The sequence below is a fragment of the Prionailurus viverrinus genome, chromosome E3, assembly GCF_022837055.1.
Source record: "Prionailurus viverrinus isolate Anna chromosome E3, UM_Priviv_1.0, whole genome shotgun sequence".
Classification (NCBI taxonomy): Eukaryota; Metazoa; Chordata; class Mammalia; order Carnivora; family Felidae; genus Prionailurus; species Prionailurus viverrinus.
Genome location: NC_062576.1, coordinates 17122020 through 17192968, shown reverse-complemented (window position 1 = coordinate 17192968; position 70949 = coordinate 17122020). Strand labels below are relative to the sequence as shown.

At 42.1% G+C, this 70949-nt stretch overlaps 2 protein-coding genes across 7 annotated transcripts; one reads left to right on the top strand and one right to left on the bottom strand.

The window, feature by feature from the left end:
- Positions 1–25078: 25078 nt before the first annotated feature.
- Positions 25079–46572, top strand: ITGAD (integrin subunit alpha D). 6 transcript variants are annotated; one of them, XM_047839030.1, is made up of 30 exons: positions 25079–25198; positions 26954–27059; positions 29823–29926; positions 30059–30129; positions 30255–30369; positions 31718–31848; positions 32504–32649; positions 33208–33361; positions 33458–33608; positions 33805–33878; positions 35181–35310; positions 35427–35569; positions 35721–35861; positions 35955–36164; positions 36865–36995; positions 37114–37271; positions 38155–38309; positions 38568–38699; positions 39521–39594; positions 39825–39966; positions 41454–41567; positions 41681–41760; positions 41861–41944; positions 44239–44317; positions 44481–44588; positions 44697–44774; positions 44975–45088; positions 45239–45340; positions 45599–45709; positions 46182–46572. In XM_047839030.1, exons 1-30 carry the CDS (start codon positions 25165–25167, stop codon positions 46293–46295), a joined length of 3486 nt encoding a protein of 1161 aa, XP_047694986.1. In that variant the 5' UTR covers positions 25079–25164; the 3' UTR covers positions 46296–46572. The 6 variants fall into 6 exon arrangements, 5 of the variants coding, with proteins under 5 accessions (XP_047694986.1, XP_047694987.1, XP_047694990.1 ...); XM_047839031.1 differs by lacking the exon at positions 45239–45340; XM_047839034.1 differs by lacking the exons at positions 26954–27059; positions 30255–30369 and having other exon boundaries at positions 25104–25198.
- Positions 46573–46724: 152 nt separating this feature from the next.
- LOC125154572 (cytochrome c oxidase subunit 6A2, mitochondrial) lies at positions 46725–51646 on the bottom strand. Its single transcript, XM_047839035.1, has 3 exons — positions 48065–51646; positions 47739–47875; positions 46725–47621 (listed from the first exon to the last, which is right to left on the bottom strand). Exons 1-3 carry the CDS (start codon positions 48135–48137, stop codon positions 47541–47543), a joined length of 291 nt encoding a protein of 96 aa, XP_047694991.1. The 5' UTR covers positions 48138–51646; the 3' UTR covers positions 46725–47540.
- Between the last annotated feature and the right edge of the window lie 19303 nt (positions 51647–70949).

Genomic DNA, 70949 nt, shown 5'->3' with positions numbered 1-70949 from the left:
ACTGGACAAGATGGATTTAACAGACATATTCAGAAGATTCCACCATAAAACAACAGAAAACACATTCTTTTCAAGGGCACATAGATCATTCTCCAGAATAGGTCACATGTTAAGTCACAAAACAAATCTCAACAAATTTAAAAAGATCAAAGTTATTTCTTAAAAAAAATCAAAGCTATATCATACATCTTTTGGACCATAATGCTATGAAACTAGAAATCATCTACAAGAAAATACCTGGAAAGAACAACAAATACATGGAGGTTAAATAACATGCTACTAAACAGTGCATGGGTTGAATAAAAAATAAAAAATAACATGGAGACATAAAGGAAGAAAATATAAAATAACATGGAAAGTGAAAACACAATGGTCCAGAACATTTGGGATACAGAAAAAGTGGTTCTAAGAGGAAAGATTATAGCAATACAGGTCTGCTTCAGGAAGCAAGAAACATCTAAAATAAACAACTTAATCTTACACCTAAAGGAGCCAGAACAGGAAAAACAAAACCCAAAAACAGCTGCAGAAAGGAAATAATAAAGATTAGAGCAGAAACAAACAAAACTGAATAGAACAGATCAACAAAACCAGGAGCTGGTCCTTCGAAAAGATCAACAAAATTGATAAACCTTTAGCCAGACTTATCAAAGAGAGATAAAGAGAGAATTCAAACAAAATCATTTAATGAAAGAGGAGAAATAATGAACACCACATAAATACAGACAATTTTAAGGGAATATTGTGAAAAATTATATACCAAAATTAAATGCCAAAAATTGGGCAACATAGAGGAAATTGATAAAGTCCTACAAACATATAACCTATCAAAACTGGAGCAGGAAAAAATAGAAAATTTGAATCAACAGATTACCATCAAGGAGATTGAATCTCTAATCAGAAAACCCCAGTGAACAAAAGTCTAGGACAAGAGGGCTTCACAGGTAAATTCTACCAAACATTTAAATACATAATCTTGCCAAACTATTCAAAAAAATAGAAAGGGAAGGAAAATTTCCAAATTCATTCTATGAAAACAGCACTATCCTGATATTAAAACCAGATAAAGTCACCACGAAAAAAAGAGAGCTACAGGCCAATTTCCCTGAGGAACACAGATGCAAAAATTCTCAAAAAAAAAAAAAATACTAGCAAACTGAATCCAACAAGACATTTTCAAAAATCACACACCACAATCAAAAGGAATTTATTTCTGGTATGCAAGGATGATTCAATATTTGCAAATTAATCAACATGATACATCATATCAATAAGAGAAAGGGTAGAATATATCATTTCAATAGGTACAGAAAAATCATGTGACAAAGTACAACATCCATTCATAATAAAAGCCCTCAACAAAGTAGATTAGAGGGAACATAATAAAGCCCTAATATTAAAAACTCACAGCAAACATCACACTCAATGGAAAAAAAAACTGAGAGATTTACCCCTAAGGTCAGGAACAAGAGAAGGATGTTCACTGTCACCACTCTTATTCAACATAGTACTGGAAGTCCCAGCCACAGCAGACAACAAAAGAAATAAAATTTGGCAAGGAAGAAGTCAAACTTTCACTGTTTGTAGATGACGTGATATTCTATATAGAAAACCCAAAAGATTCCGCCAAAAATCTACTAGAACTAATAAGTGAATTCAGTAAAGTTGCAAAATACAAAATCAACATACAAAAATCTGTTGCATTTATATACACTAATAACGAAGAAACAGAAAAAGCAATAACAAAAACAATCCCATTTGCAATTTCACCCAAAATAATAAGATATCTAGGAATAAATCTACCTAAAGAGGCGAAAGACCTATACTCTGAAAACCATAAAACAGTGATGAAAGAAACTGAAAGTGACACAAGGAAATGGGAAGATATTCCAAGTTTATATTTGGGAAGACCAAATATTGCTAAAATGTTTATAACTACCCAAAGTGATATACACATTTAATGCAATTCCTATCAAAATACCAAGATCATTTTTCACAGAACTAGAAGAAACAATCCTAAAATTTGTTTGGAACCATGAAAGACCCTGAATAGCCAAAGCAATCTTGAAAAAGAAAAACAAAGCTGAAGACATCAAATCTGGACTTCAAGTTATATTATAAAGCTGTAGTACTAAAAAACAGTATAGTATTGGCACACAAATAGACACATAACATCAATGGAACAGAATAGAAAATCCAGAAATAAGCCCACAATTATATGATTAATTAAATCTTTGCCAAAGCAGAAAGAATATCCAATGCAAAAAAAGAGTCTCTTCGATAAATGGTGTTGGGAAAATGGGACAGCAACACGCAAAAAAGAATGAAACTAGACCACTTTCTTATATCATACACAAAAATAAATTCAACATGGATCAAAGACCTCAATGTGAGACCTGAACCCATAAAAATCCTAGAAGACAACATAGGAAGTAATTTCTTTGACAATGGCCATAACAACTTCCTTCTAGATATGTCTCCTGAGGCAAAGGAAACAAAATAAAAATAAACTACTGGGACTACATCAAAATGAAAAGCTTCTGCACGGAGAAGGAAACAATTAACAAAACAAAAGGCAACCTATAGAATGGAAGAAAATATGCAAATTACACACTTAATAAAGAGTTAGTATCAAAAATATATAAAGAATTTATAAAACTCAACACTCAAAAAACAAATAATCCAATTAATAATGGGCAGAAGACATGAACAGTCATTTCTCCAAAGATGACATCCAAATGGCCAGCAGAAACATCATCACTTACCATCAGGGAAATAAAACAAACAAAAAAAAAAACTACATGAGATATCACCTCACACCTGTAAGAATGGCTAAAATGAACAATACAAGAAACAACATTTGATGGTGAGGATGTGGAAAAAAGGGAACACTCATGTACTGTTGGTAGGAATGTAAACTGGTGAAGCCACTGTGGAAAACAGTATGGTGTTTCCTCAAGAAATTAAAAATAGAACTACCCTACATTCCAGCAATTTTACTACTGGGTATTTACCCAAAGAATACAGAAACACTAAACCAAAGGGATACATGCACCCCTGTGTTTATGGCAGCACTATTTACAATAATAGCCAAGCTATGGAAGCAGCCTGTGTCCACCAACTGAAGAATGGATAAAAAGAGGTGTGTGTGTGTGTGTGTGTGTGTGTGATGGAACATTACTCAACCATAAAAAAAGAATGAAATCTTGTCATTTGCATTGACATGGATGGAGCTAGAGAGTATAATGCTAAGTGAAATAAGTCAGAGAAAGACAAATACCATATGATTTCACTCATATGTGGAATTTAAGAAACAAAACAAACAAGCAAAGGGAAAAATAAGAGAGAGAGAGAAATCAAGAAACAGACTCTTTTTTAAATGTTGATTATTTTGAGACAGAGAGAAGGAGGGGCAGATAGAGGGGGAGAGAGAATCCCAAGCAGGCTCTGTGCTGACACAGATGTGGGGCTCGATCTCATGAACCGTGAGATCATGACCTGAGCTGAAATCAAGAGTCAGACACTTAACTGACTGAGCCACACAGGCGCCTCAAGAAACAGACTCTTCATTTTAGAGAGCAAACTGGTGGTTACCAGAAGGGAGAGGGGTGGGAGGATGAGTTAAATAGGGGGTGGGGACTAAAGAATGCACTTGTCATGATGAGCACAGAATGATGTATGGAACTGTTGAATCACTATATTGTACACCTGATACTGATGTAACACTATATGTTTAATTAATTAAAATTAATTAATTACTTGAATGGAGTTCAGAGACCAGAAGGGGGAGCTCTCACATTGTAACACTCCTTGCAGCCCCCCTTTTTTTTCAGAATTAAATGTGTTTATTAACAACAGTGTTCTGCACCCAGAGGAAATAAAGTTTTAAAATGGATTTGCTTTTATCTGAAGTAGGCTTTTACTTAGAATGAAATAAAAGCTGAAAAAATACAAAAAGAAAATTTTGTTCTCTTGACATGTGAATGTGGCTTATAGTCAAAAATAGATTGTTACATACACTCACAATTTTACTTAGATATATCTTCAATCTTGACCTCTGAGTGTGAATGTTGGAACTCTGTATTGTGCTCTTACAAAGTTGCCTATTTCTGAAAATTTGTCTCTAGGTACAGAATTTATCAGGTCATAAATAATTAGAAGAACATTATTCATTAGAACATTATTCATTAAGGATAAATAATTATTTCTTCACATAAAATTGACTATTACAGATGTTAGTATTAACTAAACAGCAACAAAATCACCATACATGATGAAGAGTGAACATTTTGTTTCATTGAGACGAGTGATGAGGCATTTAAATGGCCTAGAAAACATCATGAATTTATCACAAAGCTGATTCCCTAATCATCCTCTGCCCTGCTTCTGGAAACTGCTTTGAAAAATACAGATTGGAGCTTATAACTCTTCACAACCCTGTTGATTCCTCAGTGTTAACAGATTCTTCCTCATCAGAGTCAGCTTCATGGGTGAGTGAACTATGCAGTTGCACAGAGCCGCACATTTAGAAGGGCTCTGTTCTTGGTTTAGTGCCATGTCATCATTTTGAAGTGATTAATAATTTTGAATAAAGTGTCCCACATTTTCATTTTCCACTGGTTCCCAGAAACTATGTGGGAAGCCTTTTTCAGCTGCCCCAGACAGAATTTATTCTTTCCTCCTCTTTGTTCTTTTTTTTCCTTAAGATTATTTATTTATTTATTTATTTAATTTATAATGTTGATTTATTTTTGAGAGACAGAGACAGAGGATGAGTAGGGGAGGGACAGAGAAAGAGGGAGACACAGAATCAGAGGCAAGTGCCAGTCAGTGAGCTGTCAGCACAGAGCTGGATGTAGAGCTTGAACCCATGAACAGTGAGATCATGACCTGAGTTAAAGTCAGATGCTTAACCGACTGAGCCTGCAGGCACCCCAGGTTTTATTTATTTAAATAATCTCTACACCCCATGTGGAGCTCAAACTCATGACCCTGAGATCAAGAGTCACATGCTCTTCTGACTGAGCCAGCTGGACACCACTCCTCCTCTTTGTTCTTATGCTTATTTTGGTACCTGTCTGAACCATGATACCAAATTCCACTATAAGTTGAGTACCATCTACTTGCTATCCCAGACCATTGCAGTGGATGCTGTTGGTACCCACTCAGATCTTTCTTCCCAATTTGCCAATCTTCTAGTTGCTAGAATGCTGGCTGCTAATGGCCCACAATTGGCCTTCTCCCTAGAATTGTGCTATTACAGAGGTTTGAAAGTTTGATCTTTGCCTTAAGGTGGGCTCTGTGATGTCATTCATATTGCATAGCTCTTTCTGGTCTCCTTTCAATCAGACTAATGTAGACTATAGCTGAGCCCACATCTTGTCTCACTTCATCTTCTGACCTTTCCTCCCACTCCCCTCACTATTTTTCCTCTTTGAACATTCTTTTAACAGTACATAATTACCACAATCCCCATCTTAGGCTCTGCTTCTAGGTACTCCTGTCTAAGCCAATCATGAATTAGGACAAGGACCATGTATTTCTTATCTCTGCATCTCCACCACCCAGCACAGCTCCTGGCACGTTGTAGGTGTCCTATAATGTTTGAATAAAAGACTTTCTAGGATAGTTCATTTGAATGGTAAAGTTCTTTATAAATTTAAACAAAACTAAATTGTTTTGTCCAAAACATAATTGTGGAGGGTATAAAATTTGCTCCATTACTCTTTCTTCATTGATACTCTGTTTTCTTCAGCTTTCTAGTATGGTCTTTCTAGTCATGACCTCAGCTTCTAGTCAGAACCAGCTTGGTTTCCTCTCTCAGACTTCTAAAAATGTTTACTTCTCTGAGTGCCTAACTTTTAACTCGTTGTTTCTTTGAAAGATTTTGAATTTGTAGAATATTAGAATGAGAGGCACCTTAGAGAATATTTGGAAAGGGACTGGTAAAAGAAAAAATATTGGAGCCTCAGGAAGCACAAAGAAAGGAAACAATGGAAATATCAGAAGTATGAGTACATATAGTGGACTATCCTTTTCCTCATGGGTTTTATAAATCATGTTTTAAAGACTGTAACAAAATTAGAACACCATTTGACACACAAGACAATTGAAGGCAAAGGGACTTGAATTGAAGTGAGATGTCCACACTTAACTGAGAGTAGAAAAATGTTGATGCTAGCAAATTATTATAAATCACATGTATATACTGTAGTGCTGAGAGCAACACTAAAAAAACTAAAGAGAATTACTCAGAAGCACTAAAAGTAATTCAAGATGGAAGACTAAACAATATTCAAGTAAAAAATCCAACATCTTTTTATGATTAAAAACTTTTGGCAAGTTAAGAATGATGTATGCAATTTTGATAGGGATTACATTGAATATGTAGATTGCTTTGGGTAGTATTGACATTTTTTTAAATATGAAATTTATTGTCAACTTGGTTTCCATACAACACCAGTGCTCATCCCAACAGGTGCCCTCCTCAATACCCATCACCCCACCTCACTCCCACCCCCCATCAACTCTCAGTTTGTTCTCAGTTTTTAAGAGTCTCTTATGTTTTGCCTCCCTCCCTCTCTAACCTTTTTTTTCCTTCCCCTCCCCCATGGTCTTCTGGTAAGTTTCTCAAGATCCACATAAGAGTGAAAACATATGGTATCTGTCTTTCTCTGTAGGACTTATTTCACTTAGCATAACATTCTCCAGTTCCATCCACGTTGCTACAAAAGGTCATATTTCATTATTTCTCATTGCCACATAGTATTCCATTGTGTATATAAACCACAATGTCTTTATCCATTCATCAGTTGATGGACATTTAGGCTCTTTCCATAATTTGGCTCTTGTTGAAAATGCTGCTATAAACATTGGAGTACAAGTGCCCCCTATGCATCAGCACTCCTGTATCCCTTGGGTAAATTCCTAGCAGTGCTATTGCTGGGTCATAGGGTAGATCTATTTTTAATTTTTTGAGGAATCTCCACACTGCTTTCCAGAGCGCTTGCAGCCCTTTGAAGAACGAACAGGAAGAGATTTACCTTGCATTCCCAACGGGAATAAGCCTATACCTTACTACCCCAGTCAGGAGAAAGAAAGATTTTCTCCCTTCCTGGCAACTGCTTAGCCAATGAGGGACTGTCGCAACTCAGCCAATGAAGAGCCACTACAGTATGGACTTTTAGTTTATAACAGCCTTCCCAACTAACCTTTTTCTCCATAAAAACAGGGTGCCTCTCTCCTTTGTTCTCTGAACTCATCTACATTTATGCTGTAACTCTTTGTCCCACATTGCAATTCTGTTTTATTGCCAAATAAACCTTTTTTTTTTCTGGTACAATAACTGGCAGGATTTTTTTTAAAGATTAACATTACTTAAGGATCAGAACCAACATCCAGAGAGGACCCTCCAATGACTGCAGGGTTTGTAAGCTAATAGGTACAGAACCCACAGACCTGAATGGGTTTTCTCACTGACCCTGGAGTTTGATGGTAAATTTTCTCCAGGATTTCAAGTTTCAGGCCTTGTTATGAGCTCTCCAGGCTTTATTCAGGACATATCTTAAGGCCTTGGTTGTGTTGTTGTTGTTGTTGTTATCTCTGACAGTGTTTGTTTGGAGTTTAGATGGACTCCTTTCCAGAATCAGACTGTTCCTGATGGAATTGTGCTAGCCTTCAGCCTAATTCCTGCAGGGAATCAGACTGGTCCTTCCAGAACTGTACTAGCCTTTTGTTTGGCTTCTTTTTGGCACTAGGATGTTCATGTTAGAACTGTGCCAATTGGCAATGAGAAAGAATGAAATATGGCCCTTTGTAGCAACATGGATGGAACTGGAGAGTGTTATGCTAAGTGAAATAAGCCATACAGAGAAAGACAGATACTGTATGGTTTCACTCTTATGTGGATCCTGAGAAACTTAACAGAAACCCATAGGGGAAGGGAAGGGGAAAAAAAGGTTAGAGTGGAAGAGAACCAAAGCATAAGAGACTCTTAAAAACTGACAACAGATAAAACCACCAGAAGACTAGCAGAACAGAGTCTCCAGAGCTAAGTGCAGATGAGAGACCCACGGAAGAGGGTAGGAAGGGCGGCAAGGTGGTGTGCGCTACACGGACTGGCTGGAGGGAGCTGGGGCAGAGGGGGGGCCCGCGGCCAAGCAAAGCCTCTGAGTCTGGCTTGCAAAAGCAGAGGGGCCAGACGGAGTGTGTTCCGACAGCAAGCGGGACTTATCTGGAAGGTTATAAGTTAACAGCTCTGCTGGTAGAGTGGGAAGGCTAGAGGACAACGGGAGGGAGAGTTGCTGAGCCACCGGACGACAGAGCTCAGTTTGGCAGGGAACAAAGGCGCACCAGCGCCATCTCCCTCGCCCATTCCCCAGCCAAAATCCCAAAGGGAACCAGTTCCTGCCAGGGAACTTGCATGCAGCGCACAAACATCCAACGCTGTGCTTCTGCAGATCCATCCCTCTGGTAGGTCTGACTCCCTCCCGGTGCCGCAGGGCCCCTCCCGAAGCGGATCTCTGAAGGAAGAGCGAGCTGAGCCTGCCCCTCCCACCCCCATGCACCTTGCCGATCCACCCCAGCTAATACGCCAGATCCCCAGCACCACAAGCCTGGCAGTGTGCAAGTAGCCCAGATGGGCCACGCCACCCCACAGTGAATCCCGCCCCTAGGAGAGGGGAAGAGAAGGCACACACCAGTCTGACTATGGCCCCAGCGGTGGGCTGGGGGCAGACATCAGGTCTGACTGTGGCCCTGCCCACCAACACCAGTTATTCAAGACAGCACAGGGAAGTGCCCCGAAGTCTCCCACCACTCCAGGGACTATCCAAAAAGACGAAATGGAAGAATTCCCCTCAGAAAAACGTCCAGGAAATAACAACAGCTAACGAACTGATCAAAAAGGATTTAAACAATATAACAGAAAGTGAATTTAGAATAATAGTCATAAAATTAATCGCTGGGCTTGGAAACAGTATAAAGGACAGCAGAGAATCTCTTGCTACAGAGATCAAGGGACTAAGGACCACCCAGGAGGAGCTAAAAAATGCTATCAATGAACTGCAAAATAAAATGGAGAAAACTACGGCTCGGATTGAAGAGGCAGAGGAGAGAATAGGTGAACTAGAAGATAAAGTTATGGAAAAAGAAGAAGCTGAGAAAAAGAGAGATAAAAAAAAATCCAGGAGCATGAGCAGAAAATTAGAGAACTAAGTGATTCACCAAAGAGAAATAATATACACATAATTGGTATTCCAGAGGAGGAAGAGAGAGGGAAAGGTGCTGAAGGGGTACTTAAAGAAATAACAGCTGAGAACTTCCCTGATCTGGGGAAGGAAAAAGGCATTGAAATCCAAGAGGCACAGAGAACTCCCTTCAGACGTAATTTGAATCGATCTTCTGCACAACATATCATAATGAAACTGGAAAAATACAAGGATAAAGAGAAAATTCTGAAAGCAGCTAAAGATAAATGTGCTCTAACATATAAAGGGAGACCTATAAGACTCGTGACCGATCTCTCTACTGAAACTTGGCAGGCCAGAAAGGAATGGCAGGAGATCTTCAATGTGATGAACAGAAAAAATATGCAGCCAAGAATCTTTTATCCAGCAAGTCTGTCATTTAGAATAGAAGGAGAGATAAAAGTCTTCCCAAACAAACAAAAACTGAAGGAATTCATCACCACTAAACCAGCCCTACAAGAGATCCTAAGGGGGATCCTGTGAGACAAAGTACCAGAGACATCGCTAACAAGCATGAAACCTATGGACATCACAATGACTCTAAACCCATATCTTTCTATAATAACACTGAATGTAAATGGACTAAATGCGCCAACCAAAAGACATAGGGTATCAGAATGGATAAAAAAACAAGACCCATCTATTTGCTGTCTACAAGAGACTCATTTTAGACCTGAGGACACCTTTAGATTGAGAGTGAGGGGATGGAGAACTATTTATCATGCCACTGGAAGTCAAAAGAAAGCTGGAGTAGCCATACTTATATCAGACAAACTAGACTTTAAATTAAAGGCTGTAACAAGAGATGAAGAAGGGCATTATATAATAATCACAGGGTGTATCCATCAGGAAGAGCTAACAATTATAAATATCTATGTGCTGAATACAAGAGCCCCCAAATATTTAAAACAATTACTCACAAACATAAGCAACCTTATTGATAACAATGTGGTAATTGCAGGGGACTTTAACACTCCACTTACAGAAATGGATAGATCATCTAGACACACGGCCAATAAAGAAACAAGGGTCCTGATGATACATTGGATCAGATGGACTTGACAGATATATTTAGAACTCTGCATCCCAAAGCAACAGAATATACTTTCTTCTTGAGTGCACATGGAACATTATCCAAGAGAGATCACATACTGGGTCACAAAACAGCCCTTCATAAGTATACAAGAATGGAAATCATACCATGCATACTTTCAGATCACAATGCTATGAAGCTTGAAATCAACCACAGGAAAAAGTCTGGAAAACCTCCAAAAGCATGGAGGTTAAAGAACACCCTACTAAAGAAGAAATGGGTCACCAGACAATTAGAGAAGAAATTTAAAAATATATGGAAACAAAGGAAAATGAAAATACAACAATGCAAACACTTTGGGATGCAGCAAAGGCAGTCCTGAGAGCAAAATACATCGCAATCCAGGCCTATCTCAAGAAACAAGAATAATCCCAAAAACAAAATGTAACAGCACACCTAAAGGAAATAGAAGCAGAACAGCAAAGGCAGCCTAAACCCAGCAGAAGAAGAGAAATAATAAAGATCAGAGCAGAAATAAACAATATAGAATCTAAAAAAACTGTAGAGCAGATCAATGAAACCAAGAGTTGGTTTTTTTGAAAAAATAAACAAAATTGATAAACCTCTAGCCAGGATTCTCAAAAAGAAAAGGGAGATGACCCAAATAGATAAAATCATGAATGAAAATGGAATTATTACAACCAATCCCTCAGAAATACAAGCAATTATCAGGGAATACTATGAAAAATTATATGCCAACAAACTGGACAACTGGAAGAAATTCCTAAACACCCACACGCTTCCAAAACTCAATCAGGAGGAAATAGAAAGCTTGAACAGACCCATAACAGCAAAGAAATTGAATCAGTCATCAAAACTCTCCCAACAAATAAGACTCCAGGACCAGATGGCTTCCCTGGGGAATTCTACCAGACGTTTAAAGCAGAGATAATACCTATCTTTCTCAAGCTATTCCAAAAATAGAAAGGGAAGGAAAACTTCCAGACTCATTCTATGAAGCCAGTATTACTTTAATTCCTAAACCAAACAGAGACCCAGTAAAAAAAGAGAACTAAGGGCAATATCCCTGATGAATATGGATGCAAAAATTCTCAATAAGATACTAGCAAATCGAATTCAACGGCATATAAAAAGAATTATTCACCATGATCAAGTGGGATTCATTCCTGGGATGCAGGGCTGGTTCAACATTCGCAAATCAATCAACGTGATACATCACATTAATAAAAGAAAAGATAAGAACCATATGATCCTGTCAATCAATGCAGAAAAGGCCTTTGACAAAATTCAGCAACTTTCTTAATAAAAACCCTTGAGAAAGTCGGGATAGAAGGAAAATATGTAAACATCATAAAAGCCATTCATGAAAAGCCCACAGCTAACATCATCCTCAATGGGGAAAAACTGAGAGCTTTTTCCCTGAGATCAGGAACACGACAGGGATGTCCACTCTCACCGCTGTTGTTTACCATAGTGCTGGAAGTTCTAGCATCAGCAATCAGACCACAAAGGGAAATCAAAGGCATCAAAATTGGCAAAGATGAAGTCAAGCTTTCACTTTTTGCAGATGACATGATAGTATACATGGAAAATCCGATAGTCTCCACCAGAAGTCTGCTAGAACTGATACATGAATTTAGCAAAGTCGCAGGATACAAAATCAATGTACAGAAATCAGTTGCATTCTTATACACTAATAATGAAGCAACAGAAAGACAAATAAAGAAACTGATCCCATTCACAACTGCACCAAGAAGCATAAAATATCTAGGAATAAATCTAACCAAAGATGTAAAAGATCTGTATGCTGAAAACAATAGAAAGCTTATGAAGGAAATTGAAGAAGACACAAAGAAATGGAAAAACATTCCCTGCTCATGGATTGGAAGAATAAATATTGTTAAAATGTCAATACTACCCAAAGCTATCTACACATTCAATGCAATCCCAATCAAAATTGCACCAGCATTCTTCTCAAAGCTAGAACAAGCAATCCTAAAATTTATATGGAACCACAAAACACCCCGAGTAGCCAAGGTAATTCGGAAGAAGACCAAAGCAGGAGGCATCACAATCCCACACTTTAGCCTCTACTACAAAGCTGTCATCATCAAGACAGCATGGTATTGGCACAAAAACAGACACACAGACCAATGGAATAGAATAGAAACCCCAGAACTAGACCCACAAACGTATGGCCAACTCATCTTTAGCAAAGCAGGAAAGAACATCCAATGGAAAAAAGACAGTGTCTTTAACAAATGGTGCTGGGAGAACTGGACAGCAACATGCAGAAGGTTGAAACTAGACCACTTTCTCACACCATTCACAAAAATAAACTCAAAATGGATAAAGGACCTGAATGTGACACAGGAAACCATCAAAACCCTACAGGAAAAAGCAGGAAAAGACCTCTCTGACCTCAGCCGTAGCAATCTCTTACTCGACACATCCCCAAAGGCAAGGGAATTAAAAGCAAAAGTGAATTACTGGGACCTTATGAAGATAAAAACTTCTGCACAGCAAAGGAAACAATCAACAAAACTAAAAGGCAACCAACAGAATGGGAAAAGATATTTGCAAATGACATATCGGACAAAGGGCTAGTATCTAAAATCTATAAAGAGTTCACCAAACTCCACACCCGAAAAACAAATAATCCAGTGAAGAAACGGGCAGAAAACATGAATAGACACTTCTCTAAAGAAGACATCCAGATGGCCAACAGGCACATGAAAAGATGTTCAGCGTCGCTCCTTATCAGGGAAATACAAATCAAAACCACACTCAGATGTCACCTCACGCCAGTCAGAGTGGCCAAAATGAACAAATCAGGAGACTATAGATGCTGGAGAGGTTGTGGACAAACGGGAACCCTCTTGCACTGTTGGTGGGAATGCAAACTGGTGCAGCCGCTCTGGAAAGCAGTGTGGAGGTTCCTCAGAAAATTAAAAATAGACCTACCCTATGACCCAGCAATAGCACTGCTAGGAATTTATCCAAGGGATACAGGAGTACTGATGCATAGGGGCACTTGTACCCCAATGTTGATAGCAGCAATCTCAACAATAGCCAAGTTATGGAAAGAACCTAAATGTCCATCAACTGATGAATGGATAAGGAAATTGTGGTTTATATACACAATGGAATACTACGTGGCAATGAGAAAAAATGAAATATGGCCTTTTGTAGCAACGTGGATGGAACTGGAGAGTGTGATGCTAAGTGAAATAAGCCATACAGAGAAAGACAGATACCATATGGTTTCACTCTTATGTGGATCCTGAGAAACTTAACAGGAACCCATGGGGGAAGGGGAGGAAAAAAGAAAAAAAAAAGAGGTTAGAGTGGGAGAGAGCCAAAGCATAAGAGACTTAAAAACTGAGAACAAACTGAGGGTTGATGGGGGGTGGGAGGGAGGAGAGGGTGGGTGATGGGTATTGAGGAGGGCACCTTTTGGGATGAGCACTGGGTGTTGTATGGAAACCAATTTGACAATAAATTTCATATATTAAAAAAAAAAGAAAGGATAAGAACCATGTGATCCTGTCAATAGATGCAAAAAAAGGATTGGACAGAATACAGCATCGTTTCTTAATAAAAATTCTCAGGAATGTTGGGATAAAAGGAACATACTTAAACATCATAAAAGCCATTTATGAAAATCCCACAGCTAATATTATCCTCAATGGGGAAAAACTGAGATCTTTCCCCTGAGATCAGGAACACGACACGGATGTCCACTCTCACAACTGTTGTTTAACATAGTGTTGGAAGTCCTAAAATCACCAATCAGATGACAAAATGAAATAAAAAACATCAAAATTGGCAAAGAAGTTGAGCTTCCACTTTTCGCAGATGACTTGATATTCCACATGGAAAACCAGAAAGACTCCACCAAAAAACTGCTAGAACTGATAGATCAATTCAGCAAAGTCACTGTACAAAATCAATGTACAGAAATCTGTTGCATTTCTATACACCAATAATGAAGAAAAAGAAAGAGAAATCAAGTCTTCGATCCCACTTACAGTTGCACCAATAGCCATAAAATACCTAGGAATAAACCTAACCAAAGATGTAAAAGATCTGTATGCTGAAAACTATAGAAAGCTTATGAAGGAAACTGAAGAAGATACAAAGAAATGGAAAAACCTTCCATGCTCATGGATTGGAACAATAAATATTGTTAAAATGTCAATACTACCCAAAGCTATCTACACATTTGATGTAATCCCAATCAAAATTGCACCAGCATTCTTCTTAAAGCTAGAATAAGCAATCCTAAAATTTGTATGGAACCACAAAAGACCCCAAATAGCCAAAGTAATTTTGAAGAAGAAGACCAAGGTGGGAGGCATCAGATCTCAGACTTTAGCCTCTACTACAAAGCTGTAATCATCAAGACAGCATGGTACTCGCACAAAAATAGACACATAGACCAATGGAATGAAATAGAGACTCTAGAATTGGACCCACAAAAGTATGGCCAACTAATCTTTGACAAAGCAGGAAAGGATGGTCAATGGAATAAAGACAGTCTCTTCAGTAAGTGGTGCTGCTGGGAGAACTGGACAGCAACATGCAGAAGAATGAACCTGCGCCACTTCCTTACACCATACACAAAAATAAACTCAAAATGGATGAAAGACCTAAATGTGAGACATGAAACTATCAAAACCCTAGAGGAGAAAGCAGACAACAACTTCTTTGACCTCACCTGAAGCAATTTCTTGCTCAACACATCTCCAAAGGCAAGGGAATTAAAAGCAAAAATGAACTATTGGGACCTCATGAAGATAAAAAGTTTCTGCACTGCAAAGGAATAATCAACAAAACTAAAAGGCAAACAACGGAATGGGAAAAGATATTTGCAAATGACATATCAGATAAAGGGTTAGTATCGAAAATCTATAAAGAACTTACCAAACTCCACACCTGAAAAACAAATAATCCAGTGAAGAAATGGGCAGAAAACATGAATAGACAATTTTCCATAGAAGACATCCAGGGGGCCAACAGACACATGAAACAATGCTCAACATCACTAATCATCAGAGAGATGCAAATCACAACCACACTGAGATACCACTTCACACCAGTCAGAGTGGCTAAAATTAACAACTCAGGAAACAACAGATGCTGGTGAGGATGTAGAGAAAAGGGAACCCTCTTGCACTGTTGGTGGAAATGCACACTGGTGCAGCTGCTCTGGAAAACAGTATGGAGGTTCCTCAAAAAACAAAACAAAACAAAACAACGACCAAGCAATAGCACTAGTAGGAATTTTCAAAGGATACAGAAGTGCTGATCCACAGGGGCACATGTACCCCAATGTTTATAGCAGCGCTTTCAACAATAGCCAAATTATGGAAAGAGCCTAAATATCCATCAACTGATGAATGTATAAAGAATATGTGGTTATGTATAGACAATGGAATAGTACTTGGCAATGAGAAAGAAAGAAATCATACCATTTGCAGCAACATGGATGGAACTGGAAGGTATTATGCTAAGTGAAATAATTCAGTCAAAGGAAGACATATCATAGATTTCAGTCATATGTGGATCTTAACAGAGACCATGGGGGAAGGGAAGGGGGAAAATAGTTAAAAACAGAGAGGGAGGAAGGCAAACCATAACAGACTCTTAAATACAGAGAACAATCTGTGGGTTGATGTGGTGGTGGGGGAGAGGAGAAAATGGGTGATGAACATTGAGGACTTAGGGCACTTGTCGGGATGAGCACTGGGTGTTGTATGTAAGCATTGAACCACAGGTATCTACTTGTGTAAGTACAACTTACACACTGTATGTTAGCTAATTTGACAATAAATTATATTAAAAAATAAAATAAAATCTGTCTTAAATGAAGGAAAAAAATAAAAATATTATCAAAGGAAAAAAGTTTCCCCAAAACAAAATAATTGACATAGTTGGTACCCACCCCAAAATAGTAATAATTAAACTTGGTCAGTGCTGTGGGTTATATCATACTCCATGCCAAATTTGAAATTCAAGTTGGTAACTTATGTTAAGTTCATAATTGACCAAAACCTGATAAAGCCAATTATTGGACAGGGAAACTTTACATTTAATATTCTATTTACCATTTATGGCATTATACCAAAATTATAAACAGACTGTGAATAGACAAAATTTATAGAGCCATGATAGATTGGATACTAACATTGACCACAATAATTATCTTAATACTGCTTTACCATAATATGAACATTTTGGAATGCTCTATTAAGCGTCTTTAAAACAAAACTTTGAACACTGTTGTGAAAGGCAGAAGGGCAATCCCTCATTCATTAACCATATCCAAATTACTCAAGGGGTGCTTTAGTGGTAGATTGGATTATATAATAACTTCTGAGGGCACTTGGAATTTTACTGAAGATATAATCCAGAAAAAAGAAACTCCAGATGTTGGCCTCATTTCCCAAGCCAGTGAGTTATAGCATATATTTGAAAGACCGAATAAGGAGGTCTTCCCAATGTTCTTCTTAGGAGCATTAAGTAACATAGATGTCAATAGGTAGAAAAAGAACAGTACAAAAGTAGTGCAAAAAGTAATCTCCAGAATAAAAAGCACCCCTGACCTTTTTGTTCCTAAAAGCCCTGAAAATAATAATTGTTTTAACCTTTTTGATCCTGGTAACTTTAACTTACTAGTAGTTAAGCCCATGAAAATAGACAAAACCACAACAAATGATAATATGAAACTAGTCAGAGTCACTGAAGGGAAAGCTTATACTAGATAACTGAAAAAAAAAATAGAATTGAGTCCCAACAACTGATTTAGACACAGAAACCCAGCAGCTATTAGAATTATGCTGCAAATGAGAGCACAGTCTGATCCTCATAGGAACAGAGGATGTGCAACCCAGACCTCTTACCACCAATACTGAATTTAGTCAACATCTCAGAGTATTTGGAGAAAATAATATTAATTTACAAAGATCTTTGATTGGATAGCATAGGCCTAGACAGTAAGATGGCCTATATCTAATGCCATCCCTGAAAAACATCTCAATGGAAAATATCAGGGAAGCTACTCATACAATAATTAAATTAAGACTATTGGCTATGTTTGAGAAGGGACAGACACTCTCATGCTACATGTGGAAGCAACAGAAGAAATTTAAAATGTCATCCTAAAAACTGCTCCCATTGGACAGAACAGCACTATTTACAGTATTTTCAGGCACCAGAAACACAGAAGAGCTGATTGATTTTATAAGAAGAGCAGAGCAACTTAGTCAAGAAAAAGCTATTGATAGCTTTGAGAAAGTGGGAGAAAATGGCAGAATAGGAGAATCCTGAGCTCACCTTCTTCCATGGACATTCTGAGGCAACATGTAATGCAACTCACCCTGACAGCAACCTGAAGACTGTCAGAAGAGACCTTCTGCATCTAAAAACATAAAGAGAAGGTCACATCAAGAAGGGTAGGAGGGGCAGAGACATGGTCAGGCACCAAACCCCCATCACAATGACCCATAAGTCAGAAGGATATCACAGGCACAGAGGACTGAGAGGGTCAGGCTCCACACCAGACACCCATGGCTCTGGGGACCTGCACGGGGAAGAAGAGGCCCCATGATGTCTGGCTTTGAAAATGAGCAGGACTTCCCTCTGGGAGCTTTGAAAATCAACAAAGCTTAATTAACTCTGGGATACCTGAGGGCTATAGGAAATGAAGTCTTTGCTATCAAGGGGCCAGCACACTGTATCACTTTGTCAGAGCCCCAAACAGAAGCATCCATATGAAAGCACCTGGTAATAAATGAAGGAGATTTATTGACTAATTTTAGGGTGTGTGTTGTAGGGGCAAGTTTCTGCAGGAGGTTTCTCCTAAAACAGAAGTGCTGATAAGCACCATTTTTCTTGCCTTTTTTCAGCCTATCTGGCCAGAGGCGTTCAGAAGCCAGTTCTCATGCCATCCACGTTCTCATTCTAGCACTGCTTGCCCCACCCTGACATTCCCCTTTGGACCTACCCCACTCAACCCATCTGCCCTAACAGGCACTTTTCCAAAGATTCTCCTACTGCACCACACCCGACAGGCAGCATTGGTCAGGACCAGTCTCCCTCTAAAGTGACTGCTAGGGTACAGCAGGTAGTTCTGGTTGGGACCAGAAACCCTTCCAGAGTGGCTCCTGCCCCAAACTAGCCCCAGCCACCAGCACACATGAAGTAGCTACTCAGCCAGCAGCACAGGATGCAAGCCCTAACTACAAGTTCACACACAGTAGTCATGGCCAGTCATTGCTGACAACTGGGCTGAGGGTCTGCCTCACTGACCAGCATGTCTGCAGTAGTGACAGATCAGTCACAACAGGAGGACACAAGCAACCCACAAAAAGCACACTTCTGGAGCACCTGGTTCTGGTAACCAGGAGATTGTGCTACTGGATACCACAGGATGTCTTGTACATAAGGCCACCAATTTTAAGACTAGGAGACATAGCTGATGGACCTAGTACACAGAAACAAACACAGAGGATTAGACAAAAGGAGGAGACAGAGAAATATGTTCCAAATGAAAAAACAAGACAAAGCTCCCAAGAAATAGTAAAAGGAAACACTGATAAGCAATTTGCCTAATAAAGAGTTCAAAGTAATAAAATACTCGCCAAACTTGGGAGAAGAGTAGATCAATTCAGTGAGAACTTCATCAAAGAAACAGAACACATAAAAAGAACCAGTCAGAGATAAAAAATACATTAACTGAAATGAAAAATACACTAGAGGAAATCACTACAGATTAGAGGATGCAGAAGAATGGATCAGCAATCTGGAAGAAAGGGTAGTGGAAAGCATCCAAGCTGAACAGCAAAAAGAAGAATTTGTTAAGTGAGGATAAGTTAAAGGATCTCTACAATAACACCAAGCATAGTAACATTAGCATTATATGAGTTGTTGGAGGAGAAGAAAAAGAGAAAGGAGCAGAAAAATTATTTAAGAAGAAATAAGTAAAAACTTCCTTAATCTGGGAGAGGAAATGGATATTCAGGTCCAGGAAGCATGGACAACTCCAACCAAATGAATGCCAGGAGGACCAAGTGTCCATCAATGGATGAATGGATAAAGAGGATGTATGTGTATGGGGTGTGTGTGTGTGTGTGTGTGTGTGTGATGGAATATTATTCAGCCATAAAAAAGAATGAAATCTTGCCATTTTCTATGACATGGATGGAGCTAAAGAGCATAATGTTAAGCAAAGTAAGCCAGTAAGAGAAAGACAAACACCATATTATTTCACTTATATGTGGAATTTAAGAAACAAAACATACAAGCAAAGGGGAAAAATGAGAAACAGACAAATAGAAAAACAGACTCTTAATTATAAACAGCAAACTGATGGTTAGCAGAGGGGTGAAAGGTGAGGGGTGATGGGGATTAAGCAGTTCACTTGTCACTATGAGCACACAGTGATGTATGGAATTGTTGAGTCACTATATTGTACACTTGAAACTAACACAGCACTGTATGTTAACTATACTAGAAATAAAATAAAAACTTAAAATTAAAAACGTTAAAGAGGGGTGACTAGGTGGCTCAGCTGGTTAAGCAGCTGACTCAATTTTGGCTCAGGTCATGATCTCACAATTTGTTAGATCAAACCCTGTGTCAGGCACTTGGGGCCTACTGGGAATTCTCCTTCTTCTTTCTCTGCCCTCTATCTCTCTCTCTCTCCCTAAAAACAAATAAATAAAACTTTTTTTAAAAAAAAAAAAGCAAAAGATCTGTATGTCGAAAACTATAGAAAGCTTATGAAGGAAATTGAAGAAGATATAAAGGAATGGAAAAACATTCCGTGCTCATGGATTGGAAGAATAAATATTGTTAAAATGTCAATACTACCCAAAGCTATCTACACATTCAATGCAATCCCAATCAAAATTGCACCAGCATTCATCTCAAAGCTAGAAAAAGCAACCCTAAAATTTGTATGGAACCACAAAAGGCCCTGAATAGCCAAAGTAATTTTGAATAAGACCAAAGCAGGAGGCAACAGAATCCCAGACTTTAGCCTCTACTACAAAGCTGTAATCATCAAGACAGCATGGTACTGGCACAAAAATAGACACATAGACCAATGGAATAGAATAGAAACCCCAGAACTAGACCCACAAACGTATGGCCAACTAATCTTTGACAAAGCAGGAAAGAATATCCAATGGAAAAAAGACAGTTTCTTTAGCAAATGGTGCTGGGAGAACTGGACAGCAACATGCAGAAGATTGAAACTAGACCACTTTCTTACTCCATCCACAAAAATAAACTCAAAATGGATAAAGGACCTAAATGTGAGACAGGAAACTGTCAAAACTCTAGAGGAGAAAGCAGGGAAAAACCTCTCTGACTTCAGCTGCAGCAATTTCTTACTTGACACATCCCCAAAAGCAAGGGAATTAAAAGCAGAAATGAACTATTGGGACCTCGTGAAGATAAAAAGCTTCTGCACTGCAATGGAAACAATGGACAAAGCTAAAAGGCAACCAACGGAATGGGAAAAGATATTTGCAAATGACATATCAGACAAAGGGCTAGTATCCAAAATCTATAAAGAGCTCACCAAACTCCCCACCTGAAAAACAAATAATCCAGTGAAGAAATGAGCAGAAAACATGAATAGACAATTCTCTAAAGAAGATATCCAGATGGCCAACAGGCACATGAAAAGATGCTCAACGTCGCTCCTCATGAGGGAAATACAAATCAAAACCACACTCAGATATCACCTCACGCCAGTCAGAGTGGCTGAAATGAACAAAACAGGAGACTATAGATGCTGGAGAGGATGTGGACAAATGGGAACCCTCTTGCACTGTTGGTGGGAATGCAAATTGGTGCAGCCACTCTGGAAAGCAGTGTGGAGGTTCCTCAAAAAATTAAAAATAGATCTACCCTATGACCCAGCAATAGCACTGCTAGGAATTTACCCAAGGGATACAGGAGTGGTGATGCATAGGGGCACTTGTACCTCAATGTTTATAGCAGTACTTTCAACAATAGCCAAATTATGGAAAGAGCTTAAATGTCCACAAACTGATGAATGGATAAAGAAATTGTGGTTTATATACATAATGGAATACTACATGGCAATGAGAAAGAATGAAATATGGCCTTTTGTAGCAACATGGATGGAACTGGAGAGTGTTATGCTAAGTGAAATAAGTCATACAGAGAAGTACAGATTCCATATGTTTTCACTCCTATGTGGATCCTGAGAAACTTCACAGAAGACCATGAGGGAGGGTAAGAAAAAAATGGTTAGAGAGGGAGGGAGCCAAAATATAAGAGACTCCTAAAAACTGAGAACAAACTGAGGGTTGATGGGGGGTGGGAGGGAGGGGTGGGTGGGTGATGAGTACTGAGGGCACCTGTTGAGATGAGCACTGGGTGTTGTATGGAAACCAACTTGACAACAAATTTCATAATAAAAAAAAGAAAAAAGAAAAAAAGACACATAATAATTAAAACGGCAAAAAATAAAGAGAGAACCTTGAAAGCAGCAAGAGAAAACCAAACAAGAATATTTTATCCAGCAATGTTAACATTCAGAATTGAAGAAGAAATAGTTTCCCAGGCAAAATTTAATGGCCCTACCTATGGCATATCATTTTAAGTATACATGTGACAGTTATTTAAAATACTGGAAATGTCAAATACACGTTATAATTATAAAATCATTTCTAAACAAAAGTTTTTAGCTCAATTTACTTGAGCTGATATTTAATGAATAGAAAAAATTAATTAGAAGCTGGGAAGGGCACTGATGCAGGGAACAGGGCCAAAGATTATGATTGCTGGCTTTGAGGCTGACTTACCTACTTTCTGCAAAGAATGTCAAGGACAAGTTGAACAATACCCTTCTTCCTCTTGTGCTAAGGGGTCCGTAGCAAACAGCACCCTCCATCAGTTCTGTGAATCTGTGAACTTCTCTCTGTGTTTAGAACCACAAAATGATTTTTGATTATTTTCCTTAACACAAAATGTAAAGATATCTTTGTTTCCTCCATCTACAGTACACCTCATCTTTTAGACACAATCTTGAATGAATTAACATTTCATACATAATTTTTAATTTGGGACTTCCCTTCCCAAGCAAAGCTTGAGGGTAACTAATATTTCACTGATTTCAGCAACTGTAAAGATTTCCAACTGCCTCAATTGTATTATCATTTGTCTCAGCAAAATTTTTGCTTGTTTTGCACTCATTAAAAAAAACAATAAGGGCATATTGCAAAAAGATATTAAAATATTTATAAAAACCACACAGTGTCATAAAAGTATCTTTCTCCTAGGCCTGGTGATGAATGTTCCAAGGTTCTGATTCCTCCAACTTGCTGCAGGTGATATTCCTCAACTCTAGGTATCTTCAGGGCACTTAATGGGGGTTCTATACTTGGCAGAACCACCAACTCTCTGTAATTTTTTTAAAGTTTTTGATATGGTAATTTATAATAAATACATATTTGGTCTTTGTCTTTTTTCTGGCACAGAGCTCCTAAAATCTTGGAATTCCCAAGTGATAAGAACAATATAGGTGTCTCATGTTACAAGGTGAGGTTTGGAAAGCACCTAAAAGTGGGAACTGGTTGCCAGTAGAGCCAAACATGGAATTAGAAGGTTAGAAGTTTCAGTCTCAACCCCCCCTCCCCAATTTCCTGGGAGGAGAGAGGGGCTCTAGATTGATTTCAACCACCAAAGAGCAATGACTTAATAAATCATGCCTATGTAATGAAGCTTTCATAAAAATCCAAAAGCAGAGTTCTGGTAGCTTCTAGGTAGGTGAACAAGTAAAGATTTGGGCAGATTGCCATGATTGCCATGAAGCCTTCATGCCCTTTCCCCATACCTTGTCCTATGCATCTCTTGCATTTGGCTATTCCTGAGTTACAACCTTTTTAATGAATCAGTAGTTTGGTAAGTAAAGGGTTTTACTGAGTTTTGTAGTTGCTCTAGGAAATTACTCAAATCCAAGGAAGGGGTTGTTGCAGACCTTCAAGCCATAGCCAGTGGGTCAGAAGCAAAGGTTTTATGTATTGGTTTAATATGATTTTAGATCCACTAGCAAGACAAAATAAAACTTGCCTTCATAAGTAAAGTTGTTTTGATATAAAAATAAAAGAAAATAAAAAAGTTGTTTCAGGATGTCATTATCTCATCTTTTCTCACTAATAAAAACTCAGTAGCTCAGCTGCTGAGGGCCCTGCTGGAGGCTTATCAGTAAAAATATGTGAAGAAGCAACCCTGAAAAGGGGACATTAATACTACAAATACCAAGAGTTTGTGAGGACTATCCAAGAGTGTTTAGTATGGTCAAGGCTACAATTGGCTGATCTAAATAGCCTTCTGAAGACCTTGGGGGAAGTTAGCTCCTGCCATGGTAAAACCAGCAATGATGAAAGCCATGCAGCAACCTAATGTAGAAGATCATCTTGCCCACTTACACCTTGCCATTGTTCTCTATCACATGCTGTAGCACAGGGGAATTTTACCTTTGCACTGGTAGCTGGACATCAGTTCTTGGTTGGCTAAACTCTCTCTGCTGAGTATCATTTTGCCCTGTATTTTAACCTTATAAATCTATTCCTGGACTTTGATACTTTGGACCTTTTTTCATGTTTTTGAGAAACATTTGTGTATGCTTAATTATAGAATATTCAAAACACAAAGGAAATTACAAAGAATAAATACCCTTATCTACCCTTATCCCATTTAACAAATGTTAAAATATTAAAGTATTAGATATCAAAATATCAGGAGTTGAATGTTAAGTTTAACAAGTTCAGAAGTTACCTTTCCACCTCATCTGAGGTAAACATTGTTCCATATTCTATCCTCATAGATTAGTTTTGCCTGTTCATACAAAATGAATCAAACATTGTGCAGTCTGGTGTTTGACTTCTTTTCCTAATAACAAAGTTGAGATTCATCCATATTGTTACATCAATCTGTAGTCTGTTCTCTTATTATGGACTAGTAAACCCCTTGCATGACTACTAAGCCTATTTGCCAGTTTGATTATACATTTTCCTCTTGATGGAATCTGGTTTTTAATTTACATTAATTTTTTAAATTTAAATTCAAGTTAGTTAACATATAGTTTATTATTGGTTTCAGTACAATTTAGTGATTCATCACTTACATATAACATACAACAGTGCTCATCCCAACAAATGCCCTCCTTAATGCCCATCACCCATTTAGCTCACCCCCACCTACCTCCCCTCTAGCAACCCTCAGTTTCTATTCTGTATTTAAGAGCCTGATACAGGGCTTAAACTCATGGACCATGAGATCATGACCTGAGTTGTAGTCAGTCACATAACCGACTGACCCACCCAGATGCACCGAGTCTGGTTTTTTAAACAACAGCCTCCTAACTCATGCTCAATCCCCAACACTGCTATCTGAGGGGGAGGTCTGCCTTTCTCCAGACTCACATCCATGTGGTGGGGCATCTGCAGCCATCTGTTTTACCCCTTCAAGTCATATGCACTTTGGTTTCTGGGCCCCAGGGGGGTCCCAGGATTCCCTGGGTATCAACTGGATCTCAAGGGATGGGGGAGGGTGGACTTCTGGGAAAGCCAGGCCCTGGACAAAGAAGCCAGATCTCTAAAGGTGGTGGCAGTGGGAGAGTATGGGCGATTTTCTCCAAGAGTGTCTTTGGCCTCCTGTCCCTGCCTCTGTTCTATGATTAACCAAAGACTTCCTCACTATGCCCCTCCTTCTGTCACTTGAAGGCCTGAGTCATTATTTTAATTCTCCCCGAGGACACTGAGCATCCTTCAGTGCTCTATTGCTCAGCTCTTCACTTCTCCTTCGATACCCTGCTCAATGATGGCTTTTGGAATTATGCTCCTCTTAGGTGGTAAGTGGGGGCCTCAGAGCTGGAAGAGGTCTGGGCGGAGGCGTCTCTGTCTGATAGGGCATTCTGGGGCTGGTGGTCAGCTCATATAGCTCTGTGGAGGAGGTGAAGCTAGGGAGTGTCTTAGTGTCTAGATTCTGGTGTGGAAAGAGGAATGGCCTGGAATCAGGGGAGGGTCATAACCTGAGCAAAGATGAGATAAGATGGACTCATAGGCTAAGTTTGGGTGGAGAATAAGCTACTTCTCCACATTCCCCAAGGCTTCCCCCCACCTTCTGTCAGGCCCCTGGTGTGTGTGTGTGTGTGTGTGTGTGTGTGTGTGTGGTGGTATGGTTGACAGGAGTCAGCCTCAGAGCCCCAGGGGGGAAGGCCATAGAAGTCACTAGGGAGGGGAAACTTTGGATATCTCATCCTTGGTCCTTGGTTTTGATTTCAGGTAGGTTGTTCCACGACTGCCAAGAGAATAGTCCAGAAACTGAACCTGTAACAGGATCACATTTCTGTGTCATTTGAAATCATTTGTGTGTCAGTCAAAAATCAGATTCCACACAAAAATCCAGGCTTTCAGCTTCTCTTGAGAAATGGGAAGGTCTGGAGCTCTGAATTCTAGACCCTGGTAATGCTTACCTCCTTTAAAAGGGCCACATGCTCTAAGTGCCCATAATTCCCTGGTACTCACACCACCCACTTCACTCACTGATGTCACCCTCTTGGCCTCTGAGACATTTCAGTCTGAGACTTTTGGCATCACCCTACTTGTCTGGTCATAGGTTCTTTTTTCAGACTCAGAAATAGAATCATCCTTTGAGGAGATTTGGGATGTGAAGCTCCCTTGCATGTGGCCATGGTAGGATTATGGCACCTTCAACATCTGGCCTTTTCCCAGAACCCCAAGATTCAGTTGTTTGGACCTTGCCTGTCACATCCTGGCCTAATGCTTTATATTCTTAGAGCTTCCCTACTTTGGGGTTGGAGTTGACTCCTCAATCCAGAGACAGCTGGGAATTCTAGTAGAAATGGAGAAGAAACCTGCTGTCTGGGAGTGAGAGTTGTGGGAAAAGCCCTTGAAATGTAGGGGGCCTTCCACTGAGGTTTTTGAGCTTAGTCACCAGAGAGGAGAATGTGAAGGATCAGGAGAGTGGGTTGGAATCCTGGCTATACCAGGGACTTCCTGTGCAGTTCTGGGTCAGCCAACAAATAGTAATTAGTCACCTGTTAAGGGCCAGGCACTGCCTCAGGCACCAACACAAGATGGTTGCAGTCCTTGTTGTCTTAGAGCCTAGCACCAAGGAAGGGGGGCATGGGAAACACATAAGAATAAATAATTAATCAAAAAATTCTAAGTCTGTTTCCCCATCTGGACCTTAGGGTGGACCATGATGTAATTATTAATGGTGTCCCTTTCATTCTCAGAAGGTCTCAGTTTAGGAAATGAATTGTATTATCATAAGGGACATTCTTGAGCTAACATACCATGAGGTGACAGGCTCAATTTCAGGTTGTACATGTCCTTTGAAATATCCTTGAGGGGGCATTTCTCTGGATTGTTGCCCTTTGTATTGTGGTTTGATTATTGTTGAGGAAGGGAGAGACAGGAGCCACACAGATGGCAAATCAGGAAACAAAAAGAACACCCTTCTCCTGGGAAGATGAGCTGGACTGGGGTGGGCATCAAGATCCCAAAAGTCAGGTATCCAGAGGAGATGAGGCTTCTCTGACTGTTCCTCCCACCCTCACTTCCCTCTCCATATTCCTCAGTCATTGCTTCTTATTATGGGTTCAACTTGGATGTGGAGGAGCCCATGGTCTTTCAAGAGGATGGAGTTAGCTTTGGACAGAGTGTGGCCCAGTTTGGCAGATCGAGGTAAGCCCTGCCCACTCTCCCCACCCTCACCCCTTCAGCCTTCAGGCAAATGGATGAACATGGGTTAGGAGGTATCTGGAGGAAGGGCAGCATGGGCAAAGTCTGACACCACTGACACCACTACTACCAACTATTCACGGTCCCAGGAAGGGCCACAAACTCTGGACAAGACACTCCTTCAGGAGGGAGATCTTGAATCTCCTCCAGACAGGTCTCGCTTTGTGGCATGTGACCAGTGTAAGTGACCAGTACAGTTACCCTTGCACTTGTAATAATGTTTTGCAGTCTTCTTCTTGAAATTATTAAGAATTGATCTTAGCATTTGTGTGTGGTCATTAAGATTGATGGGGAAGTGGAGATGTGCTGGAGGCTTGGAGCTTTGGCTCACATGCAGTCTAGCCTTCTGTGGAGTGGTTCTTAGCTTCCTGCTTCCCCACACCTATCCAGTGACCCCTGCTGCCCTCAGCCCCTGGTATGAGTTAGTCAAGGTCAAGGTTGGCTGTGCACAGTTTGCCCAGTCTGTGGGGTTTGCACTGGCCCTGGGAAAATCCCTGTGCCTTGGGGAATTCAACACTAAGTAGCAAACAGGTAAAGACAGGACAGGTAAAGAGGAGGATCATGGGGAGGAAAAAAAAGGGAAAAAAACTTTTTTTCTCCCAGAACAAAAGGCCCACATTTTTATTTCACACTGGGACTGTCAATTATGTACCTCACCCTGCTTCCAGAAACTCACATTCTCAGGTCCCAGCAGCAGGGACCCAAGTTGTTAAAATCCCAATGTGATGCAAGTATAACGGAAATCTGGAGGCATAAGAAGGAAGAGATCAAACCCAGGAGGGAATTCTAGGAAGGCTTCACAGAGGAGGTCAAGTTGGCAATGAGCCTGAGAATACAAGAAGATTTAATTGGCCAAGAAGTAGCATATTGAGGTCACTGAGTTCTAAAAGCACATCCATCCCCCTTCCTCACCCAGCTGGCAGGCTGGGGCATGGAAGAAAATGCCAGATGTCAGAGTTATGGTTTTTTTTTTTTTTTTGGTTTGTTTGTTTATTTTGAAATATACAGGGCAAAAACTGAAGTGCCCAATCTTGGAAGGTCCAACTCAATAAATTTTTCATATGTGTATACCCAGGTAGCTGCCGCCTGGATCCAGGTACAGAACATCCTCAGGTCCACTCCCCTGGATTCCCTTAGGCCTTTTCTGATCACTCAAAATCCAACAAATTCAAAGATAGCCACTGTCCCACTTCCATCACCATCAGTTACACACACACACACACACACACACACACACACATCTATAAACTATTGATTGACTGCTGTTCACCAGTATTTACAAAAAAGTAAATATATAGACTGGATGACATGCTGATTGCTACAAAGCTATTGTTTTTCCTGTTGTCTGTTGAAACACAACCCAAACACTGAAAAGACCAAGCCTATGAATCAGGAATAGATAGGGTAAAGAAAAACATGTAGATGAAAAGTTTGCTCATCCATTTATGCCAGCAGGTCCCAAACTGCTACATCTCTAACCATCTATTTAGGTTTTCATCAGCAAGTGTTAGACCCACAAGGATCTCAGCTTTCCATAAAGGAATAGCTTTCTAGAAGGAAGATTTAAATGTTAACCTAATGTGGTTTGCCTGGCTAATTAGTTAAAAACACACAAATATTTGTCTAGTTTTCTCATCTGAGTGGAGAGATTATTGGCAGAGATAACATTTTTTTAAAATTAAAAAATTCTCTCCTCTCAAAAGGTTTTATAAATAAATTTTTGCACTTATATGACTGTAGATATTGATATGGAGTCTGATGCTTTTGCTTTAAGTTGTCCAACTCAAATTGCTTATGTTATATTTAAATTATCCAATTAATTACAGAATAATCTTTTTGTTTTGATACTTTATGGCTTAAAATTTTTCCATGTAGGGGTGCCTGGCTGACTCAGTCAGCTAAGCATCCGAGTTTGGCTAAGGAGATGATCTCACAGTTTGTGGCTTAGAGCCACACATTCAGCTTTGTGCTGACAGCACGGAACATGCTTGGGATTCTGTCTCCCCTCCCCTCTGCCCCTCCCCAGCTCATTCATGCTCTCTCTCTTTCAAAAATAAATAACCTTTAATTTTTTTCCAGGGTACCTGTTGGATTGAGCACTGGGTGTTGTATGGAAACCAATTTGACAATAAGTTATATTTAATATAAAAAATTCTTTTGGGGCGCCTGGGTGGCTCAGTCGGTTAAGTGTCCGACTTCAGCTTAGGTCACGATCTCACGGTCCGTGAGTTCGAGCCCCGCGTTGGGCTCTGGGCTGATGATGGCCCAGAGCCTGGAGCCTGCTTCCGATTCTGTGTCTCTCTCTCTCTCTGACCCTCCCCCGTTCATGCTCTGCCTCTCTCTGTCTCAAAAATAAATAAACGTTAAAAAAATTTTTTTTAATTCTTTTTTTTCCATGTAACTTGAGGTGATCTATTTCTTGGGTGGCTCAGAATGATGGTACCCCAGAAACAAAATGCACTTACTCATGGCTGGAAAATGTTTTTCTTTTGAATATATTTATTTTTGGTTAATGTTAAAAAACAGCACTCAAACCATTTGTATAAATAAAATGAAGCTCTCCTTTTTGAATAGCCTCATGAGTGGCAAATGCCAAGAGCTTCCCTCTCAAACTCTCACTTCCTTGTTACATGGTGATACTTCCTCACCTGAAGCGCCTTGTGTCCTTACCCCTCATACAACTATATGTCATGCTTGTGTCTCCAGACTCGTGGTGGGAGCCCCCCTGGAGGTGGTGGCGGTCAACCGGACAGGACGGTTGTATGACTGTGCAGCTGCCACTGGCCTATGTCAACCTATATCACTGCACAGTGAGTGACTCCACCTGGGAATTGGGGCCCTCAATCCTCCTGTACAAGAATGTCTCTCCTTGGCCTCTAGTCCTGATTCTCCCCCCAAATGAAGGTGTGCCCATGAGTATGATCATGTGTATCTGCCCTCAGCACCACCAGAGGCCGTGAACATGTCCCTGGGCCTGTCCCTGGCAGCCTCCACCAATCGCTCCTGGCTGCTGGTGAGTTTCTCTGGGTCATAGAAGGGTCACAAGGGCAGGATCAGGGGCCAGAGGAGGCTTGGGCTGGGGGAGAAGAATATGGAGAATTCTGGGGCCCCTTTGCTCACACAGGTCTCTGCCTCTAGGCCTGTGGCCCAACCATGCACAGAGCCTGTGGGGAGAATATGTATGCAGAAGGCTTTTGCTTCCTGTTGGGCTCCCACCTGCAGACCATTCGGACAGTGCCTGCTGCCCTGCCAAGTAGGTCCCTTTAGAGACAGCATTTCTGTTTTATACACATACTGGCACAGAGGAGTGGGCAGAGCCTGAGACTATGGTCTTGGCTTCCTGTGCTCATGGCATCTTCCCAGAGGCCTCAGTGAGCCCAAGAAGGTCTGGGAACATGGTCTGGCCTCGTAAGAAGGGCAGCTTACAACAGGTTCTCTAAGCTGGTCGAGGGGAAAAGGTTTGGATGAGGCGGAAGGGAGCTTCAGCGTGCTGACAACAGGAGGCATGAGGACCTCACAGTTGCCAACAGGTGCAGAGATGCTTCTTGGGCTTTCAAAGGAAAGGCCTTGGATGGTCGAAAATGTGGTGAGGATGATAGATCCAGCAATCCAAGTACGAGGCCATTCCTGATAACTCACTGATGAATTTCTAAGGGGAGCAAATGTTAGGGCCATGGAAAATGTGATGCACATTTTGTTGCTGATGTCTTCCACAGAGAGTGGTGCCAGGGACACTGAACATCATCTCTCTGAGAGTCATTCTGAATAAGTCTGTCTTCTGTGTCCTTGGGCAAGTGACCTAATTCCCTGGTTTTCATTTCCTCATTGGTTAACTGGGTCTTAATAATTGACGTGGTTATGAGGATTAAAAGATTTAATATAAATATAAAGTGCTTAGACTTCTGCTTGGCACATAATATGTAATTACCATTATGACTGAAATTCTAGCTAGGACCATGTGTTTGGACTAGGAGGAAGATACAGGTAAACTGTCTTCTCTGTGGTATCAGAAGAGATACTGGGCTCCAAGTAAGAGCCAGGGGCACTTAAAGTGCTGACTGAGAGCAATGCTTTGGACCAGAGAAGTCATGATGCCAGGGAAAAATAAAATAGCAGCATAAACAACTCTCAACCAAACTGTGAGAGCAGAATCTACAATGGGGACAGAGAGAGTGGAGGAAGGGTGTTCAGGACTTTGGGGGGTTCCGTGACCTGCCTTGGATGTCTGTGCAGCCAGGGTAGGGGATGTGGCATTTCAGCACTAGGAAGTAGATTCTTAATCTCTATCGTCTATTTAACCCATCCCTCCACCTACGTCTCTTCTGAAAAGGATCAGTTTGTTGTCTATAGTTGAGAGTCTGTTTCCCTGTTTCTCTCTTTCTCTCTGTCTCTATCTCTCTTTCTTTGTGTTTTTGTTTTCTTTCTTAATATTTGGGCAATGGATTTGGGCCTTTTCTGTGGAGGGTGTTGGAAAATTGGTAGTAATTGGTTCATAGACCAAGAATGACCCGGTAAGTCTGTTGAGCAGGAAGGATTTCTGGGCCCTGGGAGACAGCTGGGCCCCACACTAGCATCTCTGATTCCTTCCTCCTTCTCTACAGAGTGTCCAAGTCAAGAGATGGACATTGTCTTCCTGATTGATGGCTCTGGAAGTATTGACCAAAGGGACTTTAAGCAGATGAAGAACTTTGTCATAGCTGTGATGGGACAGTTTGAAGGCACCAACACACTGGTGAAGATTGAGTCCCCAAGACCTGGGGAGTGCTGGGCGGGGGGTGGTGGCTGCCTTTGGGAAAGGCCAACCTAGGGGGAGACCTGGCATTGTTGGGGGTGGGCTCAGTGGACCTGTGACATGATAAAGCTAAGGTCTCAGTGCAGGGCTGATTTGTGCCCTTACCTGAGGAAATTCCCCTGTGGCATTTAATATGTCTTTATATGGCCCAGGAAATATAAGCTTTTTTTACTGTTAAAAAGCATTGAAAGGATAGCTTTGCTATGAAATTAGACTGAAGATACCTTGGCCAAATACTTAATGATTTCTTTGTTGTGTTTTCCATGCAAGTCATGATTTCTCTTATTTTATTTCTCACTAATTAGTGTACATGTGTGTATGAATTCTTGAGAAGTGAGGAAATATAGCCTACAAGTGGATTTTATACACTATGAAAGTTTTTAAAAATCCTATTTTAACAAATATTGCAGTATTGCCAAAGTATGAAAGAAACATTATTTGTTTTTGATTTCTAGTTTTCTTTTTGGGCCAATTTCCCCCTGAGTTTTAGCCTCAAAAAACATGGAAATTGTTTATAAATCCAAAGTTAATCCAAAATTAAAGTTTATTAAAAAATAACTCTTGAGCACCAGGGCATTTTTCTTGGCCTTTGCAGTTCTCACTGATGCAGTACTCCAATGATTTGGAGATCCACTTCACCTTCACCAAATTCCAGAGCAGCTCAAGTCCTCAGAGCCTGGTGGATCCAATTCTCCAATTGAATGGCCTGACGTTTACAGCCACAGGCATCCTGAAAGTGGTGTAAGTTCCCCCTTCTACCTCATGTGGACACATTGCCACACCGCTTCCTCATGCTGGTCTGAACAGCCCTTCTCCAGGACTATGGGAAGCTCTGGGGAAAGGGTCTATAAAGGGAAGTAAGGAGGCTGTAGGGGGAATGTTCCTCCTTGGATCTGTTCCCAGATATAGGATGGAACTCTTCTGCAGTGTTTCTTCTTTGCCTGACCTTGGATTGGCAGGACCCAGATTCCGCCTGGAGCAGCCAGATTCCACCTGGAGCAGCCAGATTCCACCTGGAGCAGCTTTGGTTCAAATAATCTGAGTTCTCATTCTGGCTCCCTGCTGGTGACCTGGGAAAACCTGGGAGTTACTGACTTTAAGTCTCAAATAACTGCCAAATGAGGACAACTTACAACTTGGTTGTAAAGATTACATGAGATAATATGCACCTCATGCATGGCATAGTCTGAGGGTACCAGGGTTCCCTAGTCTCCCCAGATGACCTTCTAGAGCTGCAAATGATTTCTTTTCAAAATCAGTTTCATCTCAGGAGAGCCAACTCCCTTTCTTCCTTGACAGGAAAGAACTGTTTCATAGTAGGAATGGTGCCCGTGAAAGTGCCAAGAAGATTCTCATTGTCATCACAGATGGGCAGAAATACAAAGACCCCCTGGAATACAGTGATGTCATGCCCCTGGCAGAGAAAGCTGGCATCATTCGCTATGCCATTGGGGTACGTCCTCTTCCTCGTGGCTCTCTCAGACTGAGACTGCATCTCACGCATGCAGAAAGGCTGGTGGGCTCTTCCTCAGCTGCCTCTCTGCCACAGGTGGGAGATGCTTTCCAGGAACCCACTGCCAGGGAGGAGCTGAACACCATTGGCTCAGTGCCCTCTCAGGATCACGTGTTCAAGGTGGACAACTTTGCAGCACTCAGCAGCATCCAGAAGCAGCTGCAGGAGAAGATCTTTGCAGTGGAGGGTAAATACAGGGCAAGCTTGGGTCTTGGAATCCAAAGGTTCCCACCCCGATTGTTCCCTACAGTTCTGAGGGTCCATCCCTATTCACATGTCACCCAAAATTGTGCCCCAGAACCTGAGACCCAGACTCATTCTTCTCCTTCTAAGTCCTTGTGGTCTCATGGTCCCCAGAGCCTAAGTGACCTGTTTTCCCACAGGAACCCAGTCGAGGACAAGTAGCTCCTTCCAGCATGAGATGTCACAAGAAGGCTTCAGTTCAGTGCTCACCATGGTAGGTGGAGCATATGCTTGATAAACAGGTCTCAGGCACCAATCCTGGGCCAGCCCTGTGCTGGGTCCTGGGACCCAGAAGCAAATAAGAAGGAGATCCTGTCCTCAAGGTCACTGTCCGTTTAGAGAGAGACATATAGGCAGTGTATGTAGGTGCTAGGAGCACGGCAGAGAACAGGATAGCCAAGGTTCCTGCTCTCACACAGAGCACATATACAGTGGGAGGAGACAATAAACACAAACAAAAGATCCTCAGATTATGCTCAGTGTTAGAAGAGAGCAAGAGAGATGATCAGAGGAGGCCTGAGGAATAACAACTGAGGGTGAATGATGAGAAAGGGATAGGTGTGGGAAAATCTGGGGAGAGATTGCTCCAGGGAGAGGAAAAGGCAAGTGCAAAGGTCCTGAAGCATGAACAAGGTTACTGCCCTAGAGAGATGAAAGGGACAGCATAGCTGGAGCAGGGTGAGTGAGGGGCAGCATGGAAGGAGTGGGTGGAGAGATGGGAAAGGCCAGATCATGCAGACCAAAGAAATGACAAAATAGCATGACTTATGTGAAAGCAGATGTGTGTTAAAAATATCCAGAGGGATTTTCTTCAAAAGAGTTTTGGGGGTGAGTTGGAGGGACATAGAAATGAATCGAGGTTGGTAATGAATTGATCGTTGAACCTGGGTACTTATGAGTTCATTGTGCATTTCTTTCTACTTTTGTATATGTTCTAAATTATCTATAATCAAAAGTTTAGAAAGGCAATAAACAAGGTATGCAGAGTAGGAAACACCTATTACTCCCCGAGGGAGCCAAGGAAGACCTCACAGAGAAGGTGGCTTTGAGGATGACTCTTCCCAAGAGAGGAGTTGCGTCTCAGAAAGAGAGGAGAGGTGTCCAGGTCAAACACTTGGTGTGTTCAAAGCATAGAGCAACTGCACAGGTTTGTCTGGGGAGGACCTGAGATACCATCCTCAGGGTCTTGGTGACAGGGAGCCATCTTGGGTTGCCAGCTGGGTAATGACTATATATTTGGTCTGAGGAAACCTAACACTGAGGAGGGTGGAGCAGAGAAGAACACAATAGGAGGCAGAAAGGGCAGTGGGTGAGAAGAGCTGGGACTTACTGGAGCAGCGGCACTGGGGATGGACTGAGAGAGACATTAGGAGTCAGGGATTGAAGCTGCTGGACAGGACTGGGGAAGGAAAAGAGAATTCCAAATAATGAGTGGAGTTGGTAGCAGGCATTGCTTTGGAATAGGCTGCCTTGTTTTGACTCAAAACTGCTTAGCCCTGGAATCCTTTCCTCCCAGGATGGACCAGTTCTGGGGGCTGTGGGGAGCTTCAGCTGGTCTGGAGGTGCCTTCCTATACCCCCAAAATATGAGCCCCACTTTCATCAGTGTGTCTCAAGAGAACGTGGACATGAGGGACTCTTACCTGGGTGAGAAAAAGCTGTGGTTGGGGGCACAGGCGGGAGGAGATGAGCTGCCTGGAAAGGGCAGGAGCTTAAGGGATGGGGAGGAAGATTTTGTGCTGAGGCCTGCCCCCCCACCCCAGGTTACTCCACTGAGCTGGCCTTTTGGAAGGGGGTGAAGAGCCTGATCCTGGGGGCTCCCCGCCATCAGCATACTGGGAAGGTTGTCCTCTTCACCCGGGAGTCCGGACAATGGAAGCCAAAGGCTGAAGTTGCAGGGACCCAGGTTGGGTGTAGAGGAATCCAGAGTGGACCATGAGGGTGGCAGGGTGTCCAAGGATGGAGAGGGAGGAGATGAAGGGGTTTGGGGGACCACGGGATAAGGTTCTGGTGGCAGGGGGCAGGCAGGCAGGGTGACTTCACGCTCTGCCCTCCAGATTGGCTCCTACTTTGGGGCCTCCCTCTGTACTGTGGATGTGGATAGAGATGGTAGCTCTGACCTTGTCCTCATTGGGGCTCCACACTACTACAAGCCGGCGTGGGGGGGCCAGGTGTCCGTGTGCCACTTGCCCCAGGGGGTGAGTGTCTGATGAGACCTGGGATGGGTGGGGCCTGGGAGTGGGGTGGAGGGGTTGTCTGGGTTGGGGCATGACACTGGTTTTGTTCTGCAGAGGGCTAGGTGGCAGTGTGAGGTCATTCTCTGTGGGGAGCAGGGCCACCCCTGGGGCCGCTTTGGGGCAGCCTTGACAGTGCTGGGGGATGCGAATGGGGACAAACTGACAGACGTCGCCATCGGTGCCCCAGGAGAGCAAGAAAACCGGGGTGCTGTCTACCTATTTCATGGAACCTCAGAACTGGGCATCAGGCCCTCCCACAGCCAGGTGAGGCCCCTCTCTGAAGCCTCTTCCAGTTCCACCTCCTTTCCCATGTCTTAGATGTGCCTGATGGCCCTGTGCCTCTTGTCATGGACCTTAGTAGTAGCTATTCTCCTTTTAGGGGTTTATTGCCATGAATTTCACCAGGCCCAGCTAAGTGCAAATTATCTCTCTTTTGTCCTTTGGCTCCAAACAGACTCCAATCTGTTGTGGGCAGTTTAGTGGGTAAGAGATTGCAGGCCCTGGTCAAATGCCTGGCCAGTCATGTCAGCTGTGTTGCCTTAGGCAGTGACGATTTAACCTCTGTGAGCCTCAGTTCCCCTCTATGAAACATTAAATGATAAACTCCATAGGCTTCTTGTAAAGATGACTCAATAGAGTACTAAGTACTCTGTTCATCAAATATTTATGAAGGAAGATACACGTGATGAGTAAATTAACCTATTGTATTTCTATTGCTATGCTTTAATTTTGTCATTAGCCTGTACCCTCACATGAATTGGACCAAAGGAGCTTGCCTCTCTCTGTCTGAGATCCCTGGGGTCTCACTACACTTGCTTTCCACTCCTCCCCCTTCATTTCTCCCTTTCAATTTTTCCATTCAGTTCTACTTTCATTCACTGTATTCTCCTTTCCAAATCTTTATTCTCAAACCTTTCAAATGACCTTCCCTTGACTTCCACTTCTCCTTTCCCTCTTTGGCCAGCGGATTGCAAGCTCCCAGCTCTCTCCCACACTCCAGTATTTTGGACAGTCGCTGAGTGGGGGTCAGGACCTCACCCAGGATGGACTAGTGGACCTGGCTGTGGGGGCCCGGGGACAGGTGCTGTTGCTCAGGTGATAACTCCCCACATCCCACCCTTTCCCTCTGTGTGTCCAGTTCAAAAGCTGCCCCCTCCCTTGTTCTCCTCCCCAAGGTCAGAGTCAGGTCCTCAGCCCCTCTTTGCACCCTCAGGAGTCAGCCAGTGCTGAATGTGGGGGTGACTATGAGATTCATGCCCTCGGAGGTGGCAAAGGCTGTGTACCAGTGCTGGGAAGAGGTGCCCACCACTCTGGAAGCTGGAAATGCCACAGTCTGTCTCACTATCCACAAAATTTCACTGGACCAGTTAGGTGAGTTTCTTCCTAGTGAATCTAGCCCCTTACCCCATAAAGGTTCCCACCCTATCGTCAGGAGAGAATGGGCTCAGGAATCCAAATACCACCTCCACATCCACCCAGCTGCCAGTGTTGGAAACCTGGGTCCCTTTTCTCCCCCTCTCCCCACACCCAGGCCATAGGTTCTATCTCCAGGATACATCTGCCCATTTCTCCCCACTGGCCCCAGCCACCTCCTACCTTTCCTACCTATACTTTGAGCTGTTCCCATGTCTGTTTTTTGCAGCTCCCACCCTATCTCCATAGAGAAACTATAGGGATTGTTCCTAAAATGCAAATCTAGTTTCCTTACTTTCCTGCTTAACACCCTTCAACCACTTTCTTCTTGCATTTAGAGAGACCAAAATCCTTCCCTACAATGTCCTTGCTGACTTTGCTCCTCTCTGCCCTTCCAAACTCACCTCATCCCACTCTCCCTTTTTGTAAATGTGCCATCCTCTCTCTCCCTTCTGGTCTTAGCCACCATTCTCATGGTCTGGGATTTTCTCTTCCCCATTCTTCACCAACCCCTGCTCATCCTCCAGGTCAGAGATCAGACAAGGCCCACCCAGGGAGGCACCTCTGACGTCCAGCAAGCCCTCCTTGGTACAACTGAGGATCCCACTGTTGAGTTGATCATGGTGTGACATTAAGTCCTACATGCTCATCTCTTTTCCTAGACTGTGAGCTTGGGGCTATATTTCTCTATCTCCTTCTCTACCTCTATCCCCAGCACCTGTTACATCTCATGACCCATAGAAAGTGCGCAGCAAATATTTATTGCACGAATAAAAAAAAAAACATAGAACTTCAGAGGTTCTCTTTGACTTTTCGTCTTCTGTTTCCCATTCTGCTCCAGGTGATGTCCAAAGCTCTGTCAGGTATGATCTGGCATTGGACCCAAGCCGCCTGATTTCTCGTGCCATTTTTGATGAGACCAAGAACAGGACTTTGTCTCGAAGAAAAACCCTGGGGCTGGGGGATTACTGTGAAACCATTAAGCTGCTTTTACCAGTAAGGACTTTGGGTTCTGGGAAAGGTGGGGGGAGAAGGAGCCCAAGGATAATCTCTGGCATCTCTGCTGCCTGTCGGGTGAGGTGGAAAGGGTGGGGAGAGTGGGGCCTGAGAGAGGAAAGTTGAGGCCAGAGTACCTGGCTGAACAGCTTGCACAGAATTCTGACTGGACAGCAGGAAATGGATGCAGTTGAGAAGGGCCAGTGGTGGAAAGTAAGGAGAAGGATAGTGGGGCTTTGAAAGCCTATTCTCCCTCAGGACTGTGTGGAGGACGTGTTGAGTCCCATCATCCTACACTTCAACTTCTCCCTGGCTGGGGAGCCCATCCCCTCATCTCAGAACCTTCGCCCTGTGCTGGCTGTGGGCTCACGTGACCTCTTCACTGCTTCTGTGAGTCTTCTGACAAAATCCCAGGGATGTACTGATTTTCACTGTATCTCTGTGTGCTTCAAAACCTATTTTGGTTCCCAACCACATCAAGTCCAAATTGCCTCCACCCAGTTACCAAGGCCCAGCCTAGCTAAGACCCTTACACGTGTCCCAGCTGGTGCCCACTTTATCTCAATATAAACTCTCTGGTTCTCATTTTTCAAATCCTTCCCAACTTTTCTCATTCCTACTTCTGTTCCTTTTTCCATGTGGTATCTCCTACTTGGAAAACATTTCCTTCTCTCCACCCCAAAGATCTTCTCTAGTCCCCAAAGCTCCAGTCTTATCTTCCACTCTTTTGGAAACCACATTCAGCATCTATCACTTCTCTGGCTTCCTATTACTTCATGGTGATACCAATGTTACATGACTGGAATCATAGCAATCTGCATCTATTTTTGTGGGTCCTTTAGAATTGTGGGTTCCATAAGTACAAGAACCATGTCTAATTCACCTGTAGTTTCCAGTTTTTCTAACTCCCTACCCACCCCCTTATTGTTACTTAACAATGTTGAATAATTGTTCCAATGTGAGTTGGATTTAACTCCTCAACTAAATTCTGTGCCCCTTGAAACCAAAGTTCTTATCATTCTTTTATATTCTAACTGCCCCTTCCCTACTGCCCCACTTCTTGTCAGTGTCTAGCACACTGTTGGGTGCAGAGTGGGTGTTCAGTAATACTCAATAATGAGCATTACTCATTATTAGGAGGAGTGCTCCTAATGAGGGGAATGAAGAAAGGTTGAGACATGGATGGGAAGAGATATTCTGTTTTGCTGCAGCTCCCCTTTGAGAAGAACTGTGGACAAGATCACCTCTGTGAAGGAGACCTGAGTGTCAGTCTCATCTCCTCAGGGTGAGCTCTATCTGCTTTCATTTCTAGACACTTGAGCTTTTGGGTCTCCCATCCTCATAGGATGAGATGTACTTTTGTTTCCCTTTGGCTCTCCTTCTAACAAAGAAATTTTGATCGGAGTGTTCTCAGCCAATAGTTCATGAGTTCCCACAGTCCCACGCCTACCCCCTATCCAATTCCAACTCATTTCCAATGGAGCCTCTTTTTCAGTTTTGTCCTTCCTCCTCCAGCCTGCAGACCCTGGTGGTAGGGAGCTCCTTGGAGCTTAATGTGACAGTGACTCTCTGGAATGAAGGTGAGGATTCCTATGGAACTGTGATCAACTTCTACTATCCAGCAGGGCTGTCCTATCGACGAGTGTTAGGAACCCAGGTAAATAGCTCCCTTGGGCTCCAGTTGCTGGGATCTCTTCCCTGCTCTGGGTTATAGTAGTTTTCTTTTAATTCTTCTCTGGTGAAATATAAACACACACACACACACACACACACACACACAGAGTTCCAGAGTCAGAGAGGGATGGAGGGAGGGAGGAAGGGAAATAGAGTGAGAAGTGCATAAAGCTTATGTATAATGAATAATATTAATGAAATGTCTATGTAATTAGCATCAGGTCAAGAAATAATACACTGCTGGCACCCCCAGATGTCCTCCCTGTGCCTTTCCTTATAACCTCACTCTCTCCCCGAAGGTAATCACTAAAGTATATTAGGAACTGATGATCACAGTAAGAATAGTGATTGCCGTTTCTTAGATAAAACCAGTGAGTTTTTGCCAATATTTGAAATTTATATGAATGGAAACATGTTATATGTTCTCTTGTGTATTTATTCATTTCTTCAACATATGTTTGTGAAATTCATCCATGTTGTTCCTTGTGGCTGTAAAACACTTTTATTGCTATTTGGAATCCCTTTGTATGACTGTACCACAACTTATTTACCCATTTCACAATTGATGGTCATTTGAGTTGTTCTCTGATATTGGCCATGACTATTCTTGAGCATGTATCTTGGTACACATATGCATAATATTTGGAAGATGTATGTCAGTTATGGAATTTCTGAATCATTGAGTATGCATATTTTCAATTATAATAAGTAAAGTCAAACCATTTCCACCTATTTGCACTTCCATCACCTGTGGCTTTCCATCCACTCCAACACTTGGCATTGTCAGACTTTAAAATTTTTGTCTACCTGTTGATACCTCCTTGAAGTTTTAATTTACATTTATTTAATGAAGTTGAGCAAATTTTAATCATTTCCTGGTCATTTTGATTTCTTCTTTTAGGAAGTGCTTGTCCAAGTCTTTTCCTTATTTTTCTACTGAGTTGTCCATAGTTTTCTAGTTGTTAAGAGCTCTTTAATATTCTTGTTACTAATACTTTTCCAGTTATATGTATTAAGTATATTTTACAGTCCTGTTCCCAGTCTTTTCAGTCTCTGTATATTGTCTCTTGATGAGCCAAATGTCTTAATTTGATTGTGGTTGAATTTTATCAAATATTTTCCTTTGTCTTTTTTTTTTTTTTAATGTGTGGATCTTGTCTGAAATGCTTCCCTACTCCAAGGTTATGAAGATAATCCCCTGTATTATCTTTTAAAAGCTTTATAATTGTGCCTTTTCACATTAAGAATTTTTATCTAGCTGGAATATTTTAATGTATGGAGTGAGGTAGGGATCCAATGTGTTTTGCTCTTTTGTTTGTTTTATTTTGTTTTGAATAGGCCGATTTTCCTAAGACCATTTTTTGAAAAGTCTGTCCTTTTCCCTACTGTTCTGCAATGCCCCACTGTTATATATCTAGCCCACATATGCGCATGGGTAACATATTTGAATTTCTTTTCCTCCTCTGGAAGCAACCACACCAGCGCCCACTGCGACTGGAATGTGAGGCAGCGCCCACAGGGAATGAGAGCCTGAGGAGCAGCAACTGTAGCATCAACCATCCCATCTTCCACGAGGGCACTAAGGTGAATGCTTCCCCCCAAATCCTCATCACTCTGCTCCTTTGTCCTTACCCATTTTCTTCCCTCACTCCCCCATGACTTTCCTTATCCCCATTCTTTCATTCTTTTCCTCTCAGGGCACCTTCCTAATCACATTTGATGTCTCCTACAAGGCCACCCTAGGAGACAAGTTGTTTCTGAGGGCCAATGTAAGCAGGTGAGTCCAGGTGTATCCCTCACTCTTCCATCTCATGCCCCAGTCAGAGATGTCTCTCTTGGATTCCTTCCCAACTGGGCTCCCCCCCCTCTCTCTCCAGTGAGAATAATAAGCCTACATCCAGCAAGACCACCTTCCAGCTGGAGCTCCCTGTGAAATATGCTGTCTACATGGTGATCAGCAGGTATTTAATACCTGCCCTCCCTTGACCTCTGACTTTCCTCTAAGCCTAGTACCTCCCATGGTTGCCCAGCCTGCTCTTGGAAGGATGGGTATCTAAACTATCCCCTCTGATTCCTCACATGGAAATACTTGTGACCAGCCGTACATTTATCTATAATACCATCTACCATACAGTTCTTGCTTCTTCTCTGATGAATTGGCCTACTATTTGGATGCACATTTGCCACCATTGTGCACTCCTCTCTTTTTCTCTAAGATGGAAGCTTCCTTTAACATGAAGCCAATTCTGGTTTTGGTGCTAGATATGAATGTGCAGAGGTGAAACTAACTAGGTTAAGATTGAGGCTTTTTTAGCACTCTGAAGTGGGGAATATGGTTTGTCACCACACAGAGGAAATAAAAGGTCAGGTTTTCACCAAACCAGAAGGAGAGCAGAGGTGTGAGAAACTGCTGGGAAAGTCTCTAAGAGGCCAAGGCTGCAGCAGGCCACAGGAGAGGCAAGTGCAGGGCTGTTGCTCTGTTTTCAAGGTGGGTGGAGGAGCAGGGGCAGGTCAGGCTGGAAGCAGAGCAAAGAGCCCTGAATACCTCACCAAACTCCAGAGGTTTAGTGAGTTGGTCAGAAGCTTATAATATTGCCATGGGACAGAGTTTGCTACTGTTGCTGCTGCTGCTGCTGCTGCTGCTGACACATGAAATTTTAGGGGAACTGGGTTGGGGTGCTGATCAAACAGTGTGTCATTGCCCTTCCAAACTCCGTGTCCTAATTTCCCCTTCTAACCATGGGAGAACAGTGAAACTTATAATTTAAGAGCTTCCAGTTATATATACTTAATGATATGACAGGCATTTTAAATGTACTTGACACGTATCTGCATTCCTTTAATCCTTCGAATAACTCTATGACATAGTTATTGTTAACCACCCTTTTTTAGCAACAAAGAAATCAAGAGGTTAAATAACTTGCCCCTGTCAGTCAGCTGGGAAGTGATAGCACCACGAATCATTCAGATGGTCTGGCTCCAGAGCTTGTGCTCATGCCCATATACTACTGTGCCTCTCCAAGGATTGGGGAAACCGAGTGATTTACTCAAATTTGAAAAGAGAGTTAGAATTGAAGTTTTAAGGTGAAAAAACTGAAGCACAGAGAGAAACATTTGGGATCAGGAGCATAGAGGAGGGCAAACACACTGAGGGAAAAAATAAATTCTAACATTTATGTCATTGCTGCAAACTGCCTCACAACTCTATTACAGGCACTGTTATTAGCATCCTCATTCTAAAGAGGAAGAAACTACAGGGCTCCAGAGAGGTTTAGTAGCTTGCCTTAAATTAGTTGGGTAGGAAGTGGTAGACTGAAATGTGAACCCAGATGGCTTGGCTCCAAAACCTGTGTTCTTAATCATCAAACTGACAGTCACATCTGTGGGAAAACTGGGGGGGGGGGGAGGGGGGGCATGGAATTTCTGTATGGCTGGCCTGGCTTCTGTACACTAGCTGCTGGTGAAATGTGCAGGTCCCGTTGCTTGTTTGCTTGATTCCACTGAGACCTTAGATGATAACTCTGGAAAGACAGGGATTATGGCTTGTTAACTGTTGTATCTCCAGAGTCAAGCACACAGCCAGTCACAGGGTAAATGTTTACTGAAGAAGGCCATGGATGCATGGATAGATGGACGGAAACCCACCTGCAGCCTGGGACATTTATGTCCGCTCCAGGGTCTTGTGTTCATGCACCATCCTTTTTCACATTTACTTAGCTGCCCCAGGATAGCCACATTTATTTTATTCTTTCCATCTGGAGGGGCTTGCACTGCATTTTTTCCTGAGTGATCCAACCAAGATTCCCTTGAGTCCCCTTAGGCTTTTTTGTTCTGGCAGTGGCCTCTGCAAGCATTACCTAAGGCCAACCACGTACCTACTAGAGGAGAAAGCCATGTGAATGCCTTCTTCTCGTGGGAAAGTGTTTAAATGTTATAATAAGTAATGTTTAAGTTGGGCCTTTAAGTGACATTTTCCAGAAGGGGAGTGGTAATTACATTCCAAGCAAAAGAAAGAACTTGAACAAAGTTATGGGAACTTGAAAGAGCCAGGGTATCAGAGGGCAACCTAGCAGTTCTGGGTGACTGGGGCAAAAGTCATGGGAGAAGGGCTGAAGCTGAGTCTGCAGAGGCATGTGGGGACTGTAATTATATCTCTGGGCATTCTTCTGGGCCCACAGAGCCTTTGGAAGATGACTGGGGCAAAAGTGAGGATGGCTCCGTAGCTGTTTCTCACCAACAAGCCCTCTCTCTCCAGGCAGGAAGAATCTACCAAGTACTTCAACTTTTCAACTTCTGGTGAGAAGAGCAAGAAAGAAGCTGAGCATCGTTATCGTGTGAGAAGCCAGGGAGCGTCCATATCTTCCCTCCCATGGTGCTGCTAATGTTTGGAGCTTGTGGAAAAGAGACAGGCAGTGTACCTGAGGGCTAGATCCAGGAAAGGAGTAGGATTGGGGATGCTCTAGGACCACAATAACGTTGTGTCTCAATTTTCTGCAGGTGAATAACCTGAGTCAGCGAGATCTGGCCATCAGCATTCATTTCTGGGTTCCTATCCTGCTGAATGGTGTGGCTGTGTGGGATGTGGCTGTTGTGGCCCCTTCACAGGTGCCTGTTTGCCTTTCCTAATGCTCCGGAGTCTGACCCCACAGTGCCCCACACCGTCTTACCAGTGAAATGTTGGTCATTTTGTGGCTATTTTCTCTCTCTCACTAGAGTCTCCCCTGTGTGTCAGAGAGGGAACCTCCCCAGCATCCTGAATTCCTGACCCAGATTCCAGGGAGTCTTGTACTGGTGAGAAAGACCCTGGATTCCCATTGCAGGACCAGCTGCATATTGGGGTATATAGGGAAATGCACTTGCTGGGTTGCAGATGTATACATATGTCCTATAATTGTTCATCTGTTCTCGACCCCAAGCCTGACAGAGTTTATTTTCTGTCGTTCTTGCCTAAATTAAGACCCTCCTCAACTTCATTCCTCTCCTGTCCCTAGAACTGCTCCATTGCTGATTGCCTGAGGTTCCGCTGTGACCTGCCCTCCTTTGGCATCCAGGAGGAAGTTGAATTCATCCTGAAGGGCAACCTCAGCTTTGACTGGGTCAGCCAGGTGTGTAGGCCCAACAGGAGAGTCCCCCCTTCCCCCCAGGATTCAGGTGCCACCAGATGACGTCTGTGTCCATCCTCCAGCCAGGACATTTCTTGAACTCTGTGCCTTTTCCAGTGCTAGTTCCCCATCTGTGCCCCCTCTGTTTTATAGACATTGCAGAAGAAGGTATTGATTGTAAGTGTGGCTGAAATCACGTTCAACAGGTCCATGTATTCCCAGCTTCCAGGACAAGAGGCATTCTTGAGTGCTCAGGTAGTGACTGTGTGGTAGGCAGTGGCCAGGCTGGTAAGAGGGCTCCTAATGCAAAATCTGTGGTGCCTTGTGGGAGACTCACAAGCCTGAGGGAGAAAGGATGAAGGTCTCTCAGCAGGAGGGTTGTCCCTACGCCCATGAGTTTTTCTGTATGTCACCCCTTGGAGTAAAGGAAGGAGGGGAGAGAGCTAAAGGTTGGGAAACCTGGAAAGAGTCTGGGACAGCAAAAAGTCTGATGCTTTCTAATTCCCAAATTAGATGGAGATCATGCTAGATAAGCATGAGGTATATGATCCCATTCCCCTTGTTGTGGGTAGCTCTTTGGGAGGACTGCTGCTGCTGGCTCTCATCACAGCCATCCTCTACAAGGTGAGTGTTTTAATCCCACTCTCAACACCAGCAGCATACAACCCAAGCCCTCTCAGAGACAGGATGGTATAGTGGAAAGAACTCAGACAATGGAGTCAGGCCAGCCTGTGTGTGCATTTTGGCGCTGCCTTGCTCACTCTTTAATGTCAAGCAATTTGCTCTACTTCTCTGAACTTGTTTTCTCATTTTTGAAATGATAATCATGCCTATATCTACAAAGTAGCTGAAGTGAGACAGAAACGAGGACAGGGTATGTGTGTAGGCCTGCCTATGAATCTATGCTGTTTTACTATAGCTTATATGCATAACCATTGTGCTTGGCACACAGTAGATAATACACAATAGCTGTTGTTCACATAAGTGTTCTGGCACAGAAATGCAAGCCAACTTCTCTTCTCTTTCAGCCTCTTCCTACTCCCAACTTTCTTCCTTGCCCTCTTACCCAGCTTTTCTGATTTACTTCCCCTCACAGCTTGGCTTCTTCAAACGTCAGTACAAAGAAATGCTGGATAACAAACCTGAAGAGACTGCCACATTCAGTGGGGAAGATGTCCACTGTGAGGCCTCAAATTTGCCTTTGTCCTAATAATTCACTTTTCTGTTTGTATCTACCCCTATTGGCTGGGCTTGACTTTGCCTACAAATCTATTTCCATGGGAATAACTTCTGTATAGATATGGACTGGACTGAGCAACTTACCAGGTGCTAAGCCACTTTCTCAAGGTATTTGAAAGGTTTTTATATTTTAACATATTTGTCAGAGTTCTTCAGTGATGACTCACTTTTTACAAAAGCAAGCATTATGCCAGCATAAATTTTCATATATAAGAATTGCCATATTAAATAAAGATGTTTATAAAACATTCTTCTTTAATCAAAGAGCTTTAGTTTAGGGACCTGAGTACTATTCTAGGAAGAGTTGAGGGACCCTGCTTGTGGGCCTAGAAAACATTCACTCACTTTTTCAGGTGATTGAGGCCTGAGATAATCTTTTTTTTAATGGCACTATATATGTAGCATCAGGGGAGTAGCCAAAGGAAGAACTCAATGTGTCTGTTTCTCACGGGTTTCAGCACAGGCTTCAGGCTCTTTGGTAATGTGAAGTGAGCAGACTGTCCTAAGAGGTGAGTGAAATGCCCTGAACTTGTTTGAACCGATCTCTCCCTTGAATGAGATCCCCAGAGGCTAGGAGAGCCAGGCTTCCAGAAAGGAGCATATGATTTCCCAAACTAATACAGAAGACTCATTAAGGGTGGTCATAGAGAATAGCTAAAATATTCCAAATCCAAAACTAGGTCATGAAGACTCACAGATAAGGCTATAGTTCCTCTGTTTGAAATCAGGGTTGTTTCCAAAAACCAGAATTCACAAAAGCTGTGAATCAATGTCAAGAGACAAGTGGTACTTCAGAGTCTGCAGCCCTGAGTTTCCAGGGACTTCTGAGGAGGGCCCTTATTTAAGTCATTTAATATCTAAGAATCTCATTTCCTCGTCTGGAGAAGGGGAACCAAAATTATATCTTGTTCCCAGAGTTACTGTGAGGTTAGTGTTATGTGAAAGACCTTTACAGGCTATAGCCCTAATTATCAATAGGTGAGAGAAAGGGAGGATGGAGATCTCCTACCTAGTCATCAAGGATGTTCCCTGGAGCACCTCCCAAATCACGGCCTTGGGAAGAGCATGTAGACCACAGACTGCATTGTGCGCATGCACCCAGTGGAACTCCTTGGAGGCCCCTCCAGCCCCTATCCTGGTCCCCAGAGAGCCTGCGGACACACAGTTTTCACACCTTTATTGGGGCTGGGGGCATCCACTGGGGCCTCAGGGCCATTCACTGTTCATAGCCGGTGGGCAGAGGGTTGACACGGGGGTTATGGAAAAGAGTATGGTTGCCGTCTCCCCAGGAGTAAGGCTGTGAATAGAGGGAGAGCAGATTGTCAGCGAGGTCCCGGCCAAGGGGTCCCCCAGCACCCCTTGCCCGTCTGAACCATGCTCCCGCTCTGGGGGCCAAAGTTTCAGGCCAGCATACCTTGGTGCGGATACGGAGGTGGTGGTATGGGATGAACTTGGGGCGTTCACGATGGCCCGCGTGGAGCCAGGAGTTAAGGGTGCAGAGGGCCACACTCGGGAGCGCCAGCACGAAGGTCAGGAGGCGCCAAGTGCTGGCTACAGCAGGGTGGGGGGAAGGCAGAGATGAGAGAGAGGTGGGGAAGGGAGGGCCTCTGAAGGTTAGAGTTAAAGGGTGGGTAGGGGGGAGGCGGAGTGGGGGGCGGTCCTCAGAACCGCGGAAGGCCAGACAGGCGGGAGAGGGGTACAGGTATGTAAGCCACAGGGTCAGGCAGCAACCCCACTCACCTCCTGCCCCTCCATGGTCTCCCTTTGCTGTGCTTGCCAAGCCCCGACTCAGGGACCTCAGAGGCAGAGCCATTGTGGTGAGAGAAGCTGGAAACAGTGAACTGCCCTTTCACTCTCCTTCACCACGGCCTAGATTCCACTCCCTTTTTTTTGGGCCAATCACCTGTTGAGTCTGTAACATGGGTGGCTATTTTTAGGGGGTTTCTATATTTAAAATGAGGCCTTTACTGGCCTGAGGTCCTTCTCTCTAGACATCTGCCATTTGGTGCTTCTTATTTTGATAAGGGGACATTTAAAAACAATATGCCATTCTTTTTACAGTTGCAGGGAACTATTTCCTTCAATATTCTATTCCCAGTGGGTGTCACACAGCAGGTTTTTAGTATTGTAGATTGAATAAAGTGACCTTTTGAATCTCAGTTTTTTAATCTGTAAAATGTATAAGAATTTATACCTTAAATGAAGTTTATGAAGTTTAATCAAAGTAACATAGGAATATGCCAGCATAGAGTCTAGCACATAACAGTAGCTCAGTATATGCATTAGTCACAATATTTTACAAAGAATAGAACTCACTCTAACTGGTTTTTAAAAGATAAGCAATTGAGAATCTTAGGTATCTCACAGTACCTCTGGTATGGCCAGAAAGGCCAATAATCTGTGCAGTCAAAAACAAACCATTCTGTGGGCCAGCTGCAGTGAGACACCACCATAATTTGCACTGCTATACTCCAGATGCCAAAAACTTCACCCATGCTTCCCTGGAAAAACAGATTCTTCCACCCTCACACCCTCTGGAAAGTGGATTTTTCATGAATTTTGCATCCTTGCGTTGGTGTCTTCTCAATCAGAGAAATCATGTGGACCCCAGTTGACAATAGGTCATTGCCTGTACCCAAGCTTCAAGAAAGGCTTGGAAATTGAGTTTGCATTCTGCCTTAAGGAGACAGGAATTATATCTTGAAGAAAATCCCCAAATACAGGAAGAATATTCAAAAGATACTGGGTGCAGTACCCGGGTGGCTCAGTCGGTTAAGCGTCCGACTTCAGCTTAGGTCATGATCTTGCAGTTTGTGAGTTTGAGCCCTCACTGGGTTCTGTGCTGACAGCTCAGAGCCTGGAGCCTGCTTCAGATTCTGTGTTTCACGCTCTCTGCCCCTCCCCCACTTGTGCTCTGTCTCTCTGTGTCTCTCAAAAATAAATAAAAACATTTAAAAAATTAAGAAAAAGGTAGCCACAGACTTGACAAGTATCTACTGCTAAGTATGTTATTTCAAGCTGAAAAATCTGATTACATGGAGGAAAAAGAAAGCCTGGGTAGACCTGTGTAAGCCCTGTATCAAAGCAGGTCATTAGAAATATACAAGACAGCGGAGTTGATTTCTGCCTGGCTCACTGTTCTGTCCTCAGCACTAGCACAGAACCTGGCATGAAGTAGTTGTTCTAAAAATGTGTATTTATTGAATGCTCGAATGATGTTACATTGGTTAACCCTATATAAATGCCTTTGCCAAAGTACAATCCTACAGGATATCTCCAGCTTGGATCAGGACTGATGTGATGGACCTAATATGAATGTAATATATAAAAGAAAACATGATTTTTTGTATCTAATATGAATTACGAAAGAAAAATGAGGAAGGTACATTTTTAGGAAGGGGCTCCATACTTCTTCCTCCTGTTGGTTTGAAACTGAACACTAGCTTCTACTTAACTTTCTGAGGCTTTTTTTTTCTAAGTAACCTTGTTGAACATTCAAATGGTATATAGTGTTTCTAAATTGTTCCTGAGCCCTCACTGAGCTATAATGGAATTCTTCCTAGGACTGCTTTTTCCCACTTGGACTTTGGAATTGCTACTGAGAAGATGGGCCTTATTCCAGTTCAGGTTGTTTGGCATTTCCCTCCACATACAGTCTCCTCAGCTTATGATTATGGCTTCTAGAGAAAGCATATGACCAGGGGTACTTTTACTTGAAAACATTCTACGTCCTTCTCCCTCCACTCAGAGCTTTGTTGGTCACTGCCTAACAATTGCCTGAGTGTTCCCATCCCTTTGTCTCAGCTTGGAAATTTCCAGGAAGAGTTTTCTTGCTGGTACTTGGTGAATGCCCCTAGAGATGCTACCATTCTCTGCTACTGTCACGCTCATGTGATGCACCTATCCAGTACTCAGTTTTCTATTTAGGTAGTCTGTGCTTTCCTAGATTGATCAGTGTAGAGGCAATGTAGAGCAGGTCCTTCAGTCTTTGTACCCACCATTTTTTCATAAGGTCTCTCTCACACAGTCAATTAATTGGGCTGCTTCCAAAGCTTCTAGTTTCTAGAGGCTTAGATTTTTCTTTGCTTTAGGTGGAGGGGAGAACTTTCCAGTTGTTAAGTAAACCCCAGTGGGCAGCATCCCCAGCCCTTTCCAGACATTCTTCAGCTATTGGTGGTGAAGAGTGTGGAGAGACGATTCCATGCCAGTTTCTCTTGTGCCTCTTTCCTAGGATGCTACATATCATCACCATATTCTCCAAAGCAAAGATCAACATCTGATCTACTAAATACAAATTTTGGGTGGGAGGCCGACCAACCTGGCAGAGAAGTAGGGGGATCTATACTTCCCACATCTCTCAAACAAAGAAGGGCTGAAGTCAAAGGACTTTGAACCCCAAGAGACTCTGAGGAAAAGAGACTGAGTCTAACAAGAAGACACCAGGACAACCTGATGGGCTATAGGTGGGTGATTGCAAACTGGAGAAGATAAAATGGGCTGCATAGGCATGGAGGGGAGAGATCCCCTTCTGCAGAGAGACAAAGGGAAGAGAAAGAGCGGCGGGGGAAGAATAAGACTGTATCTGGACAAGAGAAAAACCTTGGACCAGGATGGAGAGGGATCCCATCTCTAACTGCAGGGCTTTCTTCAGACTGGGGCTGGCTGCCCTGTTCATGCACCTTGGGAGAAGGGGAGCCACCCCCAGTTTCACTGGTAGGTCAGGGCACAGTCTGCAGGAGAAAGTGGTCCTCCCTGAAGTGCTGCAGCACAGGACAAAACCAGCCTGGACCACATATCGGTCAGTATAGAGAGGCACTTCCCCAGTGCCAGGGTGCATGGAGTGGGAGTTTAAATCCCAGCCAAGCACCAGGCCATGGGAGTCGGCAGAGCGAGACAGACCATCTCATCTGCACCTGTGGCACAGTGAGGACAGCTCAAATGGAGTGATTTGGGACACTGGGTCCATGGAAAAGACAATGGGGGGGTCGCCATTTTTCTCCCCACCACCACCATCAAGGCAGGCCTCAGGGATTGGTCCTTGGGGCTCACAGTGGAGGCAGGACCTGCTTACACCAAATCATGTCCCTCCTGGCTGGATAACTGCATGTCTACTGGAGCTGGATAGATGCTGAGGAACCAGACAGCTCCCTCCTCCAGACCAGTGCTGCTGCATTGCCTGGGTTAATTCTACGAAATTCTTGTTATTTAGATATATTCTTCCTTCCTTTTCTCCTTATCTCTTCCCTCCTCTAGGCTAGTTACTCTGGTTTTTTGTTTGTTTAAACAGACATATTTAATCCATTCTCTTGATACATGTTCTACACCTCCTTCTTTACATTCCTTTCTCTTTCTCTGGAATAATCAAGCCATGTAGTTTCTCTATGGGGATAATTTTATCTTCATTTCTTTTTCCTCTCATGTCCTTCTTTATTTTCCTTTCTCTCTCTCTGGATTAAGCCATTTAGTCTCTCTGCCTGGTCAATGTTTATTTTTTCTTTTTCCCTGCCCCTGTCATTTCTCTCTTTGTATGTGCTCTTCCATCAGCACTGCCTCCACCATGTTCTTTACTTGCAGCTGGTGTTTCTGGTTTTTTGACTTTTGGATTTTTGTTTTGTTTGTTTGTTTGTTTTATTTGTATTTTTGTGTGTTCTTTTCCTGTTTGTTTGTTTTCCTTTCCAGGGCTTTTTCAAAGAACAAATCAAAGCATACATGGTGGAGGGTCCAAAACATCACTGGGAGTAGGGAAATAAAATAACCAAAGTCACAACAACAGAGAGCAAGTAAAACTCTCCAAAAAACACCTTCTGAAGGGCCAGGCCCTGGACAGCATATGAACCCTCTTTAACATAGCTGTGCTCGCAGATGCAAAGCACATAACAAGCTTTTAAAACTCATAAGGGACAGAAAAGCCAAAGAGATGAAACAGAAGAATTCTTCGCAAAAGAAATTCCAGGAAGAAGTGACAGCTAATGAATTTATCAAAACAGATATAAGCAATATAACTGAACAAGAATTTAGAATAACAGTCAAGATTAATCACTAGGTTTGAAAAAGGCATAGAAGACAGCAGAGAATCTATTGCTACAGAGATCAAGAAACTAAAAAATAGTCATGATGAATTAAAAAAATGCTATAAATGAGGTGCAAAATAAAATGGAGGCGGCCACAGCACAGATTGAAGAGGCAGAGGAGAGAATAGGTGAATTAGAAGATAAAATTATGGAAAAAGAGGAAGCTGAGAAAAAGAGAAAAAAACATCTAGGATTATGAGGGGCAAATTAGAGAACTAAGTGATGAAATCAAATGGAACAATATCTGTATCATAGGAATTCCAGAAGAAGAAGAGAGAGAGTAAGGGGCTGAAAGTTTACCGGAACAAATCATAGCTGAGAACTTCCTCAATCTGGGGAAGGAAAAAGGCATTGAAATCCAACAGGCACAGAGAACTCTCTTCAGATGTAACTTGAATTGATCTTCTGCACGACATATCATAGTGAAACTGTAAAAATACAAGGATAAAGACAGAATTCTGAAAGCAGACAGATATAAGTGGACCTTAACATAAAAGAGTAGACACATAAGGGTAGTAGCAGACCTATCTACTGAAACTTAGCAGGCCAGAAAGGACTGGCAGGAAATCTTCAATGTAATAAACAGAAAAAAAAATGCAGCCAAGAATCCTTTATCCAGCAAGCCTGTCATTCAGAATAGAAGGAAAGATAAAGGTCTTCCCAAACAAACAAAAACTGAAGGAATTCATCACCACTAAACCAGCCCTACAAGAGATCCTAAGGGGGACTCTGTGAGTGAAATATTGCAAGGACCACAAAGGACCAGAGACATCACTACAAGCATGAAACCTACACAATGACTCTAAATCCATATGTTTCAATAATAACACTTAATGTAAATGGACTAAATGCTCCAACCAAAAGACATAGGGTATCAGAATGGATAAAAAAATAAGACCCATCTATTTGCTGTATACAAGAGACCCATTTTAGACCTGAGGACACCTTCAGGTTGAAAGTGAGGGGATGGAGAACTATCTCTCATGCTACTAGAAGTCAAAAGAAAGCTAGAGTAGCCATACTTATATCAGACAAACTAGAATTAAATTAGAGGCTGTAACAAGAGATGAAGAAGGGCATTATATGATAATTACAGGGTGTATCCATCAGGAAGAGCTAACAATTATAAATATCTATGCGCCAAATAGGAAGCACCCAGATATATAAAACAATTCATCACAAACATAAGCAATCTTATTGGTAAGGATGTGATAGTTTCAGGGGACTTTAATACTCCACTTACAACAATGGACAGATAATCTAGACAGAAAATCAGTAAAGAAACAATGGCCATGAATGACACACTGGACCAGATGGACTTGACAGATATATTCAGAACTTTTCATCCAAAAGCAGCAGAATACACATTCTTCTCGAGTGTATATGGAAAATTCTCCAAGATAGATCACATTCTGGGTCACAAAACAGCTCTCAATAAATATAAAAGAACTGAGATCATACCATGCACACTTTCAGATCATAGTCCTATGAAAGTTGAAATCAACCACAGGAAAAAGATTGGAAAATCTCCAAAAGCATGGAGGTTACAAACATTCTACTACAGATTGAATGGGTCAACCAGGTAATTAGAGAAAAAATTTAAAAATATATTGAAACAAATGAAAACAAAAACACAATTCAAACCCTTTGGGATGCAGCAAAGGCAGTCCTGAGAGAAAAATACATTGCAATCCAGGCCTATCTCAAGAAGCAAGAAAAATCCCAAATACAAACTCTAGCAGCAAACCTAAAGGAAATAGAAGCAGAAGAGCAAAGACACCTCAAACCCAGCATAATAAGGGAAATAATAAAGATCAGAGCAGAAATAAACAGTAAGGAATCAAAAAACAAAACAAAACAAAACAAAACAGAACAGATCGATGAAACTAAGAGTTGGTTTTTTGAAAAAATAAACAAAATTGATAAACTCCTAGCCAGACTTCTCAAAAGGAAAAGAGAGAGGACCCAAATAGACAAAATCACAATTGAAATGGATTTATTATGACCAATCCCTCAGAAATACAAGCAGGGAATACTATGAAAAATTATATGCCAACAAACTAGACAACCTGGAAGAAATGGACAAATTCCTAAACACCCAAACACCAACAAAACTCAAATGGGAAGAAATAGAAATTTGAACAGACCCATAACTAGTGAAGAAATTGAATCCATTATCAAAAATCTCCCAACAGATAAGAGTCTTGGCCCAGATGGCTTCCCTGGGGAATTCTATCAGATATTTAAGCAGAGTTAATACCTATCCTTCTCAAGCTGTTCCAAAAAATAAAAATGGAAGAAAAATTTATGGATGCATTCTATGAAGCCAGCATTACTTTGATTCCTTAACCAGACAGAGACCCAGCAAAAAAAGAGAACTACAGGCCAATATTCCTGATTAATATGGATGCAAAAATTCTCAACAAGATACTAGCAAATCTAATTCAACAGCATATAAAAAGAATTATTCACCATGATCAAGTGTGATTCATTCCTGGGCTGCAGGGCTGATTCAATATTCACAAATCAATTAATGTGATACATTATACTAATAAAAAAAAGGATAAAAACCATATGATTCTGTCACTAGATGGAGAAAAAGCATTTGACAAAATACAGCATCCTTCTTAATAAAAACGCTAAAGAACGTTGGGATAGAAGGAGCATGCTTAAACATCATAAAAGCCATATATAAAAAGCCTACAGCTGATATCATCTTCAATGGGGAAAAACTGAGAGCTCTCCCCTGAGATCAGGAACACGACAGGGATGTCCACTCTCACCGCTGTTGTTTAACATAGTGTTGGAAGTCCTAGCATCAGAAATCAGACAACAATGAAGTAAAAGGCATCAAAATTGGCAAAGAAGAAGTCAAACTTTCACTTTTCTCAGACGACATGATACTCTACATAGAAAACCCAACAGACTCCACCCAAAGTCTGCTAGAACTGATATGTGAATTCAGCAAAGTTGCAGGTTACAAAGTCAACGTACAGAAATCAGTTGCATTTTTATAGAACAATAATGAAGTAAGAGAAAGAGAAATAAAGAAACTGACCCATTTACAATCGCACCAAGAAGCATAAAATACCTGGGAATAAACCTAACCAAAGATGTAAAAGATCTGTATGCTGAAAACTATAGAAAGCTTATGAAGGAAATTGAGGAAGATACAAAGAAATGGAAAAACATTCATGCTCATGGATTGGAAGAATAAATATTGTTAAAATGTCAATACTACCCAAAGCAATCTACACATTCAATGCAACCCAAATCAAAATTGCACCAGCATTCTTCTCGAATCTAGAACAAGCAATCCTAAAATTTGTATGGAATACAAAAGACCCCAAATAGCCAAAGTAATATTGAGAAAGAAGACCAAAGCGGGAGGCATCACAATCCCAGACTTTAACCTCTACTACAAAGTTGTAATCATCAAGACAGCATGGTATTGGCACAAAAACAGACACATAGACCAATGGAATTGAATAGAGACTCCAGAATTGGACCCATAAAAGTATGGCCAACTAATCTTTGACAAAGCATGAAAGAACATCCAATGGAAAAAAGACAGTCTCTTTAGCAAATGGTGCTGGGAGAACTGGACAGCAACATGCAGAAGAATGAAACTAGACCACCTTCTTACACCATTCACAAAAATAAACTCAAAATGGATAAAGGACCTGAATGTGAGAGAGGAAACCATCAAAACCCTAGAGGATAAAGCAGGAGAAAACCTGTCTGACCTCAGCCTCAGCAATTTCTTACTTGACACATCTCCAAAGGCAAGGGAATTAAAAGCAAAAATGAACTATTGGGATCTCATGAAGATAAAAAGCTTCTGCACAGCAAAGGAAACAATCAACAAAACTAAAAGGCAACCAACGGAATGGGAAAAGATATTTGCAAACGACATATCAGATAAAGGGTTAGTATCCAAAATCTATAAAGAACTCACCAAACTCCACACCTGAAAAACAAATAATCCAGTGAAGAAATGGGCAGAAAACATGAATAGACAATTCTCTAAAGAAGACATCCAGATGGCCAACAGGCACATGAAAAGATGCTCAATGTCACTCCTCATCAAGGGAAATACAAAACAAAACCACACTGAGATATCACCTCATGCCAGAGTGGCCAAAATGAACAAATCGGGAGACTACAGATGATGGCGAGGATGTGGACAAACGGGAACCTCCTTGCACTGTTGGTGGGAATGTAAACTGGTGCAGCCGCTCTGGAAAACAGTGTGGAGGTTCCTCAAAAAATTAAAAATAGATCTACCTTATGACCCAGCAATAGCACTGCTAGGAATTTACCCAAGGGATACAGGAGTGCTGGTGCATAGGGGCACTTGTACTCCAATGTTTATTGCAGCACTTTCAACAATAGTCAAATGATGGAAAGAGCCTAAATGTCCATCAACCAATGAATGGATAAAGAAGTTGTGGTTTATATATACAATGGAATACTACTTGTCAATGAGAAAGAATGAAATATGGCCTTTTGTAGCAATGTGGTTGGAACTGGAGAGTGTTATGCTAAGTGAAATAAGTCATACAGAGAAAGATACCATACGTTTTCACTCTTATGTGGATCCTGAGAAACTTAACAGGAGACCATGGGTGAGGGGAAGGGGAAAAAAAGTTATAGAGAGAGAAGGAGGCAAACCATAAGAGACTTTTAAAAACTGAGAACAAACTGAGGGCTGATGGGGGGTGGGAGGGTGGGGTGGGTGTGTAGTGGGTGTTGGGGAGGGCACCTGTTGGGATGAGCACTGGGTGTTGTATGGAAACCAATTTGACAATAAATTTCATATTTAAAAAAAAACATGAGTACCACTACATATCCATAAGAATGGCTAAAATTAACAGACTGACAATACCAAGTGTCCCCAGGATGTGAAACAAATGCAACCCTCATACATGGCTCTTGAAATGTGAAATGGTCCTGCCACTTCAGAAAGCAGTTTGACAGTTTGTTAACAGTAAATTAAATGCACATTTACTGTATGACCTAACAATTCTACTCTTATGTATTTACCCAAGAAAAATGAAAATATGTCCACGCAAAGCCTTTTTTTTTTTTACAAATCTGCACAGCAGCTTTATTCATAATAAGCAAAAACTGGAAACAGTCCAAATGCTCATAAAAGGTGAAGGAATAAACAAATTGTGGGATCTCCACATAATGGCATTCTTCTCAGCAACAGAAAGGAACAACTATTTTTACATGCAACAAATAGATGAATCTCAAGATTATGTTAGACCAAAGAAGCCAGAAACAAGAGTATACACTATATGATTCCATTTATATGAAATTCTACAATTAAGGCATAACTATAGGAGCAGAAAGCAGGCCAACAGTTGTCTGGAACTAAGGGAGAGGCTGACTAGAAAGGGGCATGAAGAAAGGGTGATGGAAATGTTCTACATCTTAATTGTGATGGTGGTTATGCTAGTGTCTACATTTAGCAAAAATCAGACTACAAATGTACTGACAGCTTTATTGAAGTTATGGATAATAAAATACACCCTTAAAAATATCTAAGGTTTTTTTCTGAGTGTAGAGGGTAGACAGGAGTATCAATAATGATTGGTCAATTTTTAAATGATTTTATTACATTATAAATAAGTTTAAATAGCTAGCACTTATAGAGTACTTACTATTTGCCAAGTGCTGTTCTAAGAGTTTCACATATTAGATTAAGCCACCCAGCAGCTCTCTATCATAGGGACTATTACCCCATTTTACAGATGAAGAAATCAAGCCACTGAAATGTCTTAATCTTGCCAAAGGCCATCCATTTGTTAAGTGACAGAACCAGGACCCAAATGATCTGGTTTGAGAGAGCTTTCCCTAATTTCTATGCTACATGCCTCTCTCTAGGACAGTTCTGAAAAAGGAGTCCCCTTTCCTCCATATTCCAACCTTCTCTAAGAAAAATATGTTCATGTTTGCAAGTTTCTTCAGGCTTTGCCCATATTCTTGCAAATTTAAGTACTCTATTATCACAGTTTAGTACTGAGCAAGAGGAAGCTACTCCAAGAAAAATATGAATCTAATTCTTTTTTCCAAAAAGAAGATTCTTTTTCTTATGAATGTTTTTGGTTCATTCATTTTTTTCATAATGATATTTTAATGCTAACTTTTTAAGATAAATTCTTTTGTTTAAAATACCTTGTTTTATTCATTTCCTTTATTGTTGGAATATATCATTATTATAGATAATTCTATAATAAGCATTTTAATGCCATTCATAGAGCTTATTTTTTCCCTGTTGAATCTCTAGTGAGTTATCCCTAGGAGTGCGGCTGCTGCCGCATATCAGAAAGGGCCTTGGGCCACCATAAAGCACAAGCTCTTCTTTTTTTTTTAAGATTATTTTAAGCAATCTCTACACCCAAAGTGGGGCTTGACCTCACAACCCCAAAATCAAGAGCTGCATGCTCCACTGACTGAGCCAGCGAGGCACACCAAGAAGCTCTTCTGACTTTATGGTTGTGGTTAAATTTGCTAATGCCTGAGATTGGTCCAGCCACAATAATCCCAGCCTATTCGTGGTCTTGAAAGTCCTAGAAAGGCTACAGAAGTTCTGGTGACTCTCTTCTGGGAGTCAGCTACAATATGTCGGTGCAATCAGCCTTTATGACAGTTAAAAGAGCCACAGCCTGCCAAAAACTTTGATCTAGGTGACCACTACAGTCCCTCATTCTTTCTGTGACTGTCACAACTGTCCCCTCCTACATTCCCTGTCATTAATCTAGCCTGGGCTTTCTTTACCTCATCTGGAGATTATTGTATGTTTCCTAGTTGGCCTTTTTGGAATGTTTCACCTTACTTCCAATTATCTTACACAAACTTGTCAGACATGTTTCTCATTATATGGTAGTGCTTCCTGACTATTTTCACAGCATGGGACACATAGAAAATGTTAAAAACAATTTGTGCAGCATACTCAGATGAAGGGTTGAGGCTGCTTCCAGCTGGAAGTACCTGGCCCAGTGCTTCTGGTCATCCCAGACCCCACTCACCTGCCCTCAGGGTTAAAGCAGTGGCTCTCAACCCTGGCTGCACATTAAAATTACCCAGTTTCTAAAAATTCTCTTGCCCACACTGCACCCAGGAGTAATAACCCAGATAGAATATAGCCAGAGTTGAGAAGCTTTGAACTAAAGGGATATCTCAGTTAATTCTCAGTAACCTCTACACCTTGTTCGTCTTTCACCATAGAACTTGCTTCTTAGGAATGGGTCCAGGGTATTAATAAACTAAGGTGAACTTGAACTTAGGTGTGTGGACACACCTGAACTTAGGTGTGTGGAGCTCTCAATAGCTGGACTCCACCATGCCACATGATAATAAAACTTAACCTTACCAAACTGTCTAAGGCTAAATGAGTGTCCTAGGCTGGGAATACACAGACTTTTAGTAACAGTGGTGTAAAGTTCTGAGAAAGCTGGACCCGAGGGCCTGAGTATTTGCACCTGTGTGGTGGGGCGGGGCGGGAAGGGGCGGGGGTAGGGCGCTTAAAGGCAGAAATCAGTGGTGGCCTTGGGAATAGTAGGAGGCCTGGATTCTAGGGCCAGGAGGGGCTGTGGCACAGCAAGTGCTGAGGTAATGGTTGGGAAATGAATTAGTTAATGGAATAAGCAGGCTCTAGGAAGAGAATGGAGACCACAAAGCTGAAATGGGCAGTGGAGATGCTCCTCTCACCCCTTCCAACCCTGATAATACCAAAGTACTTGCGGGGGTTCATGGGGCGACCCATCAAAGGGGTTCGATGGATGCATGCGTTCAGAAATTCCTCCTGCTCCAGGTAAGAGGCAGCAGGCTCAGTCTACTGCCCTTCGTTAGCCCTTACCCAGTGAGATCCCATACCCACAGGTTTACTGCATGACACCTGGGAGTGCCGCCAAGCGGGGCCGGTCACCTCCACTCTCCGGACCCCAGACCCCAGTCCAGATGCGTTGCAGTGGGACGACGCTCTGCGAGGGCTCACCCTGGAGGGAACGCGGCGACATCGAGGTAGCGTCCTCGGAGCCGGGAACCCCGCTCCGGAAAAGAGAGGCCACCGAGGCTCCACGGACAGCAGTCTCTGCGGGGCCAGTCAGGAAATGTAGTCGCCCGCAAGGGGTCTCGGAAGCGGTAAAGGATTGATCCTTGCCCCGAAACCACTTATGTGAGAGTCTCCCCAGTCGCCGAGACGGGGATGCCAAAGGCCCCGGGCACTGTTACCCAGCCTCGGCCAGGGGCGCTCCGTTTCCAGCCCGTCCTGCTCGCTTCTCACTTCCAAAAAACTGCCCCCACATATCCCCTGGTGTTCCCAAGAAGGGGGCGAAATAGGGCAGAGAGCACACCCAGAGAACCGCGTAGGAACTGCCATTCCAGTGCCCAACTAGAATGTGAGAGGAAATGGCTCGGGGCGAACTGTACTCAATCGAGAAGCTTCAGACCCGCGCACCGCGCCAGGCCGAGTTGCACTCCTCGGGAATCACCCAGGCCCCGCGGCTTTAAGTAGAGCGCTCGCGCCGGCCATGCCCCGGGGCGTGCTCCTCCCCTCAGTCCCCACGACTCGCGCCTCACCTGGGAATTGAGAGAGAAGGATGTGGAGGGGGCTGGACGACCGCGCCCTCTAGGGACAGAAGGCAGTGGTGAGGACCAGGCTGGAAAGCGTTGGAGAAAGTTTAGGATGGCGAAGTTTAAAACAGACGCTGGGTTGCCGGTCTGGGATTAGGGTCAGAAGAGTGAGGTGCTGGCTTCTGGCACAGAATTTAAGGAGGTGCCCAAGAATATAGTAGTCAAGGTAAACATTTTAATGCAATGTCTCAAGAAAATCATAATTAATGCAAAAAAAATCCATCATGAACAAAATACTAAAATTTTAAATAAAGACAAAATTCAACCCTATGCTTTCACAACCTTGCTTCACTTATCTTGTCCTAATCGTAGCCCTGGTCCAATGAAATCTTATTTACAAAAACAGGTGGTTGCACAGGCTGTAGTTTGCTGATTAAAAAAAAAAAATCAAGTATTAATCTTCATTGCCAAGTATCTTCGTTCCCCCTTATATTTTGCAGTGCCCCACTCATCTTATCCTGATGCCACCTGTGCCAAGTTCCCTCAGATTTGGGAGGCACATATCTGCCCTCGTACTGGGAAATGGACTACTTCCCGAAAGGACCTTGAGTATGTTTTGAGTTCTGCCACTAGCTGCCTGAGTGACCTTGGGCCAGTCACATGCCTCCCCTCCCTCACAGTTGCTACTTGTAGAATTAGGGAGAGTCCAACTGCATGATGGAAAAGAGTCCTGATAGTGCTCACAAGCAGTGATTCTCACAAGATGGAACAGAAGAAAGTTCACTAGAAACTCACATACCTGTATATGACTACAAAATGGTCCTAGAATCATTGTTCCTAATAGCCAAGAACTGAAAACAATGGATGTTCATCAGCAGTTAAATGAATATATAAATTAATGGTATTTCAAACACTGGAATACTATATAACACAAAAATGGATGACTACAACCATGTATAACTACCTTGCAAACACTGTAGCACAAAAGAAACAAGACAGAATATATACAATCCAATTCCATTTCCATAAGATTCAAGATCAGGCAAAATCACATTATATTGTTTAGAAATTCATATATAGATAAGAAATTATCATCACAAATGTCTGGATACTGCTTATAGCCCCAGAAGAGAGGAAGAAGGTGTGAAGGGGTGCTTTGGGGTACAACATTTCTGGCCTTGGGTAATGGTTATGCAGATATTACCTTTTAATTATTCTTTAAAGTGCACTTTAGAGGGGGCACCTGGCTGACTCTGTCTGAAGAACATGGGACTCTAGATCTCAGGGTTGAGAGTTTGAGCTCCATGTTGGGTGTAGAGATTACATAAATAAATATGAGCACATAGGTTTTATGTACTTTTCTGTACATAGAATATTTTTTTTAAAATTTTTTTCAATGTTTATTTATTTTTGGGACAGAGAGAGACAGAGCATGAATGGGGGAGGGGCAGAGAGAGAGGGAGACACAGAATCGGAAACAGGCTCCAGGCTCTGAGCCATCAGCCCAGAGCCCGACGCGGGGCTCGAACTCCCGGACCGCGAGACCGTGACCTGGCTGAAGTCGGACGCCCAACCGACTGCGCCACCCAGGCACCCCTAGAATATTTTTGAAATACTTGAACAGATAGGAAAGTATCTAAAACAGTGCCTGGTACATGGTAGGTGCTTGATAAATATTTTCAAAATTGATGAAATAAAGTAGTGCTGTAACAGACCCTTGGTCACACAGTAAGTGCCAGAATTAGGATGGCCCTGAGGTTGTTGCTTGAAGGTCTGGGTCAGAAGCTTAGTGACAATGAAAATCTCAGAGTAGTGGGATTTTATTGCACTAAACATGAAGAGCAAGTAAGTGTTCTCAAATCATTACTAGAGATGTGTAAGAGCTGATGTCCAAGTAAGGTCCTGCCAGGTCTCAGGGATCCTTGAAGTGGGGAAGAGGAGAGTTACTAAACCTCTTATCCCCCAACCACATAATCCTGAAATTCCAATCAAACTACTGTACATGGTTACAGAAACGACCACATTATCTAAATCTAACATCTGGGGTCTTGATGTAATTTCTTGCTGCACCTCACCTTGTCCACACTTTGTATTATAATGGCCACTCTCCCTGCCTAGTCCTCATGGGTTGATAACCTATTTTAATGGACATGGGAAATTAGTTAAAGTCCAGGGAAGGGCTGGAACTGATGGTCTTACTAGTTTCATAGTCCTCCTGTTTAGAACTGTCTCCTGACTGCTTCTCAGTTGCACCAAGTCCTGGGGATGCTCAAGAATCACATCCCTCTTTGGAGAAGTTTACACTGTATTAATTTTTTCAAAATTCAAACTCCTTTAAAGCTTGCCCAGTAAGTTAATTAATTAGACAACAATATATTATCAGCTATTTGCTCTTATCAGAAGGTTCACATTTCTAAATTGCTGCTAATAGATAATAGAGAAACTAAGGGGTATCAGCTACATTATTTTCTTGTTGAGAAAGAGGAGAATAGCAGGCTTGGAGGGAGATATTGGGAGCTGGGAGGGTGTGTATAGACCTTGGAGTGAGAGTAGGAGTGGAGGGAGGAATCTTTTAACAGACACCTATCCTGCAGCCTTGGCACCTCTATTGCACAGTGTATTTCCCTCTATGAGAGTCGATGTTCACCAAAGTTCCTATTGGCAGCTTCATAACTATGTAGAAGGCATAAGCATTGTTAATTTTTGTGCCAACAAAGCTAGGATAGCCTGGGTAAAGGTATTCTTTGACAGATTCAAGAAAACCTCCATAAATAGATTCTGAGGGTTATTTACTTGTCAGGAGATCTTGGTGAGATGAGATGGTGAAGGGGTTTTGGATGGAGCTTCAGAAAAGGCCTAGAAGTGGGAAATGGCATCATCAAGTTGAGTGGGTTAGCCAAGGCTGTTGGTCCCCTGCTGGAAACCTCTCATTCTTACCAGCTTCTGTACACACCTGATTTCTAACTACCAGCACCCATGTTCTTTGACTGAGGACCCTCTGTGGACTCCAGAGTCAGCTGTGCCTGCTGCTTGGCAGGTCAGAAGCGTGTAATGAGAAAACAGCTATTTTGAGTTACTGCCTAGGCATTTTACTGTATGACAAGCCTGCTCAAACTCAGAGTTTGGACATTTAGATAAAGAGCTGAGCTTAGGATTCCTGCCCTAAGTTCATATTTTGTTTTCCCTAGGGCATATTTTAAAATAACTACTTGGCAGCACCTGGGTGGCTCAGTCAGGTTAAGCATCAGATTTCAGCCCAGGTCACAAACTCATGGTTCATGAGTTCCAGCCCTGAGTCAGGCTCTGTGCTGACAGATCAGAGCCTGGAGCCTACTTTGGATTCTGTGTCTCCCTCTCTCTCTCTCTGTTTTCCCCCCACTTGCACTCTGTCTCTCTCAAAAATAAAGATTAAAAAAAATTTTTAAATAACTACTTGGATTTGAGCCCTCAAGAATTTAGTGACCTCTGTCCTAACCACCTTAGGTGCTTTCTTAGGTAGGTGCTTGCTACTCTGCTATCTCCTGTGGTCATGATCTGGGACAGAGGGCTGCCCTTCCCTGAGCTAATTGCCTCTCCATGTCTGGGATTTGTGACTAATAAATCCTGTGACTTTACTTTCTTTTTGTGAGTATACTGAAACTGTGCCTTCAATCAAAATGACTCCAGAAGTTTTCACTTCCCCAAAGTGGGAGCTTGGGTGCTAAGGGGGTTAGCTACTGACCCAGTGTGGGTGGCTTGTGCCCCTTCATCCAGTGGATCATAAACTGCATATTCTTTTTTTTTTAATTTTTAAACTGTTTATTTATTCTTGAGGGAGACAGAGACAGAGCATGAGTGGGGAGGGGCAGAGAGAGAGAGCGGGAGACACAGAATCCAAAGCAGGCTCCAGGCTCCTAGCTTGTCAGCCCAGAGCCTGATGCAGGGCTCAAACCCACAAACTGCAAGATCATGACTTGAGCTGAAGTCGGATGCTTAACTGACTGAGCCACCCAGGTGTCCTCTGCATATTCTTTTTTTTTTATTTTTAATGTTTATTTATTTTTGAGAGAGAGACAGAGAGAGTGGGGAAGGTAGAGAGAGAGGGGGACACAGAATCCGAAGCAGGCCCCAGGCTCTGTGCTGGGGCTCTGCTCTGTCAGCACAGAGCCTGATGCGGGGCTTGAACTCACGAACCCCAAGATCATGACCTGAGCCGAAGTTTGACGCAGGTGTCCCCCACCTGCATATTCTTAATTTAATATAACAGTTATAGGCCTCCCAACACAAGAGTATACAATATATTATATAGATACTTGATCTCTACATGTAAGAGAATAAATTTGGAGCCCTACCTCACAACCACACACAAAAATTAACTCACAGTGGATTATAGACTTAGATGTAAAAGCTAAAAGTATAAAACTTTTAGAATTCTCATGACTTTGGATTAGGCAACATTTTCTTATATATGATACCAAAGCACAATCAGCAAAAGACAAAATATAAACTGTATATCATCAAAATTAACACCTTTTGTGTTTCAAGGGACATCACTGAGAAAGTGAAAAGGCAACCCACAAAATGGAAGAAATGTTTTGCCATATATCTGATAAGGGGCTTGTACCTAGAATATATAAATAACTATGGCAACTCAATAATAAAAAGACAAATGAACCAATTTAGAAATGGGCAAATGACCTGAATAGATAGTTCTTCAAAGATGATGCACAATAAGCCAATAAGCACATGGAAAGAAGCTAAACATCAGCAGCCATGAGGGGAATGCAAATGAAAACCACAATGAAGTACCACTTTATACCCATTAGGATGACCATAATAAAAACGACAAATAGGGTACCTGGGTGGCTCAGTCAGTTAAACATGACATCTCAGGTCATGATCTCACAGTTTGTGAGTTTGAGTCCCACATCCAGTGAGCTCAAGCCCCACTTCGGGTGAACACAAGTCCTGCTTCCAGTAAGCCCAGCTTTTCTCTCTCTCTCTCTCTCTCTCTCTCTCCCTCTCTCTCTCTCTCTCTCCCCTCTCTCTTTTTCTTTCTCTCTCTCCCCCTCTCTCTCTGCCCCTCATTCACTAGTGCCCTCTTTCTCTCTCTAAAATAAATAAATAAATAAATGACAAATAATTAACAAATGTTTACAAGGATGTGGAAAGATTGTAACAACCATACAATGCTGGTGGTAATGTAAAATGACACATCTGCCTTAGAAAACAGCTTGGCAGTTCTTCAAATGGTTGAACACAAAGTGGTATGTTCCAGCAATTCCTAAATATACACTCCCCCCAAATAAAAATATATTCCCTCAAAATCTTGCATATGGATGTTCATAGAAACATTAGTTATAATAGTCCCAAAGTGGAAACAACCCAAATTTCTAGCTCTGATGAATGGATAAAGAAAATGTGCTATTTCCTTAAAATGGAATATTATTCCCAATAAAAAATAATAAAGTACTGATACATGCTACAACATGGATGAGCCTTGAAAACATTATGGTAAGTGAAAGAAGCCAATCATAAAGACCCATATGTTGTATGATTCCACTTATATGAAATGTCTAGAATAGGTCATATATAGAGATAGGAAGTATATTAGTGAGTTGCCTAGGGCTGGAATGATAGGAGGTATTATGGACTGAAAGTTCATTTCCCCCTGAAGCTCATACATTGAAACTCTAAATTTTTTTTTTTCAACGTTTATTTATTTTTGGGACAGAGAGACAGAGCATGAACGGGGGAGGGGCAGAGAGAGAGGGAGACACAGAATCGAAAACAGGCTCCAGGCTCTGAGCCATCAGCCCAGAGCCTGACGCGGGGCTCGAACTCACAGACCGCGAGATCGTGACCTGGCTGAAGTCGGACGCTTAACCGACTGCGCCACCCAGGCGCCCCCATACACTGAAACTCTAATGTGACTATATTTGGAGATGAGGCTGGCAAGGGTGTGATAAAGGCTAAATAATATAATAAGGGTGGAACCTTAATCTGACAGGTCTGGTGCCCTTATAAAAAGATAAAGATACCAGAGTGCTCTCTCTCCCTCTCTCTCTCTCTCTCTCTCCATATGAGAATACAGCAAGAAGGCAACTGTCTGCAAGCCAGGAAGAGAGCTCTCACCAGGAACCCAACTGACCAGCATCTTGATCTTGGAATTCTCAACCTCCAGAACTATGATAAAGTAAATTTCTGTTGTTTAGGGCACCCAGTCTATGGTATTTGTTATGGTAGCCTGAGCAGACAAATACAGGGGATTGTGAGATTATAACTAATGTGTATGGGATTTCTTTTGGGATAATACAATTTTTCTAGCTTGATTGTGGTAATGATTGTACAATTCTGTGAATATACAAAAGCCATTGAATTGTACACTTAAAAATGGTGAAGTATATGGTATGTGAATTATATCTCAATAAAGCTGTTTTTCAAAAAGACACTATAGCTTTTCTCCTTCTCTTCTGCCCTACACTCAGATCACTTACTCTTGGGGAGGTCAGCAGCTTATTGTCATTAGCCCTGTGGAGAATCCTACATAGTGAGGAACTATGAAGACTTCAAACAATAGCCCGTGAGGAATTGAGGCTTTCTGACAATAGCCATGATGATAATGGATCTTGTAGTCCCAGTCATGACTTCAGATGGCTGCAGCTCATCTGGATGGTAACTTGACACTACTCTCATGAGAGACCCTGAACCAGAATTGTCATAGACTCTGGGACTAAAGTTCTTTCTTGTTTAGCAAGAAAGCAGGATGCAGGATTAAAATATGAGAGATGGCTAATGTCCAGGAAAAGACAAGAGCCCTGATTAAGGGTCCTTGCTCCATTTTTATTAAGATCAGAAAGCTTACAAACATGGTGATGGACGTGCACAAAGGGACAATGAAACTGTGAACATTAACTCATGGGTGTGAGAGAGAGGGGATTTTGAATATATGTGGAGTTAGGGGTTTGGGCCAATACAAAACAAAATCCTGGCGCCTGGCAGCCAGGCAGAAGGTTGTTTACAGCAGATGTGAGGCGCCACCTCTGTTTACCTAAACTGATCTAGGGGACAAGAAAGAGCATGTAACCTCAGGGTCAACAAGGCACCTTTCTTTTGTTAATTAGCTCCTCTCTGGGCAACTTCACCCTGCAGAGGTCTATAGCCCTATTTACTTGTTTACCTAATTTGGTCATTCCTTCCTGTGAAAGCAGCTTTCTGCTATAGTACTAAATTGGGGGGAATATCTGCCCTCAAAACCTAATCTTATTTACCTCATATACCTTTGTATTGGGGCCTTTCCCCCCACCTGTATCCTGGGGTCCTTTGACCCCCCCCCCTACTCAATCCTGGGAGCCTTTGCCTTCCCTACTCTATCCCTGTTTAAACTTGGGTGTGAGCATCCTATGGCTTTGTAATTCTTTATGCCTTGTTAACCCATCAGTGCAGGCTCAGGGAATTCCTAAGCTTATTCCCCACACAGAATCACCAGCTAAACTGCTCCTGAATTTCTGGCTCTCAGAAACTGTGTGAGACAATAAATATTGTCATTTTAAGCTGTTAAATTTGGGGATAATTTGTTATGCAGCAATAGATGACCAATATAGTAGCTGTAGTAACAGCAGTCACAAATGTGTGAAACTTCCCAAGACTCTGAGGTTCCTTCCATCTCTAAAATCCTGTGATTCTGTGATACCTGCTTCCCCAGGGAGGAGAATCTTTAGCCAGTTCAGGGAGTAACCTGGCTAAGTTTCTTTGCTTTTAGTAAGAGTTAAATCAGTGGGGTTACTTCAGGCCAAACCACACTTACTGAGTGTGTAGAGGGGGAAGTATAACTTCTGTTTGGTTTTGGGAAATGTTGACAACTCTCTGTCTCTTATCACTGCCTACACAATCTCCCCCTTTATGAAAAGAAAGGATGTCAGACTTGCTGGAAGGGCAGTGTTTCTATCCCACTCCATATTCTGCCTCTTCACCCTCCAGGTAGAGAGGATCGAGTGTACAGCTGAGGGGTATAACAGGGAAGGCAGGAGAATCAAGGATTCCAGCATGGCAGGAACTCAGGGATTTGAAAGAATAGTAGTTTCCTAGGACTACATATATTACCATCTACTAGGTAATTACCAATATATGGTGTCTTAAAACAATAGAAATTTATTCTCTTGTAGTTCTGAAGGTTGGAGTTCTGAAATCAAGGTGTTGGCAGGGCTGTACTACTTCTGAAGGCTGTAGAAGAGAATCATTCCTTGTCTTTTCCAGGTTCTGTTGGCTGTAATATTCCTTGGCTTCCTTGGTTTGTGGCCATATCACTCCCATCTCTGACTCTGTCTTCACATCTCCTCCTCTGTGTGTGTTGTCTCTTCTTTCTTTTATAAGGACAATTACCATTAAATGTGGGACCTACTGGGTAATCCAGGATGATTTCATCTCAAGACTCTTAATTTAATTACATATGCAAGGACCCCCTTTTCCAAATGAAGCAACATTCACAAGTTCCAGGAATTAAAACGTGGGCATATATTTGGGGGGGGAGGGGTCACCATTCAATCCACTGCTAGAAGCAAATGGACCTGTTTCAAATCCCAGCTCTAACACTTTGTAGTTGAGTGACCCTGAGCAAGTCACTCTCCCTTTCTGAGACTTGGTTTTCTAACCTGTGAAAGGGGGACAATTGTACCTATGGTGTGAGGAGGATGTAAGGAAAGCTTAACATAAGGGAAGTACTCAACAGGGTGGCCACTGGGAGGCAGTTGAAATAGTTCCCTCTCCTGAATTCTTCTAGAGCCTTGGCATTCTGTCCTACTCCTTTGTCTCTCATTCATTGTCCTTATTATTTCATACCAAAGTCTTATCTTTTCAGTGAGTTTTCACCTCTAGAAGGCAAGGTCAGTTTGTATTTCATCTGTTACCTCTTTATATTCCCTAGAATTATAATAATGGTGAGAGATATCATCACTGAGATCCTGTATGTGCTGGATACTTTATATAAATTATCTCATTTTCACAGTAAGTATTATATAAACCATTGTACATTATTTAAATTTCACTGAAGTTTAAATAAGTTAGCATACCCTATGTGTGACAGTGTCAGGGCAAAACTAAAGTAGTTTTGAGCAGTACATTAATTGATTACAAAACTGTTGACTAGGCTAGACTTATGAGGATGGCTCTGTTAATACTACCATATTGACTCACTGAAGGAGCTTCTGCTACAATCATGAAGTGAGGAATCAGGTGGCTGCATTTCAAGTATTAAGTTTAAAATCCACACAACAGTAACTAAGGTCACTTGTGTACAATTGTGCAGATTGTACCCTACCAAAAGATTCCTGGATGGAGGGTAAATGGAAATTGAAGTCAAGCCCATGTTCTACTCACCAGGCCATGTATCCTGATGTGGAACTGCCTTCTACTAGGGGGAAGGTGCTAGATTTTCTTTGCACAAATGCATTTTTGACTCCCTAAACAACATGCACTCAGTGTGTGTCTTCCTAGGGAGGCACCTTTTTCTTCATATGGTGTTATATAAGCTAGAGGAGACTTGGATTATAATCTAAGCTATAGCTATAGCTGCAGCTATAGCTGAAAACCAGGGATTAAGAGGCTGCTTCAGGGGTGCCTGGGTGGCTAAATTGGTTAAGTGACTGACTTGATTTCAGCTCAGATCATGATCTCACAGTTGTGAGATCAAGCCCCCAGGACAGGCTTTGTGCTGACAGGGGGAACCTTCTTGGGATCCTCCCTCTCCCCTACTCCCTCCTTCTCCCCCACTCATAATATCTATCTCTTTCTCAAAATAAACAAATAAACATTTTTAAAAAAGGTTGCTTCATTACCTCCAACCTGCCTCTTAACCCAAAAGGCAGGAGATTGGATACTGCAATATTGCTACAGAAGACTCCCATGCTTACTCTCCTCTACCTTACTAGTCATCAGAAAATAGCCAATAGTAGTAAGAAAATGGCTCCTGTTTCATTTCCCCCTTCTAAATCTCA

What these genes read in the sequence shown, in the direction of transcription:
- ITGAD (XM_047839030.1), top strand. Translation starts at nt 25,165, where the DNA reads ATGATGGCTTTTGGAATTATGCTCCTCTTAGGTG. An exon ending in GAAGATCTTTGCAGTGGAGG is followed by an intron (nt 33,609 to 33,804) that starts GTAAATACAGGG and finishes GTTTTCCCACAG; the next exon opens with GAACCCAGTCGAGGACAAGT. An exon ending in TCACAGCCATCCTCTACAAG is followed by an intron (nt 45,710 to 46,181) that starts GTGAGTGTTTTA and finishes TTCCCCTCACAG; the next exon opens with CTTGGCTTCTTCAAACGTCA.
- LOC125154572 (XM_047839035.1), bottom strand. Translation starts at nt 48,137, where the DNA reads ATGGCTCTGCCTCTGAGGTCCCTGAGTCGGGGCTTGGCAAGCACAGCA. An exon ending in AGACCATGGAGGGGCAGGAG is followed by an intron (nt 47,876 to 48,064) that starts GTGAGTGGGGTT and finishes ACCCTGCTGTAG; the next exon opens with CCAGCACTTGGCGCCTCCTG. An exon ending in ACCTCCGTATCCGCACCAAG is followed by an intron (nt 47,622 to 47,738) that starts GTATGCTGGCCT and finishes CTCTATTCACAG; the next exon opens with CCTTACTCCTGGGGAGACGG.